Source organism: Ranitomeya variabilis, chromosome 4 (genome assembly GCF_051348905.1).
Source record: "Ranitomeya variabilis isolate aRanVar5 chromosome 4, aRanVar5.hap1, whole genome shotgun sequence".
Classification (NCBI taxonomy): Eukaryota; Metazoa; Chordata; class Amphibia; order Anura; family Dendrobatidae; genus Ranitomeya; species Ranitomeya variabilis.
Window position 1 is genome coordinate 703,957,257 of NC_135235.1, and position 70,101 is coordinate 704,027,357.

The window sequence follows — 70,101 nt, forward strand, 5'->3', positions numbered from 1 at the left end:
CCCTATTCCCAACCGTAAATGTAATCCTAACCCTAACTTTAGCCCCAACCCTAACCCTTGCCCTAACCCTAGCCCTAACCCTAGCCCTAACCCTAAAGGGAAAATGGAAAATACATTTTTTTAATTTTTTTATTTTTCGCTAACTAAGGGGGTGGGGAAGAGGTGCTTTATTTACTTTTATAGGGGTTTTTTTAGCGGATTTTTATGATTGGCAGCCGTCACACACTGAAAGACACTTTTTATTGCAAAAAATATTTTTTGCGTTACCACATTTTGAGAGCTATAATTTTTCCATATTTTGGTCCACAGAGTCATGTGAGGTCTTGTTTTTTGCGGGACGAGTTGACATTTTTATTGGCAACATTTTCAGGCATGTGACATTTTTTGATCACTTTTTATTCTGATTTTTGTGAGGCAGAATGACCCAAAACCAGCTATTCATGAATTTTTTTGGGGGGAGGCGTTTATACCGTTCCGCATTTGGTAAAATGGATAAAGCAGTTTTATTCTTTGGGTCAGTTCGATTACAGTGATACCTCATTTATATCATTTTTTTATGTTTTGGCGCTTTTATACGATAAAAACTATTTTATGGAAAAAATAATTATTTTTGCATCGCTTTATTCTGAGGACTATAACTTTTTTCTTTTTTCTTTGATGACACTGTATGGCGGCTCGTTTTTTGCAGGACAAGATGACATTTTCAGTGGTACCATGGTTATTTATATCCGTCTTTTTGATCGCGTGTTATTCCACTTTTTGTTTGGCGGCATGATAATAAAGCGTTGTTTTTTGCCTCTTTTTTTTACGGTGTTCACTGAAGGGGTTAACTAGTGGGACAGTTTTATAGGTCAGGTCGCTACGGACGCGGCGATACTAAATATGTGTACTTTTATTGTTTTTTTTTTTATTTAGATAAATGTATTTATAGGAACAATATATACATATATATATGTATTTATTATTTTACACATGTGAATATATATATATTTTTTTACACTATAACATTGCCCCGGGGGGCTTCATGTTATAGTGTAAGATTGCCGATCTGACACTTTGCTGTGCACTGTGTCGGATCGGTGATCTGACATGCACAGCTCCTGGAGGCTTCCCGGCGCCTGCTCTGAGCAGGTGCAGTGAAGCCACCTCCCTGCAGGACCCGGATGCCAGGCCATCTTGGATCCGGGCCTGCTGCAGCAAGGAGGAGGTAAGAGACCCTCGGATCTCAGGGAAGCACGCAGGGAGCCCCCACCCTGCGCAATGCTTCCCTATACCGCCGGAACACTGCGATCATGTTTGATCGCAGTGTGCCGGGGGTTAATGTGCCGAGGGCGGTCCGTGACCGCTCCTGGCATATAGTGCCGGATGTCAGCTGCGATAGTCAGCTGACAGCTGGCCGCGATCGGCCGCGCTCCCACCGTGAGCGCGGCCGATCACTATGACGTACTATCCCGTCGAGGGTCAGATAGGCCCGGGTCACCTCGACGGGATAGTACGTCTAAGGTCAGAGAGGGGTTAAATAAAGTCTCCCAATGAGTCACCTTTGTGAAGACGACAAATCCCATAGAAATGAGAGGCTTGGAGAGCGAGTGTGTGTACCTCACCTCACCCTGTATACTGAAATGTGGGGTATATGTTTTTTCTATTAGTCACCTGACTAACCTTCAGAGGGTAAATTATGTGCATAGTTTTAAAATTGGAATTAATAAGTTTAGTTTTTCCTTTTGTCATCAAACATGAGGAATGACAAAAGACAACCCCTTTAAGAAGATCCAATTTGGTTAAATCGATTCCAACATTCTGAACATAAAAAGGCTTGTCGCCTATGTGATATCTCTGATGTTTATTAACAGCTGATTTCCAAGTAAAATATTTTCCACATTAAGAAAATGAAAATGGCTTCTCCCCTGTGTGAATGCTCTGATGTCTAACAAGATGCGTTTTCCGATCAAAACATTTCTCACATTCTGAACAGGAAAAAGGCTTCTCCCGTGTGTGGGTTCTCTGGTGGCGATCAAGAACCGATTTCCAGGTAAAACATTTCCCACATTCTGAACAGGAAAAAGGCTTCTCCCCTGTGTGAGTTTTCTGGTGCCTAACCAAACGTGATTTAATATTAAAACATTTCCCACACTCTGAACAGGAAAAAGGCTTCTCCCCTGTGTGAGTCATCTGGTGGATAACAAAATTTGATTTATGTGCAAAATATTTCCCACATTCTGAACATGAAAAAGGCTTCTCCCCTGTGTGAATTCTCTGGTGCTTAACAAGCTCTGATTTCTGTTTAAAACATTTCTCACATTCTGAACAGGAAAAAGGCTTCTCCCCTGTGTGAATTCTCTGGTGCTTAACAAGCTCTGATTTCTGTTTAAAACATTTCCCACATTCTGAACATGAAAAAGGCTTCTCCTCTGTGTGAGTTCTCTGGTGCCTAACCAAGTTTGAATTAAGATTAAAACATTTTCCACATTCTGAACATGAAAAAGGCTTCTCCTCTGTGTGAATTCTCTGGTGACAAACCAAACGTGATTTAAGATTAAAACATTTCTCACATTTTGAACAGGTAAAAGGCTTCTCCCCTGTGTGAGTCCTCTGGTGGTTAACAAAATGTGATTTCTGTGTAAAGTATTTCCCACATTCTGAACATGACAATGACTTATTTGCTTTAGAAGAAGTTTGTTTTTTAATGCCTCTGTTGTGAATTTGGTTTTCCTTTGTAGTCGGTAATGAATCAGAAGATGGGACCTGTTTCATAGGATCAAATGGCAGATCTTTGCTGTGAATGGAAGATGGTATATCTGGAGTAATAGCATTCACTTCAGTTGTATCTTGTAGGATCTCAAGATCATCCGATTTAAAAATTGAAGATGTCAGCTGTCCCTCTGATCTCCAGGTACAGTCATCTGCTAAGACAAAAAACAATTATTTTTTTTAATAAAATTTCCTTGAGTTTCATATTTTTGAACATTTCTACTTTCCATAAAAATGGCAAGCTGTGTAATAGAATTTAATTATTTACCAAGACAATGACAGTTCAGTCTAATAGAAAACCTTATTGGGTGAGCCAGTATTGTGTGGTGTTAAACTGTTTGTTCATTCTGCCTCCCAAATATTGAATAAAAAGAAACCAATGTTATGTAGGTAAAAATAATACCAATTGTGATCTCACAAAAAAACAAGTCTCCACTCAGGTCCATCATCTGTCAATGGAAAACACGGGTATTACATACATGGTAATGTGTTTTTTCATGAGACATGACGGCACCACGAGAGAGGGGATCCGCCCATCAAGGACAGGAAACCTTCAAGATAAAAGGGGCGGCTCCTCTCTCCACATCAGTTGTTTTACAGAGTACAAGAGGAACTCCGCTGGTTAGTGTACACATAAATAATACATCCTATACGGTTCTATTCACCGATACCCCAGGGAGTGTATAATACAAATAATGCTAATAATGCACCCAACTAATGATGTTATCAAAAGGGTGGGAATATAAGGGTGCCGTCATGTCTCATGAAAAAACACATTACCAGTTATGTAATACCCGTGTTTTTCCATCATACATGACGGCACCACGAGAGAGTTACAGAGATTTGTATTCTCTTTTAGGGAGGAATTACTGCTTGTAACACTCTTCTCCCAAATGCGAGATCAGAGGTAGCAGATAGGTCTAGCCTATAATGTTTAAAAAATGTAGACGGAGAGGACCAAGTGGCCGCCTTACAGATTTGGTCGATGGTAGCATCTGCTCTCTCCGCCCACGACGTCGCCATGGCCTTCGTGGAATGGGCTTTCAGACCCTGTGGAATAACCCTGCCTGCACTACTATACGCTTAGAATAATGGCCTCTCTCACCCATCTAGCGATAGTTTGTTTTGAGGCTTTAAGGCCGTTCCTTGACCCCTGGAAAGAAACAAATAAAACCCTCTGTTTCCTCCAGGATTTTGTACTCTCTAAATACTGTAGGATACATCTCCTGACATCTAGGCAATGGAGTTTCTCCTCTTTCTTGTTACTAGGATTGGGACAGAAAGAGGGTAGGGTTATATCCTGAGCCCTATGGAATCTCAATACCACTTTGGGGAGATATGCCGGATCTAATTTTAATACAACCCTATCGTCCATAATTTGTGTGTAAGGGGGGGGGGGGTCAGCTGACAACGCGTGTAAATCCCCCACCCTACGGGCCGATGTAAGTGCCACTAACAAAGCTGTCTTTAATGTTAGTACTTTATCTGATGTTGTATTTAACGGCTCAAAGGGGCTTTCTGTCAAAGCTGTCAACACTAAATTTAGATCCCATGGTGGAGGAGTAGGGGATGGAACACAGTCAGCTCTACTGTGAAGGTACAAATTAAGAAAGATTCTCCATTTTGTGCTTTTCGACTCCATTTTGCTGTTCTAAGATACATTTTGTTACTAGGCTAAAGTTTACAGCTGTTATGAGACCTTGATTGTTGCAATCTAGACAGGACATGAGACTGAGAGTGTATTGTTCTACGAGACTTTGACGCACAGACTGTTCCTGCATTCTTATAGGTTAAGAACTGTGAGCATGTTCTTATGCTGATTGGTTGAAGTATAATTTCTATGACTATGAAAAGTCATACACAATAAACGGGGGCCCAGAGATCTGCTTGATCCCCCCAAACAGAGACACACGTCTCCGTCTGGTCATTTTCAGTCGCCGGCAACGCCCTGTAGATTAATTTGGAAGTCACTGAGTTAACCGTGAAGGATCACTTTAGATCCTCCCTCAACATTTGGCGCCCGAAAACGTGGGGCCCCAAACAGGAACGCCTCTGCCCCCTGGAGGACAACAAGACAAAGGACCCTCGGACCGGACACAGGCACTGGAAAATTGGGACTGATCATCCCCCACAACAACCACGGTAAGTTGGCAGTTATACTGTCCAGACTGACCGTTTGGTGTGGTTTTCCTGTGTTTGTGCTGCAAAGAGGATCTGAGGTTTGTCCCCGATGGTGGGGTGATGTTGTGGATTCTGTTTGTGGGCTCCCTCTGGTGGTTACTGCTGGTACTGGGTGACTTTGGTGGGTTGCGGCCTTTGGTTTCCACCTGTCCATCAGAGGCTGGGTGGTTCCTATTTTACCTGGCCTTTCTGTCATTCCCTTGCCGGCTATCAATGTATTCAGATGTGCTCTGTTTGGTTCCTGCCTACCTGCTCCCAGATCTTTCAGGATAAGCTAAGTGCTGATTTTCAGTTGTTGGTTTTTTTGTCCAGCTTGCTTATTATGTCTCTATGCTAGCTGGTAGCTCTAGTGGACTGAGGTTCTCCCCATGTGCCATGAGTTGGCACATGGGTTCTTGTAATCTCAGGATGGTTTTTTGATTAGGGTTTTTTGCTGACCGCTCAGACCCCTTTTGTATCGTTCTGCTTTCTAGTTTACAGCGGGCCTCAATTTGCTGAACCTATATATATCATCTCTATGTGTGTGCCTTCCTCTCATTTCACCGTCAATACATGTGGGGGGCAACTATACCTTTTGGGGTTCATTCCTCTGGAGGCAAGTGAGGTCTTTATTTTCTCTGCAGTACTAGTTAGCTCTTAGGCTGGTGCGTGGCGTCTAGAACCAACGTAGGCACGCTCCCTGGCTATCTCTAGTTGCGTTTGTCAGGCGTAGGGCAGCGGTCAGCCCAGGTTCCATCACCCTAGAGCTCGTCCGATATTTTGTATTACTTTGCTTGTCCCTTGCTATCCCTAGCCATTGGGATTCATGACAGGGTGATTCTTGGGTGGAATCATATAGAGGTGTAGTTCCGTTGGGAGCCCAGTGTTCGAACCGTACCTCATAAGGGATGGACACCCCGGATTGACCAGTGATGTAATTCTCTTTATAGTCAAAATATCCTGAATTCCTGATCAGTTAGAATCAGGCGTGGTGAGGTGATCGAAGATGGGTAGGATGCGTAACTCAGGAATATATAGATATATATGTGTATTTCCAGAGGTATCCGGAGGGAAAGTCTGAGACGCCCTCCTCCTTTCGCTGAGTTCCGCGTTTTTGGGTTGTCCCAGAGGGGGACAGGTAGACCCAGTGGAACAAAACTAATATGGCCGCTTTGGTATTGTGCACGACTAAGTAAGGATATTTAGCTCTAAAGGAAAATCAGTTTCCGTGGAAGAAGAAGACTTTGAATTTGCGTGATGAATCTGATATTGTTAGCCCAAAGATGGGGAAAATATTCTCAGTCATTGGTTTTTCTAAGGTGGTCTGGCATGTGAATTGTGTGATGAAGGTTCTGTAGAAAGAAATTAAGTCTGGGAACTGCTGTATTCTGTTTCTGTGTGAAATTTCTAAGATACCTAATGGGAGGGGTCAAACAGCTGCGCTATTGCTTTCTTCTTTCTGTGCTGAGGAATGCTGCGATTTTCTTATCTCTAACTGTGTCTCTGGTATGGAGGGGGCACGTAGCTGCGTTCTAAGTTTCTCTGTATTTTCTATCCTTGGTGTAGTATGCACTGGGAGATTTGTGTTTTGTTTAAAGCAGCTGCTTCAAGTTGAGTGGTTGATATATAGCACATTGAGGATCAACAGAGGACGTGCATTCTGATTGTTTTGTCACGTTGAAAAGGGAAAGTTGTCTATTATTATGACAAAAAACGAAGTTTTGTGGTACTAGAAGGAACTGAGAAAGCAAACAATCAAAAATTTGGAACAGGGGGTCTCCCTGCTAGATAATATGGTCCCTCCCCAGGAAATTAAGCCTCTACTCCCGACTGTAAGCCCTATGCCCCTTAACCCCAAGGCACCAATATATCCTGGACTGCCGAGAAGTTCTATGGGCGTCTTATGGTAGTATTTAAAGATCTGGGATTCTCATTGTAACATAAAGCCCGTTCACACCTTTTTGTGGCAGCTTTAATGTCCGGCCTTAAATCTGAATTGAAAGAGGCAATAATGTCAGTTAGACCCGATATTGAGACTTCCACTCCGGATGATGCATTAAAAGTAGTAAGGAAAAAAAAAAAAGGGTTTTCAGAATTTAACCTGCTCTGCATCAGCAGGGAAATCAAAAGGTTAAACCAGTAGCCCCAGCGATTCCTGCTCCAACCTTAGCCCCCACCGCAGCTGGTTCCTTATCAGTGGCCTGCCCAGCAGCGAACTCCAGTTCCAGCCCTCCCACCTTATACGAATTCAGTTCTCCAATATCCCTTTTAACCCTATGTCTGGGAATCTCCCTCCCAAGCCCCGCCATGTCAATTCTCAGATCAAGAGCTTGTTTTAATTAGATTAGATGGCAGACCCAATAAATATACTCTTACAAAACCATCCCATTGGGACCCTTCCCTGAAGTCATGGCTCAGTTCGTAATCTCTCCCGCATGTTCGGTAAATATACTGGGGGCAGATTTATTATCACAGTTCTACTCCAGAATACAATTCCAAGATGATGGTCAGATGGTCCTTACGTTATATAACCCCTATGCAGATGAATATAATGTGCACGAACAGAGCAGGAAGCCATTGCTGCCACTGTTAACCTCCTCAAGTATCTGGCAGATCTGAACGGTCGGGTTTCGGCCTCGAAACTTCGGTTCTGCCTTGGTCATGTGATATTTTTGGGTCACTGTCTCCTTCAGGGTGTCAGACACCTCACAAAAGAAAGAAAAATAGCCGTCAGCTCCCTTCCTTTTCCGAAAGATGAGACTGAACTCCAGCGTTTTCTTGGACTATGTACTTATTGTCGTCAGTGGATACTGGACGCATCCCGCATAATGCAACCTCTCTATAATGCCCTGAAAGACGGTTCAAGATATGCTGATGATTTTGGCAGGTTCCACACTGGATACGGTGTAGTGCACGCAGCTGCACTCCCTCCCTCACTGTCAGCACAAGAAGAAGAACTTCAGGCTCTGTCTACTGCATGTATTCTGGCCAAAGACAGGCGGGCTAATATATACACGGACTCACAGTATGCATTTGGTATTGCTCATGATTTCAGAGCCCTATGGGCCAATCGAGGGTATATTACTACCGCCAGGACTCCAGTGAAGAATGCTGAAGCTGTTAAAACCCTCATGGACTCAATCAAATTACCTACCCAGGTGGCCATTATCAAAGTTAAGGCGCACGGTCCTAGGAACAGTCCACAGACTGCTGGTAACACCTTTGCGGATATGCAATCAAAAGCTGCTGCTCTCCTACCCATTGAAATGATCATACCAGCTATGGTGACCACACGCTCTCAGAATAAACAGTTACAAGAAACACTGACTCTACAGGAACCTGATGATCCACGCCAGACTGAGGTTTTCTGCCGGACCCCGCAAGACCGCTTAATGATGATGCAGAGAATGTCCCCAAAGGAAGAAGTGAAGCAGTGGAAGGCTGATGGAGCATGTATGGACAATGGTCTCTGGAAAAAGGACCAACTTGTGTGTCTCCCTAAGCGGATGCACCCTGCTATTGCCACGTGGGCACATGGCCCACACATCGAGGGAAAAACCAGGCCATCCCGGTCAACTTCAACGTGTACCCCCGAAGCACCTTGCCAAGCCCGACTATCCTTTCCAAAGGCTCCAGGTGGACTACATCACGTTGCCTAAGTCTGGAAGGTATGAATATTGTCTGGTGGTTGTCGACATGTTCTCCAGTTGGCCTGAAGCATTCCCGGTTACCAATATTACTGCAAAAACCACAGCGAAGAAATTGGTGATGGAGGTTATATGCAGATATAGTGTTCCAGAAGTCGCCAAAAGTGACCAAGGCCCGGTCTTTTCTTCTCATGTGTATCAGGAGGTTTTGACAAGGTTTGGATCCACTGTAGCCCTCCATACTCTCCACAATCCAGTGGGAAAGTTGAGAGGCTGAACGGCACACTGAAGGGACAATTGACCAAAATGATGCAGGAGACTACGGCTCCATGGCCACAGCTCCTACCCATTGTACTGTACCACATTCGCACTACCCCTAAGGCAAAACATGGCCTGTCCCCATATGAGATATTGTTTGGTGCTAGGCCCCCAGTTGCAAATTTCCAGCCCCAGTAGTTATCAGAAGAAACTGACCGTGCTGTTCAATATGTTATTCAGCTTAGTAAAAATCTTGCTAACACCCATGTTTTAGTTTCTTCTTCCCCTCCAGATTCAGCAGAAACCGACACTTGTCACAACTTGAAGTCTGGTGCTTTTGTAGTCGTGAAAAGGCATGTCAGAAAACACGGACTAGAACCCTTGTATGACGGTCCCTACCAATCCTCCTCATTACTCCTATGTCAGTAAAGCTGGAAGGAAGGTCGACGTGGATCCACGCATCGCACTGCAAGCTGGTCAAACAGACTAGTAGCAAATAAGGGGACATAATGTTTTGGTTTTTGGCATTTTCTATATTATTGGTAACCGCATGGGACAGCCTAAATTCCCCAATATCCTTGAATAATAAGTTTGTACAATATCATGAAAGATTAATAGTACAGATGGGTATAGCCAATAAAATTCTCAGTTCTATTTTTATTTACCTTATGATTACACAAATGTGGGATAAATTGCTTAGGGCCATAGATTTTCTAGATGATCAAATTTGGGATATATTGGATATACTTAATACTACTGTTGCTGTCCAAAACCAATTTATTATAGTCACTAATCAATACACTGTAGTACTGGATTACTTAACAGCAGCACAGGGTGGTATGTGTCAGGTTATTGGACCCGCTTGCTGTCATATAGATCCCAATAGTACTCTAAAGTTAAAGTTAGAGGATATTCAAAGACTCAGAGATTAATATGATAAAGACAATGACCGTAATAAGGACAGTTGGTGGGCAGATACCTTCTCCTTTTTTTAATCTAGCCAATTGGTTTGAGGGACTTGGGGGCTGGATAGCTGTAATCTTGCAAAGTTTGTTATATATTGTTGCCTTTATCCTTGTCATGTATGTAATACTAAAACTTGTTCTTTGGTGTATTTCTGTATGTATTAGGAAATTCTGCACTAAGACAACTAATGATGAAACCAAAAGCGTTGCTACCCCTGCTCTTCTCTACACCGATTTCACTAAGATACCTGATGAAGATGTTGAAGCCAAGCACATGGTTATCTTCAAAAGATCCCCACCACTGTTATCAATAATTGTTATTCGTAAATTCTAGTATACAGGGGGGACGGGTACACCGCAACAGCCATGGCTGGTAACATGGCACCAGCCATGTGAAGACCAGTACCCCTAGAGCTTATAGCTTGGGATAGTACCTCTGATGCTGGACATTAACCCCTTCACCCCCGAAGCTTTTTCCGTTTTCGTTTTTCGCTCCCCTCCTTCCCAGAGCCATAACTTTTTTATTTTTCCGTCAATTTGGCCATGTGAGGGCTTATTTTTTGCGGGACGAGTTGTACTTTTGAACGACATCATTGGTTTTAGCATGTCGTGTACTAGAAAACGGGAAAAAAATTCCAAGTGCAGTGAAATTGCAAAAAAAGTGCAATCCCACACTTGTTTTTTGCTTGCCTATTTTGCTAGGTTCACTAAATGCTAAAACTGACCTGCCATTACGATTCTCCAGGTCACTACGAGTTCATAGACACCTAACATGACTAGGTTATTTTTCACCTAAGTGGTGAAAAAAAATTCCAAACTTTGCAAAAAACAAAACAAAACAAAATTGCGCCATTTTCCGATACTCGTAGCGTCTCCATTTTTCGTGATCTGGGGTCAGGTGAGGGCTTATTTTTTGCGTGCCGAGCTGGCGTTTTTAATGATAGCATTTTGGTGTAGATACGTTCTTTTGATCGCCCGTTATTGCATTTTAATGCAATGTCGTGGCGACCAAAAAAACGTAAATCTGGCGTTTCGAATTTTTTTATCATTACGCCATTTAGCGATCAGGTTAATGCTTTTTTTTTATTGATAGATCGGGCGATTCTGAAAGCGGCGATACCAAATATGTGTAGGTTGGGGTTTTTTTTTATTGATTTATTTTGATTGGGGCGAAAGGGGGGTGATTTAAACTTTTATATTTTTTTTATTTTTTTCACATTTTTAAAAACTTTTTTTTTTTACTTTTGCCATGCTTCAATAGCCTCCATGGGAGGCTAGAAGCAGGCACAGCCCGATCGGCTCTGCTACATAACAGCAATCATCAGATCGCTGTTATGTAGCTAAAATGCAGGTGTGCTGTGAGCGCCGACCACAGGGGGGCGCTCACAGCCACCGGCAATCAGTAACCATAGAGGTCTCAAGGACCTCTATGGTTACAATGGAGGAGCATCGCCGACCCCCGATCATGTGATGGGGGTCGGCGATGCGCTCATATCCGGCCGCACGGCCGGATGCGGTAGTTAAATGCCGCTGTCTGCGTTTGACAGCGGCATTTAACTAGTTAATAGCGGCGGGTGATCGCGATTTCACCCGCCGCTATTGCGCGCACATGTCAGCTGTAAACAACAGCTGACATGTCGCGACTTTGATGTGCGCTCACCGCCGGAGCGCACATCAAAGCGGGGGTCCCGACATGTGACGTACTATTCCGTCACATGTCGGGAAGGGGTTAATTAACAAAATGTATCTAGGGGGGAATGTGAAGGGACAAATTAAGAAAGATTCTCCATTTTGTGCTTTTCGACTCCATTTTGCTGTTCTAAGATAAATTGTTACTAGGCTAAAGTTTACAGCTGTTATGAGACCTTGATTGTTGCAATCTAGACAGGACATGAGACTGAGAGTGTATTGTTCTACGAGACTTTGACGCAGACTGTTCCTGCATTCTTATAGGTTAAGAACTGTGAGCGTGTTCTTATGCTGATTGGTTGAAGTATAATTTCTATGACTATGAAAAGTCATACACAATAAAAGGGGGGCAAGAGATCTGCTTGATCCCCCCAAACAGAGACACACGTCTCCGTCTGGTCATTTTCAGTTGCCGGCAACGCCCTGTAGATTAATTTGGAAATCACTGAATTAACCGTGAAGGATCACTTTAGATCCTCCCTCAACACTACTACAGGCTTGGATAAACCTCACCACCCACCTATTGCTTGCCAGGTCACAGTTGAATAAGGCTGCTAAGGCTGAAATGTGTACTTTGAGGGTACTAACAGCTAACCCCAGATCTAAGCCCTTTTGCAGGAACTCCAGTATTGTCACTATCGGGACCTCCCCTTCCCGTATTGGCCCTGAACTGGACAGGAATTTCTTCCATATTCTCCCATAGATCTTGGTCGTTACTGGTTTTCTGCTACTAAGCAAGGTGGATATTAAACCAGCTGAGAACCCTTCTTTCTCTAACAATGACCGTTCAAATGCAAGGCTGTCAAATGTAGCCCGGAATTCTGCGGGTGGATGAAGTGACCCTGTGTTAGAAGGTCCTGATCTTCCGGGAGAACCCACGGGTCCGTCACTAACTTCACTCTCAGCCAGTAAAACCATGGTCTTTTTGGCCAGAAGGGAGCTATTACAATCACTCTAACCTTGTCCTCCCTGATCTTCTTCAGAACTGCTGGGATTAGACATATCGGTGGGAAGGCATACAAGAGTCCTGACGTCCATTCTATGCTGAAGGCGTCTACTGCCAACGGCCTGTCTACTGGGTTCAGGGAGCAGAACTTTTGAGCTTTCCTGTTGTCTTTTGAGGCAAAGAGGTCTACACTGGGTCTTCCCCACATGTGCACTATCCGTTGAAAAATGGACTTTTTTTAGGGACCATTCCCCTTGCCTCAAGTGGTTCCTGCTTAAAAAGTCTGCCTTTATATTGTCCACACCTCGAATATGCAGGGCCGATAATGAAAGGAAATGCCTTTCGGCTAGAGTCATGAGTCTTCTGGTTATGTGCATCAGTGACCGAGAACGGGTGTCCCCTGGTGGTTCACGTATGCGACCGCTGTTCAGTTGTCCGATAGGACTCTCACATGATGCCCTGTCAAGTGTGGAAGTAATCTCTCTAGCGCCTTTTCTATTGCTAGGAGTTCCCACTCATTTGAGGATAGATTTTTCTCCTCTTGAGCCCAGGGATCTTGGTCCCATAGTGTGTCTGAGTGAGCTCCCCACCCCCATGGACTGGCGTCCGTTGTGATTACTTTGGAGGCTGTGTATATCCAGGGAACTCCTCTTGGAGATGACCATCTGTAACCACCATCTGAGTGATTGGAGTACAGAGAGTGGGAGAATGAGCTTCTGCTCTAGCTGCCCCTGAAGTTCCAGGTCGTTCTGCAGCACACACCATTGCAGTTCTCTTGCATGGAACTGGGCCCATTTTAATGCCGGTATGCAGGAGGTTAGGGACCCCAACACCGACATGGCTCTTCTTAAAGTCATCTCTGTTTATTTTAATGTGGTCATAATCATTTGTTTGATCTTTTCCTCTTTTTCCTCTGGGAGGCGACATTCCTGTGCCACGAAGTCTACCGTTATCCCTAGGAAATTCTGGACCATTGCTGGCTCTAGTTTGGATTTTTTGAAGTTTAGTTGCCATCCTAGTGTCTGTAGAGTGTCCATCACTATTCTGACCTGCTCCTGACAGTGAGAAAAGTTCTTCCCCACTATCAGGAAGTCGTCTAAAGGTACCGTCACACCCAGCGACGCTGCAGCGATATAGACAACGACCCGATCGCTGCAGCGTCGCTGTTTAGATCGCTGTAGAGATGTGAAACACAGCAGCTCCAGAACGATGCAGGAGTGATCCTGTGACGTAACGGTGACGCACTTATCGTTCTCACAGTTCGTTAGCAAAAAAAGAAGAGAAGCCAGCACTGCTGAAGGTCAAAACGCAATATCTAAAGTGCACATGCACATAATAAATTCTGACTGTATTTCAAATATGAGATATTTAGCAAATAATTGATCAATTCTTTGAGCTACCCCGCCACTTCACGGCAATCTCATAATGGGGAAGTCCTAACTCTACGTTTTTTATTTACATTGTGCCATTACGGCCTCCTAAATGTATAGAGAGTGAGAAAAAAAAAAAAAGGACAGACCACATATATTGCGTTTTGACCTTCAGCAGTGCTGGCTTCTCCCCTCTTTTTGCTTTTGTATTGGTATGTGGCTGACCACCACTGTTGCCGCGCACGCTGGGTCATATGCGCCATTCTGTCTGGGTTCACTATGATTGATAGGCTGCTGTGCACACACACACAGCAGCCCTGCCCTGCCTCAGGCTCTAGTTAATTAGGCAGCTGTGCCTCAGCCAGTTTCATCCTTTAACTTTGGTGTTGGTTTGGCAGTGTGGAGGCCAGATCTGATATGTCCGCACAGGACCTGATCGGCCTCTATCCGCGCTCGCCTTCCTGGCACTAAGGGAGTGATTCTGTCAATGCTCCAGGTACAGTTTGTCATGTAATGTTATTTAATGTGGTCTGTCCTTTTTTTTTTTTTTTCTCACTCTCTATACATTTAGGACGCCGTAATGGCACAATGTAAATAAAAAACGTAGAGTTAGGACTGCCCCATTATGAGATTGCCGTGAAGTGGCGGGGTAGCTCAAAGAATTGATCAATTATTTGCTAAATATCTCATATTTGAAATACAGTCAGAATTTATTATGTGCATGTGCACTTTAGATATTGCGTTTTGACCTTCAGCAGTGCTGGCTTCTCCCCTCTTTTTGCCTTCACAGTTCGTTAGCTCCATGTTTAACATTGCTGGCATCGTTGCTTTTGCTGTCAAACACGACGATACACGCCGATCTGACGACCAAATAAAGTTCTGGACTTCTAGCTCCAAACCAGCGATATCACAGCGGGATCCAGATCGCTGCTGCGTGTCAAACACAACGAGATCGCTATCCAGGAAGCTGCAACGTCAAGGATCGTTGTCGTTCTCGTTGTAAAGTTGCTGAGTTTGAAGGTACCTTAAGAAGGGTATTATCAGAGTGTCTTTTAATCTGAGATGTGCTGTGACCTCTGCAATCAGTTTTGTAAATACCCGTGGGGCTGTTGCTATCCCAAAGGGCAGAGCCCTGTACTGAAAGTGATGCAACTGGGACCCCATCTGAACTGCCACTCTGAGAAACTGACGATCTTGTTGTCTGATTGGGACGTGATAATAAGCGTCCTTGAGGTCTAGGATGGACATGTAACTCTGAGGATATAGAAGTTTCACCGCTGATTTTATGGTTTCCATTTTGAAAGATGGAATTATTAGATATTTGTTGAGGTCTTTTAAATTTATTATTGTCCTCCAAGAATTGTCCGGTGTTTTTATGAGAAAAAGTGGGGAGTAAAACGCTTCCATCCTTTCCTTTGTTGGAACTTCTTCCAAGACGTGTTTGTCTAGGAGTTATATTATTTCTCCTTCCAGACTGACTTGTTTCTCTTGGGAGGACTGTACCGGGGTCTGCATGTATCTTCTTGGAGGCCAGTGGTGGAATTTTAGTTTTAGGCCTGATCCTATGATCCTCTCCCAGGCTGGAAGGAAGTGAGAGAGCCTCCCTCCCACCTGAGAAGGACCATCACTGGGAGGGTTTCTTGGTGTCCCTGGGGTCCCTTGGTGTCCCTGGACCGCTTATCGAAGTTGCTCCTGTCTCGGTCTCTATACTGCTGCCTTCGGAATTTTTGGCCTCTCCGAAAGGCGCGCCGAAAGGACTGAAATGGCTGTTTTGGAAAATTTTTCTTTTTGTCACCGGCTTTCTCAAACACCTCGTCTAATGCTGGTCCAAACAGGAAGTTCCACTCACAAGGCAAAGAGCAAAGCTTCATCTTGCCTGTGTATCTCCTGGCCAGCATTTAAGCCATACCGCCTGGCATCCTGTGTTGGCTAAAGCTGCTGACTTTGCTGCCAGTCTAGCCGAGTCTGCTGATGCTTCCGCTAGAAACACTGCCGCTGCTCTCATGGTTGGTATTGCCTCTAGGAGAGTTTCTCTGGGAACTTTTTGTTCTACCTGTTCCTCCAGGTTGTCTATCCAGATTTTAAGGGATCTGGCTACACAAGTGGCCGCGATAGCTGGCCTTAGTGCCCCTGCTGAGACTTCCCATGCTGTTTTCAGGGAACCGTCCACTTTTCTATCCAGAGGTTCTTTTAGAGAACCTAAATCCTCGAATGGCAGGGAGGATTTTCTGGCTACTTTTGAAATTGCCACATCAATTTTTGGGGCTCTATCCCAAGATGAGGACGCCTCCTCTACAAAAGGATATCTTCTCTTTAGGGAGGTGGTTATTTGGGACCTTTTTTCTGGGTTTTTGCCACTCCCTCTTAATCAGTTCTTGTAGCTGTTCATTAATAGGGAATGACCTCCGTTTTCTCTTTTGCAGACCACTGAATATAAGTTCCTGTGTTGTCTTTTTTGCCTTCTCGTCCACCAGCCCCATGGTAGAGCGAACAGCTTTTATAAGCTTATCCGTAGCCTCTGCTGGAAATGTATCCTCCTCCTCTGAGCTACTATCTGAGCAGCGAGCTGTATCTGAGTCCCCCTCTGACTCCGAGGAATCTCTTTGGGATGCTGCTGAGGGGCTGGATCTGTCCCTAGATCTGGTGTCTGAGTCAGCTGTCTCCAATGCTTTTACAGATCTACAGACCTCTGATTGGATCAGTGATCTTAGACTCTCTGTAAAGGAGGGTGTTTCCTCCGCTACCGTCTTGTTAATGCAATCCTGACAGATTTTTATTCCATGGTTTTAACGCTTTTGTGCATAAGGGACATTCCTTGTTTTTAACCTTTGATTTATACTTCTTGGGGTCCTGCTATACTCCACCCCCCCCCAAATGTATGTAAGAAAAGAGGGGAGAGACGGAGATAAGAGAAAAGAACAGACATTAGCGTGCTGGACTTTCTCGCAGTTCACTCACCACTCGGACGCTTTCAAAGTATGGGTACCGGATACGGAGGTTGGCTGGTTTTCTCCGTGTCTCCCAATGAGACTAGGGACCCCTCCTTGGTATGGCGATCCGTCCGTACGTTGTCCGAGCGGCTTCTGCTGCTGCCATGGCGGATCTGGCTCTTCTCACTTGAGCGAGACCGCCTCTCCTGCACCTCTTGCTGTGGCATCAAATGTTCTGGTGAAAAGCTCTCCATCATACACACTACCATGTAACAAGAGTAGTCACCTTCAACCTGGCCTGGTTTAGTGACACAGGGCAGCACTTCTGGTTCGTTTAAATAGATTCCTCTTTTTTTTTTTTAATGAATCACCTGGTTGATCCTGCCATTACTGGTCACTTCAGTAGTCAGGTGCATATGCGCACCTGTCATGATTTGATTACCTGGCTGATCGTGCCTGCACCACTTCCGGTGCTCATAGATGCAATCAATCACATGGTTGATCCTGCATCTGCCGGCCGCTAGCGCAATGCCTGCGCTGTATAATTATGTCAGAGCGCGCACCCGGCAACCACTTCCGGTGCGCGCTATTAGATCCACCATTCACCTGGTTGATCCTGCCCCGAGTGCTGCCGCCGGGTCCTGCGCATGCACACGGCTATTATCTCCGGTGCACGCCCCTTCAGCGCCTATGTGCGCTTTACTTCCAGGCGCGCAACCGGCCTTTGCTTCCGGTGCGCGCCGAAGATTCTGGCTCCCCTGCCTGCATCAAACGTTCTGAGTGCTGCCGCCGGGTATTGCAAAATAGAAGCCTTTTCCTTGCGCACGCACGTACCTCCATTCCCAGGTACCTGGCGCCGGCTGGAGCTTCCGGGAGTGTCCACGCCACGGATGTTCAGGAAGGCAGCGCAGCACTTACTCTCAGCGTCCAGATGCTCTCTCAATGCTCCAGACACCGCTCCATACCGCTCTGTGCAGCTTCAGGTACCGCCAGGGAGGAGGGGGAAGGGGGGAGACCTGCTCTTAAGCTCCTCGGAGGTTGGGGTCCTCCCTGTCGAGAGTTATCTAGCCCGGGCACCGATGTGCCTTACGGGCTGCATGGCCACCTTTGGTCAACAGGGGGGCACATAAGTGACCCCCGTGGACAGCATGATTTTCATATCAACAGGGGGGAACGCTACCTGCGGCCCCCGAGGATAATCTTTACCCGGGCATTGCCTCACGGGTTGTGGCCATGCTTCGCTCAGGGGGGCATGGAATGCATGACCCCCGAGGCGACTACCGGTACCTGGTGACAGGTGCAGCAGACCAGCGCCTGCCCAAATCCACCCGACCCAGGCATCCTCTTCTGTCTTTATCAGAAGTCTTCTATCTTGAGGGTTCCCCGTCAAGGACAGGAAACCAACTGATGTGGAGAGAGGAGCCGCCCCTTTTATCTTGAAGGTTTCCTGTCCTTGATGGGCGGATCCCCTCTCTCGTGGTGCCATCATGTATGATGGAAAAAACAGAGGTTCCCACACTATTCGTGGCTAAAAGGCTGTTGAAAACCAATAAGGTTTCTCTAAACCAATCCAGCAAAATCCGCTCTCACTTCTGAGTCTTGCAGTGTGCTCAAACATTTAGGATCCCTGTATTTAGCAATACTATAGTGAGAATAACTCACTTAATTTATGGTGTGTGTGTCTCCTGGAGCACAATCTGGGCACTATGTGTTGGGTAATAAAATGGCAAATGTGTAATTTTCACTCTCCAACATCCACTGCCTGTTAATTTCTGGAAAGTGGCTGTGGAGTCAAAATATGCACTCCTCCTATAGATTATAAAACTCAATGAATTAATTTATAAAATGGAATCACTTTATGGGGACTGACTATTCTGGTTTTCTGTTATTTCTGTGTCCAATCTCATCTGGGATCTGTCTGTCCAGCTGGAGTAATCTGCTCCATACTTCAGCCAATTGGAAAGTACCATACCCTACTAAAGCTCAAAGCATATTGCCGCAATTTGCCAGATACAGCATTGTTCTCCTCTGGTCCCGTTATCTGTGCTCAGCTTGCGGCTTGTGTTTTTGTTTTCTGATGTGACCATGGACTGTTTACTGACTACTCGTGTCTTCTGATTCTGTCCTTCTGGTTCTGGCTCAGCTGCCTGACTATTCTTCTTGACATCTAACACCACAGAACAGCAGGTAACACCATGGTCCAAGCCTTGGGGTCTCTGTGTAAGTCCAGATCCATGTAAGTGTGTTAAAGGGCAATGAGCAAGGCAATACTTGGGATATGGAAAGCAGAGAAGATAGTGCCAAGCATGTTCATAGTGGACATCTTTTGAGATGCCAGGTGACCACGAACAGTGCTTTCAGTACACTGTGTCTGCAAACTATTCCAGTTAGATCTGCATTCAAATAGCTAAATGGCGCTCCTTCCCTTCTGAACACTGCCATGCTCCCAGACAGTAGTGTACAACCGTATATAGGGTATTGTGCGAATTTGGAATATAATTTGTAAGATCCATTTGTTTTCCATTATCCTTTGTGAATAATTCCAAAGTTATCACCACATAAAGTGACACACGTCAGGTTTTAAAAATGGAGCCTGTTTAGGAACACAAAACTGGCTGCAAGAAGAGGTTAAATCAGAGGATTTTGGACACTACTGTAGTTGAAAACTGACTATAAACAATAACATCTACTGAAATGATCAAATTCAACAGTCTCCATGAGTAATAAATGAGTTACTAGTGGTGAAACCTCTCTAGGGTAATTAGAGTATGGGGCTCGGTGACTTCACAATTAGTGATAAGCGAGTATGCTCATTACTTCAGTTTCTCTGAGAATGCTCGAGTGGTCTCCAAGTATTTGGGATTCAAGCTGTCTAGCAGCCACAAATCATGCAGTTGCGTCGACATAAATTAAATCTCACTCCCAATTACTTGGAGACCACCCGAGCATGCTCAGAGAAACTCGAGTAACGAGCATACTTCGCTCTTCACTATTCACAATCTAAACTACTGTAAGGGTCAATATTTTCGGTCAGATGAGTTTCAAGAAGAAATATTACACATTTAAAACAGAACTGTGTATAATAGTGCAGAGCTGAGGTGTCTTAAAGGGAACCTGTCAGCAGGATTGTGCACAGTAACCTACAGACACTGTCAGGTCGGCGCCATTATACTGAATACAATGATACCTTGGTAGATTAAATTCGCCTTGTGGTTGTTGCTTAATCTGTATTCATAGTTTTCAGTTAATAAGATTCTCGTGCTTTGGGGTGGGGCTGTGGGCGGGGCTTTATATGGTGCCCTGATTACATATTCATCTATATTGGCTTATGGCAGGTCACTGATCCTTCAATGACCTGCCCCCAATTTTTACATAATGCATATAATAGTGTTGATATTATTGTTGATAATGCCTAAAATATTGTGGCTATTCTGAGGCTTAGAAAAAAAATTACAACCAGCAAATGGTCACCGGCGGTGGCAGCACCTGCGCAGTAGCACCTATAAGTAAGAGATAGATGCAACTGGACAGGCGCCACCGGTGTCATTTTGCTGGATGTTAATTTTTTTTTTCTAAGCCTCACAATAGCCACAATATTATAGGCATTATCAACAATGAGTAAGCAAAAAGTAGTAAGGACGGATAGCACTCACCAATCCTTAAAAAGCTTGCTTTATTTCAACGTATAAAGCATCATGGCCAGGAGAACAGATGAAGGAGTGTGTGAGCCAGTGCTGACAACGGCCGTTTCGCGCTCAACAGCGCTTCTACGGGTCCCGGCCTCACTGCACATTTAATGTTGTCGATCATAAAAGTGAAGTTTGATCAGAAAGACTGGACCTGGTCTTGTAGGGACCATATGATCACTGTTGTGAATTTGGTTTCTGGGCTCCCCCGGTGGTTTCTGGTGGTACTGCACTTGTGTGCTTCATCTCCTCTGTTCACCTGTTTCCATCAGGATGTGGGAGTTTTCTATTTAACCTTGCTCCTCAGTCATTTCTATGCCGGCCAACAATGTTACCAGAAGCCTTTCTGTTGCATGTTCCTGCTCCTAGACTACTATCAGCTAAGTTGGACTTGTAGTCCTAAGTTTGTTTTGCATTTTTGTTCCAGTTCTCTGTGATTGATTATTTCTGAGGCTGGAAGCTCTTGTGAGCTGAAATTGCCACTCTGGTGTCATGAGTTGATATTAGAGTCTTAAAGTAATTTCAGGATGGTGTTTTGAAAGGGTTTTCAGCTGACTGTGAAGTTCCCTTTTCTGTCTTCCTACTATCTAGTAAGCGGACCTCAATTTGCTAAACCTATCTTCATACTTCGTATGTCAATTTCCTCTGAAATCACCGACAATATATGTGATGGCTACTGTCTGCCTTTTGGGGAAAATTTCTCTAGAGGTAAGCCAGGTCTGTATTTTCCTCTGCTAGGGTCAGTCAGTTCTCCGGCTGGCGCTGGGCGTCTAGGGATAAAACGTAGGCACGCTACCCGGCCACTGTTAGTTGTGCGGTAGGTTTAGCTCACAGTCAGCTCGAGTTCCCATCTTCCAAGAGCTAGTCCTTTTTGTATGCTTTACTATGTTCTCTTGCCATTGAGAACCATGACAGTTTGGCCGGCCAAGGGTTAAAATAATTGGCAGAAGAAAGGAGAGAAAAGAACTCTGCAGAGAATTTTTTTTTTTTCCTGAGTTTGCTCATTAGTTGATTCACTTGCATCTCTGCTTACTGCAGCCTTCGTCTCTCTCTCTCCTTCTAATCCTTGAATGGTTCTGATTTCACCTGATTAATATGGATCCTCAGAGTTTAGCTACAGGTTTGGATAATCTCGCTGTGAAGGTTCAAAGTTTACAGGATTTTGTTGTTCATGCTCCTATATCTGAACCTAGAATTCCTTTACCTGAATTTTTCTCCGGGGATAGATCTCGCTTCCAGAATTTCAAACATAATTGTAAATTATTTTTGTCTCTGAGATCTCGCTCCACTGGAGATCCTGCACAGCAGGTCAGGATTGTAATTTCCTTGCTCCGGGGCGACCCTCAGGACTGGGCATTTGCTTTGGCACCAGGGGATCCTGCGTTGCTCAATGTGAATGCGTTTTTCCTGGCTTTGGGGTTGCTTTATGAGGAACCTCATTTAGAGATTCAGGCTGAAAAAGCCTTAATGGCCCTGTCTCAAGGGCAAGATGAGGCTGAAATATACTGCCAAAAATTTCGTAAGTGGTCTGTGCTTACTCAGTGGAATGAGTGCGCCCTGGCGGCGAATTTCAGAGAGGGTCTCTCTGATGCCATTAAGGATGTTATGGTGGGGTTCCCTGTGCCTACAGGTCTGAATGAGTCCATGACAATGGCTATTCAGATTGATCGGCGTTTGCGGGAGCGCAAACCTGTGCACCATTTGGCGGTGTCTACTGAGAAGGCGCCAGAGATTATGCAATGTGATAGAATTCTGTCCAGAAGCGAACGACAGAATTTTAGGCGAAAAAATGGGTTATGCTTCTATTGTGGTGATTCAACTCATGTTATATCAGCATGCTCTAAACGTACTAAGAAGGTTGATAAGTCTGTTTCAATTGGCACTTTACAGTCTAAGTTTATTCTATCTGTGACCCTGATTTGCTCTTTATCGTCTATTACCGCGGACGCCTATGTCGACTCTGGCGCCGCTTTGAGTCTTATGGATTGGTCCTTTGCCAAACGCTGTGGGTTTGATTTAGAGCCTCTGGAAGTTCCTATACCTCTGAAGGGTATTGACTCCACGCCATTGGCTAGTAATAAACCACAATACTGGACACAAGTAAATATGCGTATTAATCCGGATCACCAGGAGATTATTCGCTTCCTTGTGTTGTATAATCTACATGATGTGTTGGTGCTTGGATTGCCATGGCTGCAATCTCATAACCCAGTCCTCGACTGGAAAGCAATGTCTGTGTTAAGCTGGGGATGTCAGGGGACTCATGGGGACGTACCTTTGGTTTCCATTTCGTCATCTATTCCCTCTGAGATTCCGGAATTTTTATCTGATTATCGTGACGTTTTTGAGGAGCCTAAAATTGGTTCACTACCTCCGCACAGAGAGTGCGATTGTACTATAGATCTGATTCCGGGCAGTAAGTTTCCAAAGGGTCGTTTATTTAATCTATCTGTGCCTGAACATGCTGCTATGCGGGAATATATTAAGGAGTCCTTGGAAAAGGGACATATTCGTCCTTCGTCATCTCCCTTAGGAGCCGGTTTTTTCTTTGTATCTAAAAAAGATGGCTCTTTGAGGCCGTGTATTGATTATCGGCTTTTGAATAAAATCACGGTTAAATATCAGTATCCTTTGCCACTGCTTACTGATTTGTTTGCTCGAATAAAGGGGGCCAAGTGGTTCTCCAAGATTGATCTTCGTGGGGCGTATAATTTAGTGCGAATTAAGCAGGGGGATGAGTGGAAAACCGCATTTAATAAGCCTGAGGGCCATTTCGAGTATTTAGTAATGCCTTTTGGTCTTTCAAATGCCCCTTCAGTCTTTCAGTCCTTTATGCATGACATTTTCCGTGAATATTTGGATAAATTTTTGATTGTGTATCTGGATGATATTTTGATTTTTTCGGATGACTGGGACTCTCATGTCCAACAGGTCAGGAGGGTTTTTCAGGTTTTGCGCTCTAATTCCTTGTGTGTAAAGGGTTCTAAGTGCGTTTTTGGGGTTCAAAAGATTTCGTTTTTGGGGTACATTTTTTCCCCCTCTTCCATTGAGATGGACCCTGTCAAGGTTCAGGCTATTTGTGATTGGACGCAACCCTCTTCTCTTAAGAGCCTTCAGAAGTTTTTGGGCTTTGCTAATTTTTATCGTCGATTTATAACTGGTTTTTCTGATGTCGCTAAACCGTTGACTGATTTGACTAAGAAGGGTGCTGATGTTGCTGAGTGGTCCCCTGCTGCTGTGGAGGCCTTTCGGGAGCTTAAGCGCCGCTTTTCTTCCGCCCCTGTATTGCGTCAGCCTGATGTTACTCTTCCTTTTCAGGTTGAGGTCGACGCTTCAGAAATCGGAGCTGGGGTGGTTTTGTCGCAGAGAAGTTCCGACTGCTCCGTGATGAGACCTTGTGCGTTCTTTTCTCGTAAGTTTTCGCCCGCTGAGCGAAATTATGATATTGGTAATCGGGAGCTCTTGGCTATGAAGTGGGCTTTTGAGGAGTGGCGTCATTGGCTTGAGGGGGCTAGACATCAGGTGGTGGTATTGACCGACCACAAGAATTTGATTTATCTTGAGTCCGCCAGGCGCCTGAATCCTAGACAGGCGCGCTGGTCGTTATTTTTCTCTCGGTTTAATTTTGTGGTTTCTTACCTACCGGGTTCTAAAAATGTGAAGGCGGATGCCCTTTCTAGGAGTTTTGAGCCTGATTCCCCTGGTAATTCTGAACCTACAGGTATCCTTAAGGATGGAGTGATATTATCTGCTGTTTCCCCAGATTTGCGACGGGTCTTGCAGGAGTTTCAGGCGGATAGACCTGATCGTTGCCCGCCAGGTAGATTGTTTGTTCCTGATGATTGGACCAGTAGAGTCATCTCGGAGGTCCATTCTTCTGCGTTAGCAGGTCATCCTGGAATCTTTGGTATCAGGGATTTGGTGGCTAGGTCCTTCTGGTGGCCTTCCCTGTCGCGAGATGTGCGAGGTTTTGTGCAGTCTTGTGATGTTTGTGCTCGGGCCAAGCCTTGTTGTTCTCGGGCTAGTGGATTGTTGTTATCCTTGCCTATTCCGAAGAGGCCTTGGACTCACATCTCCATGGATTTTATTTCTGATCTCCCTGTTTCTCAGAAGATGTCTGTCATCTGGGTGGTGTGTGACCGTTTCTCTAAGATGGTCCATTTGGTTCCCTTGCCTAAATTGCCTTCCTCATCCGAGCTGGTTCCTCTGTTTTTTCAAAATGTGGTGCGTTTGCATGGTATTCCGGAGAATATCGTTTCTGACAGGGGAACCCAATTCGTGTCTAGATTTTGGCGAGCGTTCTGTGCTAGGATGGGCATTGATTTGTCTTTTTCGTCTGCTTTCCACCCTCAGACTAATGGCCAGACCGAGCGAACTAATCAGACCTTGGAGACTTATTTGAGGTGTTTTGTGTCTGCGGATCAGGATGATTGGGTTGCCTTTTTGCCCTTGGCGGAGTTTGCCCTCAATAATCGGGCTAGTTCTGCCACCTTGGTTTCTCCTTTCTTCTGTAATTCGGGGTTTCATCCTCGTTTCTCTTCCGGTCAGGTGGAGTCTTCGGATTGTCCTGGAGTGGATGCTGTGGTGGAGAGGTTGCATCAGATTTGGGGGCATGTGGTGGACAATTTGAAGTTGTCCCAGGAGAAGACTCAGCATTTTGCCAACCGCCGTCGTCGTGTTGGTCCTCGTCTTTGTGTTGGGGACTTGGTGTGGTTATCTTCTCGTTTTGTCCCTATGAAGGTTTCTTCTCCTAAGTTTAAGCCTCGGTTCATCGGCCCGTACAAGATATTGGAGATTCTTAACCCTGTGTCCTTTCGTTTGGACCTCCCTGCATCTTTTTCTATTCATAATGTCTTCCATCGGTCATTGTTGCGCAGGTATGAGGTACCGGTTGTGCCTTCCGTTGAGCCTCCTGCTCCGGTGTTGGTTGAGGGTGAGTTGGAGTACGTTGTCGAGAAGATCTTGGACTCCCGTGTTTCCAGACGGAGACTTCAGTATCTGGTCAAGTGGAAGGGCTACGGTCAGGAGGATAACTCTTGGGTGACAGCCTCTGATGTTCATGCCTCCGATTTGGTCCGTGCCTTTCATAGGGCTCATCCTGATCGCCCTGGTGGTTCTGGTGAGGGTTCGGTGCCCCCTCCTTGAGGGGGGGGTACTGTTGTGAATTTGGTTTCTGGGCTCCCCCGGTGGTTTCTGGTGGTACTGCACTTGTGTGCTTCATCTCCTCTGTTCACCTGTTTCCATCAGGATGTGGGAGTTTTCTATTTAACCTTGCTCCTCAGTCATTTCTATGCCGGCCAACAATGTTACCAGAAGCCTTTCTGTTGCATGTTCCTGCTCCTAGACTACTATCAGCTAAGTTGGACTTGTAGTCCTAAGTTTGTTTTGCATTTTTGTTCCAGTTCTCTGTGATTGATTATTTCTGAGGCTGGAAGCTCTTGTGAGCTGAAATTGCCACTCTGGTGTCATGAGTTGATATTAGAGTCTTAAAGTAATTTCGGGATGGTGTTTTGAAAGGGTTTTCAGCTGACTGTGAAGTTCCCTTTTCTGTCTTCCTACTATCTAGTAAGCGGACCTCAATTTGCTAAACCTATCTTCATACTTCGTATGTCAATTTCCTCTGAAATCACCGACAATATATGTGGGGGCTACTGTCTGCTTTTTGGGGAAAATTTCTCTAGAGGTAAGCCAGGTCTGTATTTTCCTCTGCTAGGGTCAGTCAGTTCTCCGGCTGGCGCTGGGCGTCTAGGGATAAAACGTAGGCACGCTACCCGGCCACTGTTAGTTGTGCGGTAGGTTTAGCTCACAGTCAGCTCGAGTTCCCATCTTCCAAGAGCTAGTCCTTTTTGTATGCTTTACTATGTTCTCTTGCCATTGAGAACCATGACAGATCACATTCACCAGCACAGAAGGGAGAGAAGGTAGATGCATCCAATAAGATCTCAGGGTTCTAGAATGCCAACAGCATCATTACCCTCCGCTTTCTGTTCTTATCAGCACATTCTACGTACGCTGTTTGACTTTGTGATTTACAGATCTTGGCAAGAAACGGTCAGCGTCTTCTAATCCTGGGGGTTTGTGGATCCTCCAGGTTGTAAGTTATATAGAAAAGGGCTGTGGTCTAAATGCAAAATGGTGACCATGGTAATACGGACGGACTACACCACCGATAAAGCAGCCACAGCCGATGTCTCAGAAAAATCTGTGACTTCTCTGTATTTAGTGGTTACCACTCACCTGAGTAGTCATATGTGGGAATCTCCTCTTTACACCGCTTATCACTCCTCACATATGTCTCTGTAGTATTAATATGGGTCAGATCTTTGTCCTGAAACAAATATAGTAAAAGTCACAGACAGATGGAGAAAGTCACATCTATGGTCAGCTCTAATCCTGCCATCTCCACCGTTCTCATTACAAAAGTATAAAACATATGATACTGGTGGATAAAACAAGACTGAGCACAAGACCTTCACAGCCGTCTACATAACTACCTGATGATCCTGAGGAACATTGGGATCTTCTTGTTTACAGTCCTGTGGAAGAAGAGGATGGGGACATCTCCCCTCTCTTGTCCTCTCACTGGATAGATCTGGAGGAAACACATACACTGACTGAATTCATTCTTTACATACAGATAATTATAGACTGTGTGTGTTCAGTCCTGTCTATTACCTGGTGATGTGAGGGGCTGAGGAACTTCCATTATGACGTTCTTGTACAGATCTCTGTGTTCTTTTAAATACTCCCACTCCTCCATGGAGAAATAGACGGCGACATCCTGACACCTTATAGGAACCTGACACATACAATAATACCGTCATCCCCCGATCCCTTCATAGTGATACTGTATAATGTCCCAACATTCCCAGCAGTGTCACCTCTCCAGTCAACAGCTCAAACATCTTGTAGGTGAGTTCTAGGATCTTCTCGTCATTGATGTCCTCATGCATCAGCGGGTGAGGTGGAGGTCCCGTGATTGGGTTCAGGAGTTTTCCCCATCCCTCAGACACAGGGTCCTGACAGCGCTCACTAGAGGTCTTCTTCACTACTGTGTAATCCTGGTTATGGAGAGACACATTAATAAATCTCACTACAGACATTTCCAGAGTCCTCACCTCTCCAGTTCTGTCCATGTGTTATTCCCATAGATAAGAATGATGTAATGTGACGTCATCAGAATCTCTCACCTCTCCAGTAAGCCGGAAGAGGATCTCTAGGGTGAGGAGTATTATCCTCTCCACCATCTTGTTTCTGTCCATATCCATCTTTGATGGGTAAATCAGGAAAATTCTCTTTTATAGATGATCTTCACTGAGAGGATCCGATATTGTAGAGACCTGACTGAGAAGAAGATGAGCCGATGTAACATCATAAAAATCCTGTGTAACAATACAATTACTGGAGATAATAAGGGAAACATATGAGGAGATTTATTATTTTACAGTATGTAGTTTCCTTCTTTACATCTACTAATAAAACCTATATATATATACAAGCAGTTTCTTCCTCGGAGTCGGCAGCTGAATACGTTCCTCATAGACTCATCTTCCATAACGCTAATTCTCGTCTCATTTACCGACACTGGAATCGGCATTAGTAATACTGCAGGAGATATTCATTACACGTGACAGGAGAAATAACTACTTCATGATGAGGACGACATCTTCATCTCCTACTACGGCTCTAGAAACAGATTTGTCCAGAGTCGGTCACTGACTCCATCCCCACCGGCCTCTATATGAAGGTTTCCCGTCTTCCCCGCACTGTAATCTTCTATCACGTTACATCTCAAGTCTGATTCACACACAGAAGTTTGAGGCTTTTATAAAAGCTTTTTTATAAAAACACCAAGACAGGAGTTATTTGATGCCAAAGTCTACATGTAGGCTTCCATATAGTACGTGAAAAACACCAAAAAAAAAAGGTGTGAAAATATTCCAAAAATAACTATAGTGAAGTGTTGAGGCACCAAATAGAAAGTTTTACCCAGCATATGGACACATTGAACCAATGTTACAACCTCCAGTAAATTAAATCTTCAGGGTGGTGCTTATCCGTGAGGCTATTTATAATCAAGACAATGGAATGAAGAAAATCTGCACTCACCCATTTTAGAAGATACTTCAATCCTTTTTAATTTTCATTTGATTCAGGACAATGACAAAAACTGCAACAGTGCTAGCAGCATGGCGGCAGGTTCAGTGATTTCCAAAAAAAAAGACCTGACGGACAATGAACGTTTCAGGCTTAATTTGCGCTTCTACTGGTCCATGTTCCACTGGACTATGAGCATGGACCAGTAGAAGAACTGAAGCATCTTCTAAAAGGTGTGAGTGCTGACTTTCTCCATTCCGTTATCTTGAATACAAAAATAATATTGAGGTTGGTAGTACTGTGGGAACATTATACTGTGTGTGGGGGCCAAGAAAGGGGCACCATACATACAATGAGAGTAATACATGTTTCCTTGGTTCCCGTCTTTCATAGTTGGGTCGTTTGTATCTATCAGTTGAAAAGAAACAAAACCATTGTGATTCTTTTAAGGAGACAACAGGAAAAAAAAACCTAAATATAACATTTTATAACAACCCCACAATCTGTGACTCTTCAGGGTAAATCGCTCTCTCCCCATTGGATTAGAGCTGATACTATGAAGCTAAAGTGACTAAACAGACTTTCTGTCACCTCCATAAAGGGGCAGATTTCTGTGCTTGTCAGAACTGTCCGAGGATTATTAGAGGTTACATAGTTATTAAGGTTGAAGGAAGACTTTAAGGGTATGTGCACACGTTGCGGATTTCTTGCAGAAAATTCCTGAAGAAAACCGGAAATTTTCTGCAAGAAATCCGCATTTTTTTTTTTGCGTTTTTTTTCCGTTTTTTTCGCGTTTTTTTAGCATTCTGCAAGCGCAATTAGCTTGCAGAATGCTAAAGTTTTCCCTGCGATCTGTAGCATCGCTTGGAAAACTGACTGACAGGTTGGTCACACTTGTCAAACATAGCGTTTGACAAGTGTGACCAACTTTTTACTATAGATGCTGCCTATGCAGCATCTATAGTAAAAGATAGAATGTTTAAAAATAATAAAAAAAATAAAAAAATGCTTATACTCACCCAGACATCTCACCGGCGTCCGTTCCGTATAGCTGGTCTGTGCGCACAGGACCTCCCGTGACGTCACGGTCACGTGAGCGGTCACATGACCGCTCACGACCAATCACAGGACAGTGACGTCATTCGGCGAGGTCCTTCAGCGCACACCAGGTACAGAAACCGAACGGCAGCGTGCGAGGAGGCGGCAAGACATCGAGGGTGAGTATAGGACTGTTTATTATTTTATTTCTTATTTTTTTACCACTTATATGGTGCCCAGTGCGTGGAGGAGAGTCTCCTCTCCTCCACCCTGGGTACCAACCGCACATAATCTGCTTACTTCCCGCATGGTGTGCACAGCCCCGTGCGGGAAGTAAGCAGATCAATGGACCCCTAGGTGTGCGGAATCCCTGCAATTCCGCATTTTTAATGAACATGTTGCTTTTTTTTCCGCTATGCGATTTTTTCGCGGAAAAAAATCGCAACATTTGCACCAAAAATGCGGAATACCCTGTAAATAATAGGAGGCTTATGTAAGCGTTTTTTTTCGCGTTTTTATCACGTTTTTATAGCGAAAAAACGCGAAAAAAACGCTAACAATCCTGAACGTGTGCACATGGCCTAAGTCCATCTAGTTCAACCCATAGCCTAGCATGCCCTAACATGTTGATCCAGGGGAAGGCAAAAAAACCCATGTGGTAAGAGTAAGCTCCATCATGGGGAAAAAAATTCCTTCCCGACCCCACATACGGCAATCAGACTAGTTCCCTGGATCAACGCCTTATCAAGGAATCTAATATATATACCCTGTAATATTATACTTTTCCAGAAAGGCATCCAGTCCCCTCTTAAATTTAATTAATGAATCACTCATTACAACATCATACGGCAGAGAGTTCCATAGTCTCACTGCTCTTACAGTAAAGAATCCGCGTCTGTTATTATGCTTAAACCTTTTTTGCTCCAGACGTAGAGGATGCCCCCTTGTCCCTGTCACCGGTCTATGATTAAAAAGATCAGCAGAAAGGTCTTTGTACTGTCCCCTCATATATTTATACATTAACATAAGATCACCCCTTAGTCTTCGTTTTTCCAAACTAAATAGCCCCAAGTGTAATAACCTATCTTGGTATTGCAGACCCCCCCAGTCCTCTAATAACCTTGGTCGCTCTTCTCTGCACCCGCTCTAGTTCAGCTATGTCTTTCTTATACACCGGAGACCAGAACTGTGCACAGTATTCTAAGTGTGGTCGCACTAGTGACTTGTATAGAGGTAAAATTATGTTCTCCTCATGAGCATCTATGCCTCTTTTAATGCATCCCATTATTTTATTTGCCTTTGTAGCAGCTGCCTGACACTGGCCACTGAATATGAGTTTGTCATCCACCCATACACCCAGGTCTTTTTCATTGACGGTTTTGCCCAGAGTTTTAGAATTAAGCACATAGTTATACATCTTATTACTTCTACCCAAGTGCATGACCTTACATTTATCCCCATTAAAGCTCATTTGCCATTTATCAGCCCAAGCTTCTAGTTTACATAAGTCAGCCTGTAATATAAAATTGTCCTCCCCTGTATTGATTACCCAGCAGAGTTTAGTGTCATCTGCAAATATTGAAATTCTACTCTGAATGCCCCCTACAAGGTCATTAATAAATATGTTAAAAAGAAGAGGGCCCAATACTGACCCCTGTGGTACCCCACTACTAACCGTGACCCAGTCCGAGTGTGCTCCATTAATAACCACCCTTTGTTTCCTATCCCTGAGCCAACTCTCAACCCACTTGCACATATTTTCCCCTATCCCCATTATTCTCATTTTATGTATTTGTGTGGCACCGTATCAAAAGCTTTTGAAAAGTCCATATACACTACATCTACTGGGTTCCCTTGGTCCAGACCGGAACTTACCTCTTCATAGAAGCTGATCAAATTAGTCTGACATGATCGGTCCCTAGTAAACCCGTGCTGATACTGGGTCATGAGGTTATTCCTCTTCAGATACTCCAGTATAGCATCCCTTAGAATGCCCTCCAGGATTTTACCCACAGTAGAGGTTAAACTTACTGGCTTATAATTTCCGAGTTCAGTTTTTGTCCCCTTTTTGAATATTGGCACCACATTTGCTATACGCCAGTCCTGTGGTACAGACCCTGTTATTATGGACTCTTTAAAGATTAAAAATAATGGTCTATCAATGACTGTACTTAATTCCTGCAGTACTCGGGGGTGTATCCCATCCGGGCCCGGAGATTTGTCAATTTTTGTGATTTTTAGACGCCGCCGTACTTCCTGCTGGGTTAAGCAGGTAACATTAAATTGGGAATTATTATCACTAGTCATATTGGCTGCCATGGGATTTTCTTTTGTAAATACTGATGAAAAAAAGTCATTTAGCATATTGGCTTTTTCCTCATTCTCATCCACCATTTCACCCAGACTATTTTTAAGGGGGCCAACACTATCATTTTTTAGTTTCTTACTATTTATGTAGTTAAAGAATATTTTGGGGTTATTTTTGCTCTCTCTAGCAATGAATCTCTCTGTCTCAATCTTTGCTGCCTTGATTTGCTTTTTACATAATTTATTTAATTTTTTGTATTTATTTAATGCCTCCTCACTACCTACTTCCTTTAATTCTCTAAATGCTTTCTTTTTGTCCCTTATTGCGCCCCTTACAGCTCTATTTAGCCATATTGGTTTCCTCCTATTTCTAGTATGTTTATTCCCATACGGTATATACTGTGCACAGGTCCTATCCAGGATGCTAATAAATGTCTCCCATTTTCTTTGTGTACTTTTATGTCTCAGGATATCGTCCCAGTTAATTGCACCAAGATCCTCTCTCATCCGTTGGAAATTTGCCCTCCTGAAGTTTAGTGTCCTTGTCACCCCTCTACTACACATCTTATTAAAGGAGACATGAAAACTTATTATTTTGTGATCACTATTCCCCAAGTGACCCCCAACCCTTATATTTGATATGCGGTCTGGCCTGTTGGTTAATATTAGGTCTCGCAGTGCCCCCCTTCTTGTTGGGTCCTGAACCAGTTGTGAAAGGTAATTGTCTCTCATAGTTGTCAAAATCCGATTACCTTTACTGGAACTGCAGGTTTCTGTTCCCCAATCTATTTCAGGGTAGTTGAAGTCCCCCATAATAATGACTTCTCCTTGAGTCGCAGCTTCATCTATTTGCTTTACAAGGATATTCTCCATTGCTTCCATTATTTTTGGAGATTTATAACAAACCCCTATCAGTAATTTATTATTTTTCCCCCTCCCCTTATCTCCACCCACAGGGACTCTACATTTTCATTAGATTCACCTATATTATCACGCAGGATGGGTTTTAAGGTCGATTTTACAAACAGACACACCCCACCCCCTCGCTTATCTGTACGGTCATTTCTGAAAAGGCTATAGCCCTGCAAGTTAACAGCCCAGTCATGGCTCTCATCCAGCCATGTTTCAGATATCCCCACCATGTCATAATTATGCTCCAACAACATTAGTTCTAATTCGTCCATTTTGTTGGCGAGGCTTCTGGCATTAGTATACATGCACTTGATGTTCCTCTCTGTACCTCTATTCTTTCTTAAATTACTAACTGTTCTAACCCCACCCCCCATGCCTCCGCCACCCCCAACTTCCTTATTTGTGCCCAGGTCTCTATCTGCACTATCTTCCCCACCTATAAAATGAATACCCTCCCCCCCATTCCCTAGTTTAAACACTCCTCCAACCTTCTAACCATTTTCTCCCCCAGCACAGCTGCACCTTCCCCATTGAGGTGCAGCCCATCCCTAGCGTAGAAGCCTGTAGCCAACTGAGAAGTCGGCCCAGTTCTGCAGGAACCCAAACCCCTCCTTCCTACACCAATTCTTGAGCCACTTATTAACCTCCCTAATTTCCCGTTGCCTCTCTGGCGTGGCACGTGGTACAGGCAGTATTTCAGAAAATACCACGTTGGAGGTCCTTGCTTTCAGCTTGCAGCCTAATTCTCTGAAATCATCTTTAAGGACCTTCCACCTACCTCTAACTTTGTCATTTGTGCCAATGTGCACCATGACCGCTGGGTCCTCACCAGCCCCTCCCAATAACCTGTCAACCCGATCAGCGATGTGTCGGACTCGAGCGCCAGGTAGGCAGCACACCGTTCGACGATCCCTGTCTTTTTGACAGATTGCCCTATCTGTTCCGCTAATAATTGAGTCCCCCACTACCAGCACCTGTCTGGCCTGCCCTGCTCTCCTATTTCCCTCCTTACTGGAGCAGTCACTCCTCCGAGAATTATTAGAGGTGATAGTTTCCCCCAATTAGAAGGGACACCTGTGGATATTGGGGTCTTAACCTGCTGTTTTTTAATAAATAGTATCCTATACATAAGCTCCACATATTACACGTGTAAAGCACCACTTGCACAAACATCCCCAGGGTTTTGAAAGATAAAATAAAAATGGCCCATTCGTCAAGACGGCATTCACCAGAGGAGGCATACGCTTTCCTTGCCTCCAAGACGGATTCAGCCAGTGAGGAAGATCCCACATTCCTTTAGTCGTCCTCATCTAGTTAGGAAAGAACCCCAACAAGGCACACTAGGACCCAGGCAACCCCTCCAACAATCGATCCTATACAGATTGCATCTCCCGAAAATTATCAGCCCGTCATCCCGGATTTGATCAGCAGTTAAAAAATCCAGTTTGACACCACTGGCCTCACTGAAATTGAATTCTTTAAATTCTTTTTCAGTGAGGAAATAATAAATCTTATGTTGGCCCAGACAAACTTGTATGCCAATCTATTTTTCACCCAAAATCCCATGTCATCATATGCCAGATGGACCCAAGTAAATGCAGCAGAGATGATGACATTTTGAGGAATTGTGCTGCATATGGGAATACCGTATATACTCGAGTATAAGCCGAGATTTTCACCCCAAATTTTTGGGCTGAAAATGCCCCTCTCGGCTTATACTCGAGTCACGGTCGGCGGCAGGGTCGGCGGGTGAGGGGGAGAGGGTGCTGAGGCATACTTACCTGCTTCCGGCGCTCCTGGCGCTCCCCCTGCCCGTCCCACGGTCTCCGGGTGCCGCAGCTCTTCCCCTGTTCAGCGGTCACGTGGGACCGCTCATTAGAGAAATGAATATGGACTCAACTCCCATAGGGGTGGAGCCGCATATTCATTTCTCTAATGAGCGGTAAAGGTGACCGCTGATAGAGGAAGAGGCTGCGGCACCGAAGACCAGCTGTCCGGGGGAAGGAGCGGGACGCCGGGAGCAGGTAAGTATTACATATTCACCTGTCCGCGTTCCACACGCCGGGCGCCGCTCCATCTTCCCGACGTTTCTCCGCACTGACTATGCAGGTCAGAGGGCGCGATGACGTACTACTGTGCGCGCCGCCCTCTGCCTGATCAGTCAGTGCAGAGAGACGCCGGGACGGGACGCTGAGGAGCTGCAAGCAAGAGAGGTGAGTATGTCATTTTTTTTTTTTATTGCAGCAGCAGCAGCAATGGCACAGCTTTCTATGGTACATCTATGGGGCCATAATGAACGGTGCAGAGCTTTCTATGGCACAGCTATGCGGTAATAATGAACGGTGCAGAGCACTATATGGCACAGCTATGGGGCAATAATGAACGGTGCAGAGCACTATATGGCACAGCTATGGGGCAACAATGAACGGTGCAGAGCACTATATGGCACAGCTATGGGGCAATAATGAACGGTGCAAAGCACTATATGACACAGCTATGGGGCAATAATGAACGGTGCAGAGCACTATATGGCACAGCTATGGGGCAATAATGAACGGTGCAGAGCACTATATGGCACAGCGATGTGGCAATAATGAACGGTGCAGAGCACTATATGGCACAGCTTTCTATGGTACAGCTATGGGGCAATAATGAACGGTGCAGAGCACTATATGGCACAGCGATGGGGCAATAATGAATGGTGCAGAGCACTATATGGCACAGCTTTCTATGGTACAGCTATGGGGCAATAATGAACGGTGCAGAGCACTATATGGCACAGCTATGGGGCCATAATGAACGGTATGGAGCATCTATTTTTATTTTTGAAATTCACCGGTAGCTGCTGTATTTTCCACCCTAGGCTTATACTCGAGTCAATAAGTTTTCCCAGTTTTTTGTGGCAAAATTAGGGGGTCGGCTTATACTCGGGTCGGCTTATACTCGAGTATATACGGTAATCCAAAATCCAGAGCTTTGGCGATACTGGAGTACTGATATACTCTACAGTACCAATATTCTGTATGGCCATGACAAGGACACGATTTGAAGAGATCCAAAAATGATTGCATTATAGTGATAATGCGCAGTGTCCTCCCCGAGATGATCCAAACTTTAATCGTCTATATAAAATCTTGCCAGTGGTTGAACACATCAGCAGAAAATTTGCTGAGGCGTACAACCTCCAAAGGGACATCTCTATAGATGAATCTCTGGTTCATTTCAATGGGAGGCTAAAATTTCAACAATAGCTGCCCAGTAAGAGGGCCAGGTATGGAATTAAACTGTACGAGAGTACCATACGGTAAACACAGATTTAGGGTCTACAAGGGAAAAGACACCCAGATTACCCCCCTGAATGCCACCCTGTCCTGGGGGTGAGTAGGAAAATTGTGTGGGAATTGATGCACCCACTGCTGGATAAGGGTTATCATCACTACATTGATAACTTTCACACCAGCATCCCCCTCTTCAAGACCCTTTCTGCGAGAGGTAAAGTTGCCTGCGGCGCCATGCGAAAAATTCAGAGAGGCCTGCATAAGCCACTAATTGGGAAAACGCAGAGAAAAGGCAAAAGCCGAGCCCAGTGCATCGACAACATGCTGGTGGTCAATTATAAGGACAAAAGGGATGTCCTTATCTTCACCACTATACACTGTGAAAACAGGTCCCTTGTCACTGTTCGTGGTACCACAATACAAGTCCCAAAGCCAGATTGTAACTTGGATTACAATCGGTACATGGGTGGTTCAGAACTCTCAGATCAGGTCCCCAAACCCTACAGTGCCATGAGAAAAGCCAAAGTATGGTACAAAAAAATTGGCTGTGCACATTGCATAGATGTCGAGATGCAGCCGGACAGTCACAGTAACGCCAGTAGCCAACATGGCTACGTCATTACCGTGTATGGCAGGCAATCCCGGCGTGTTTATTGGCTGGGAACTCGAGTATGGCGCTCCATCACCTGCGATAGTCACTCCAGTAACAAGCTTGTCCGAGCCCCCGATGCCTGATCGAGTAGTGGAGAGCGGCTCACTCATCACTAGTATCTACATTATTGTGCTGGAATTAGGAGAGAAATAATTGCATTTTGTGAGAACTTCTTTGGGCTTCTGTCCTCTCATCCTGCAGTTGTTAGAATGGATCTAATGTGGGCTTGAGATCCAGCTAAGCCACAACCTGTCCACAGCTGTTATGCAGCAGTGTAGCTACCGGGGGGGCAGAGGGGGTGGTCGCCCCGGGCCCTGTGCTCTGAGGGGGCCCACCCGAAGCTATGTTACTGTAACTGTATCGGCGTGCACAGTGTGCACATACAGTTACATTCTGCGGCAGTGCAGGGACAATAGATCTCCCTGCTCTGCTGCCCGGCCGCTATGGGGCCCTTAAGCAGGCGGGGGGCCTGGTGCCAGCAGTGTGCCCCCCGCCCATCATCGCAAGTTCAACTGTATCGGCTAGATTCTGATAGAGCTAACCACAATAATGAGAGAAGGAGTGTTATGCTCCCTCTTCCATTATCCCCCTTTCAGCGTCTGATATCACTAACGCCGACACTGACAGGGGGTCACGGTGACATCACTACCTGGCGCCCGGCAGGAGATGTGCGTGCGCTCAGAGCAGCGGAGGAACCTGGAAGATAGGGGAGTATTGGTTTAATTTTTTTTAGTGGGTCTGAATTATGCTATAAAGGCTGCCTATGGGGGTGCATTATATTAAGGGCTGCATTATACTATAGAGGCTGCCTATGGGGTTGCATTATATTAAGGGCTGCATTATACTATAGAGGCTGCCTATGGGGGTTGTGGTGTTGCGCCTACTGTTTGTGTTGGGGAACACTCGCTTGGCAGCGGATTAACGTAGTCAGGCACAGTTCTTTCACACAAAACAGTCCATATGGTTTATTGAAACGTCATAAACCCCTCCGTAAGCCAGGTTGCTTATCACCGGCTTACACATAGTCCATTACTTCATCACGTATGGCTTTACAAAGCATTCACTAGTCAAGCCTGTCTCTCTCCAGTCACTGGGCGATGGCGCAGTTCAGTAAATGACCTTTGTCAGTGCACATAGTTCTTTCCCCATACCTGGGGTTACCTCTCAGGAGCTCTGCTCCACAAGCGGACTCCTTGTCAGTCTTGGATTCGCAAACAAAGAAGCCATCCCAGGCTCTGCATGTACATGGTCTCACCAGGTGCTTCCAGGAAGTCTCCACTCACAGGAGCTTCCAACACCGACCATCCAGGTCCACAGTCTCTCCACGTCCTCTTCAGGAAGTCTCCACTCGCCGGAGCTTCCAACACAGACCTGACCTCTTTCAGGACCTACAACACCTACAACAATAATGCCAGTCCCTAATTCAACATCATAATTGTGCCTCCAAGCGCATCCTGAAGCGCACACACAGAGCCCACTAGCTTTAACAGGGTTCACTCTGTCACAGGGTGCATTATTTTAAAGGTTGCATTATACTATACAGGCTGCCTATGGGGATGCATTATATTAAGGGCTGCATTATACTATAGAGGCTGCGTATGCAGGTATATTATATTAAGGGCTGCATTATACTATAGAGGCTGCCTATGAGGGTGCATTATATTAGGGGCTGCATTATGCTATAGAGTCTACCTATGGGGGTGCATTATATTAGGGGCTGAATTATGCTAGAGGCTGCCTATGGGGGTGCATTATATTAGGGGCTCAATTATACTATAGAGGCTGCCTATGGGGGTGCATTATATTAGGGGCTGCTTTATGCTATAGAGGCTGCCTAAGGGGGTGCATTATATTAATGGCTGCATTATGCTAGAGGCTGACTATGGGGGTGCATTATATTAAAGGTTGCATTGTTATAGAGGCTGCCTATGGGAGTGCATTATATTAAGGGTTGCATTATAGTATAGAGGCTGCCTATGGGGGTGCATTATATTGGGGGCTGAATTATGCTATAGAGGCTGCTTATGGGGGTGCATTATATTAGGGGCTGAATTATGCTATAGAGGCTGACTATGGGGGTGCATTATATAAGGGGCTGAATTATACTAAAGAGGCTGCCTATGGGGGCTGCATTATACTACAGAGGCTGCCTATGGGGGTGTTTTATAGTAAAAGCTGCATTATGCTATAGAGGCTGCCTATGGGGATGCATTATATTAAGGGCTGCATTATACTATAGAGGCTGCGTATGCAGGTATATTAAGGGCTGCATTATACTATAGAGGCTGCCTATGGGGGTGCATTATATTAGAGGCTGAATTATGCTATAAAGACTGCCTATGGGGGTGCATTATATTAGGGGCTGCATTATGCTATAGAGTCTACCTATGGGGGTGCATTATATTAGGGGCTGAATTATGCTAGAGGCTGCCTATGGGGGTGCATTATATTAGGGGCTCAATTATACTATAGAGGCTGCCTATGGGGGTGCATTATATTAGGGGCTGCTTTATGCTATAGAGGCTGCCTATGGGGGTGCATTATATTAATGGCTGCATTATGCTAGAGGCTGCCTATGGGATTGCATTATATTAAGGGCTGCATTATACTATAGAGGCTGCCTATGGGGGTGCATTATTGTCACGATATGGTATGAAATATCATAAGTCAGTTTTCTTGCTAGCCTGCGGGGGCTAAACCCCCCCTCTCTCTGGTTCTCTTTGCTTCCCTGTGAGTTTCTGAATCTAAGGCAGAAGGGGGTTTTGTGGCCGTGCCATAAATTCCAGGCTCTGAAGAAAGTTACTCGCCCCCTCCCAACTGCTCTAGCTGGAACTGTTAGAGAAGATTCCAGAATCATGGAAGTAATTTGTTCCATTTTTGTAAGATATTAGGCAGACTATGTAAGATAGGAAAATGGTAGATATATCTTCTTATTCTCCCTCGGTGGATCTACGCATCCCTCTAAACACGGGCGTCTAACTCCATCGGGTGAAGAAGTAGGGATTGCTCGGTAAATAATAGGACATATTTGATCTCATTAGAAAGCCCATGGTAATCCAAGATGAATGCTGGGTTTGTTACAACTATGATATGTGCAGTAGCGGAATTACAAGTCTTAGAAAGATTTAGCTTATACTTAGTCAGAATGTAGAGAGAGGAGGGTCTGGATAAGCCAGCCTTTCTGTGATGTCACTAGCTGCAGGTTTTAAGTTTGTGGCAGGATCCCCAGCTCAGTCTTCTTGTCTTTTCCTGTGAGCCCTGAGCACGTCCAATGAGCTGGGACGTATGGTTGCCTGCAATGCAATATGTGAGTGTTATCTTTTCTTCATTTAATCCTTTTATTTTCATAATTACCTTGTACATATTTGCAATTGTCTCATTTGTAACATCTTTGTAAAATATTTTGATAAAGCACTGCCTCCATTTTGTGGGGTATATTATTTCATGCCAGTTCTTTCTCCCTGCTCTAAAAACGTACCCTGTCTCTTGAAGGGAAATTACGCTACTGTGTTGGGTTAGCTTCGGACCCGTTTAATCGAGGCTGGTGGCAGTGATACCGTACTGTGCAGGCCTTTGGGTGTCACTGTAGCGACTGCGGCTTGATAATTATTGTTCCTGCCTGAGCGGGAGTAGTTTATCGCGTCGCTGCAGCGTGCCCAATAGCCAGTACATAGCAGGCAGCCTTTCTGGCGACTAATTACCCTAGGTGCAGTACCTGATCTGACCTGACAGAAAGGGGGGCGCCAGAGAGCTGCAAGGTTGAAGTGGAACTGTAAGCGGGATATACACAAATCCCTGCAGTTCATGGTATATTGAAGAGCAGTGGGATACCTGTTATGATCCTTAGTGGTTGAGGATCACAAATTACTCCAGCTAAGTAACAAACATAGGACAAGCTCTAGGGAGGTGGCAAACTGGACTGACCGCAAATCTGAACCTATCCAAACACACTAGAAGTAGCCGGTGAACGTGCCTAAAAATCCTAGACGTCTCTAGCCAGCCTGAGGAACTAACTACCCCTAGAGAGAAAGAAAGACCTCTCTTGCCTCCAGAGAAATAATCTCCAAAGATATAGAAGCCCCCAACAGATAATAACGGTGAGGTAAGAGGAAGGCACATACACAGGGGTGAAAGCAGATTCAGCAAAAGAGGCCCACTAATTCTAGATAGCAGAAAATAGCAAAGGGGTCTATGCGGTCAGTAAAAAACCCTTACAAAATATCCACACTGAGATTTCAAGAACCCCCACACCAACTAACGGTGTGGGGGGAGAAAGTCAGTCCCCTAGAGCAACCAGCAAGTAAGAAATCACATTTTAGCAAGCTGGCCAAAAAAACATGATGAACGCTGATAATCAGAAAATGAACAAACAAGGACTTAGCTTGTCTTGGAGAGACTGGGAGCAAGGTAGTCACAAGGAATCTGAAGAGCACTGAATACATTGATAGCAGGCAAGGAACTGAGTATCCAGGTGAGTTAAATAGGAAACCAACCAAGGATAACGAACCAGCTGATGAGGCCACCTGCAGAAAGACAACACTACACAGTATCGCTTGTGACCACTAGAGGGAGCCCAAAAATAGAGATCACAACAGATACCTAAAATAAGCTCCTGCTGTTAACTAAGAGGTCAATAGCCTTGTGTGCATTTTTTTCATCACATTGTGGCAGTGGAGGGATAACCAAGATAAGCCCCCTGCACATGTGATAGCCGTCTGTTGGTCTAAAGTCACCCCAATCCGTGACCTAATGGTGGCAGTGGTCAGGAATCCCTGTGGATTTCGTGACAAACTGCTGGCCGCGGCTAAGGGATCTTGACAGTCACGGTGTGAATCGTGACAATTATATTGGGGGCTGAATTATGCTATAGTGGCTGCCTGTGGGGGTGCATTATATAAGGGGCTGAATTATACTAAAGAGGCTGCCTATGGGGGCTGCATTATACTACAGAGGCTGCCTATGGGGGTGCTTTATAGTAAAAGCTGCATTATGCTATAGAGGCTGTCTATGTGGTGAATTATATTAGGGGCTGAATTATGCTATAGAGGCTGCCTATGGGGGTGCATTAGGGGCTGCATTATGCTATAGAGCAGTGTTCCCCAAGTTCGGTCCTCAAGAGCCACCAACGGGTCATGTTTTCAGGATTTCCTTAGTAATGCCCAGGTGAGAACTCCATAATCTAGACAGGCAACAATTCCATCACCTGGGCCATACTAAGGAAATCCTAAAAACACGACCTGTTGGTGGCTCTTGAGGACTGGAGTTGGGAAACACTGCTATAGAGGTTGCCTATGGGGGTGCATTATATTAGGGGGTGTATTATGCTGTAAAGACTGTCTATTGAGGTGCATTATATTAGGGGCTGCCTATGAGGGTGCATTATATTTGGGGCTGCAATATACTATAGAGGTGGCCTATGGGGGTGCATTATATTAAAGGGAATCTGTCACCAGGTTTGGCCAATGAGATACGGCCATCACCTTTCTGGGCTTATCTACAGCATTCTATAATGCTGTATATCTGCCCCCTACCCGTCCTGTAAGAGAAGAAAAATAACTTTTATTATACTCACCTGCGGGGTGGTCTGGTCCGAGGGGTGTCGCTCTTCTTGGTCCAGCGCCTCCCATCTTCTTATGATCACCGTCCTCCTGCTTGCTTTATGTGGATGATGCGTCATTGCATCATCCACACAGGCTCCTCGGCATCACGCTCCTGCTCAGGCGTACTTATCTGCCGTGTTGAGGGCAGAGCAAAGTACTGCAGTGCGCAGATGCCGGGGCTCTTTGACCTGAGACATCCCTCAGACTGGCCTGCCATACAAATGATTATAATAAAAGGTCTTTTTCTTCTCTTACAGGTCGGCTTGGGGGAAGATATACAGCATTATAGAATGCTGTATATCAGCCCTGAAAGGTGATGGCCGTAATTTATATAGGCCAAAACTGGTGACAGGTTCCCTTTAAGGGCTGCATTATAATATAGAGTCTGCCTATGGGGAGTATATTATACTATATAGAATCTGCCTATGGAAAGTGTGTTATACTATATAGAGTCTTCCTATTGGGGAGCTGCATTATACAATAGAGTCTGCCTATTGGGAGTGCATTATACTATATGGAGGCCTATGGGGAGTACATTATACTATATTGAGGATTGTCTGGTGCATTATACTATATGGAGGCTATCTAGATTGCCATCATACAGTGTGGAGATTACACTGTTGGAGTTATCAAACCGTTTGGAGGATACTAAGGGGTCAGTATATACAGTGAGGTGGCATTATACTGTGTATAAGAGCATCATACTGCATAGGGGAGCTGTACAGGGGAAAACTAGGAACATTATAAAATGTAAAGTGGACACTTATTGTTATAGGGGAACTCAGGTTACTGTGACTGTCAAAGGGGCACACAGGGGGAATTATTACTTTCTAGGGGGCAAAATATGGGCACTGTTTTCTAGGGCACTTGCACCTGGCATTACTATATTCTAGAGGGTTGCTTTAGAATTTAGAAGGCACAGAGAACCACACAGCAGGGGCAGTAATAGGGACACATACGGCAGCAGCGGCTCAGTATTGGGGTATCAGGGGCAGTAATAGGGACGCATACGGCAGCAGCGGCTCAGTATTGGGATATCAGGGGCAGTAATAGGGTCACATATGGCAGCAGCGGCTCAGTATTGGGGTATTGGGGGCAGAAATAGGGATGCATACGGCAGCAGCGGCTCAGTATTGGGGTATCAGGGGCAGTAATAGGGACACATACGGCAGCAGCGGCTCAGTATTGGGGTATCAGGGGCAGTAATAGGGACACATACGGCAGCAGCGGCTCAGTATTGGGGTATCAGGGGCAGTAATATGGACACATACGGCAGCAGCGGCTCAGTATTGGGGTATCAGGTGCAGTAATAAGGACACATACGGCAGCAGCGGCTCAGTATTGGGGTATCAGGTGCAGTAATAGGGACACATACGGCAGCAGCGGCTCAGTATTGGGGTATCAGGTGCAGTAATAGAAACACATATGGCAGCAGCGGCTCAGTATTGGGGTATCAGGTGCAGTAATAGGAACACATACGGCAGCAGCGGCTCAGTATTGGGGTATCAGGGGCAATAATAAAGACACATACGGCAGCAGCGGCTCAGTATTGGGGTATCAGGTGCAGTAATAGGGACACATACGGCAGCAGCGGCTCAGTATTGGGGTATCAGGGGCAGTAATAGGGACACATACGGCAGCAGCAGCTCAGTATTGGGGTATCAGGTGCAGTAATAGGGACACATACGGCAGCAGCGGCTCAGTATTGGGGTATCAGGGGCAGTAATAAAGACACATACGGCAGCAGCGGCTCAGTATTGGGGTATCAGGGGCAGTAATAGGGACACATACGGCAGCAGTGGCTCAGTATTGGGGTATCGGGCAGTAATAGGGACACATACGGCAGCAGCGGCTCAGTATTGGGGTATCAGGGGCAGTAATAAAGACATACAGCAGCAGCGGCTCAGTATTGGGGTATCAGGGGCAGTAATAGGGACACATACGGCAGCAGCGGCTCAGTATTGGGGTATCAGGGGCAGTAATAGGGACACATACGGCAGCAGCGGCTCAGTATTGGGGTATCAGGGGCAGTAATAGGGACACATACGGCAGGAGAGGCTCAGTATTGGGGTATCAGGTGGAGTAATAGGGTCACATACGGCAGCAGCGGCACAGTATTGGGGTATCAGGTGGAGTAATAGGGTCACATACGGCAGCAGCGGCTCAGTATTGGGGTATCAGGGGCAGTAATAGGGTCACATACGGCAGGAGAGGCTCAGTATTGGGGTATCAGGTGGAGTAATAGGGTCACATACGGCAGCAGCGGCTCAGTATTGGGGTATCAGGTGCAGTAATAGGGACACATACGGCAGCAGCGGCTCAGTATTGGGGTATCAGGGGCAGTAATAGGGACACATACGGCAGCAGAGGCTCAGTATTGGGGTATCGGTAGGATGAGGAGTTTGTGCAGGTTGGGAATAGATGGTGATGGGGCTGGAATGTGAGAAGTGAAATGTGTCTTTGTTGTGTTCTCTGCAGCCGAGTCCTGGCTGGAAGAAGTTGTCATGTCGGTCTGGGCCAGATGGAAAAGACAAGAAATGTGAATGACTCCATCAGAAAGAACATCAGAGGTAAGTCATTATCTGTAACTGTGCTGTGATGTTATATGTTCTGTAGGGCTGGTATCTACCACTGACCATATGGCGGTAATATCCATGTTGGTCGTTATATAGAGATTATCTTCAGTAACAGCGCGGTCATCTGCTGAGGTTCTCCTCCACTATTAGGGCGCATCACCGAGTTGTAATGAAGGTTACCTGGTTAGGGGCCCACTCAGAAGCTTCGCCCCCTGAACCAAAACCCTAGCTGCGCCTCTGTGTTACAGCACTGTTCACACCACACAGAGACCCCAAAAGGGCCTCAGTGCCGAAGGGGTTTATCCCTCCCCCCCCCCCCCAGTAATGGGGAATCTCCAGCACTTACCTCACCTGCAGAGCCGCACTTCACCTAGATGACTGCTCTGTGCATACAGGGCCTGTGATGAGGTCACAGGAGGGGAGGAGTCAGGGGTCACATGATCAGGGGCCTCAGTGTATTCAGCTCGTCTGCTGGTGCTGCTCCTTTAAGAACAGGTAACATTGCTAAAAGTGGAACAATTCCCCCCATTACGTGATTGGATCCCCCCAGATCTTTCATAGATCTTAGTGATATTACAGACGGGAGATTCCAAGAGCGCTAGATTCAGGGGTAATCCTAGTGCTGACTGAGCCGTGCGCCTCCATCTAAGAGAGCGGCCACAACCCCAGACGATGCAGCGGCCGGAGCAATGTTATTGATGGAGGAAATTTCTGAGAGCAGCAAATTAATAAGAATGCATACCTTCCAACCGTCCCGGATCCCGCGGGACTGTCCTGATTTTGACAGTCAGCCCCGCGATCCCGGGCAGGACATTAGTTGTCCCGCACTACGTGCCTAGGGCGGGGACAATGCAGGGGGCGGCACCGCTGAGCAAGGTTTGTGGCTGTTTTTTTTTTTTTTTTTTTATAAAAGCTGGGTCACCTCCCGACCGACCCAGCCCCCCCGCCCCCCCGAACGCCAGCCTCCCACCTCCCACCCACCCTCCTTGAAGACGATACTCACCCTACTCCAGCGATGGTCTCGGCTTCTGCAGCGCTCCTGAATGAGCGGTCACGTGGTACCGCTCTTTAAGCTCATGAATATGCGCATATTCATGACCTTAATTAGATATCACCTGACCGCTCACACAGGAAGAAGGTGCTGCTGAGCCGGGAGTCGGGACAGAGCGAGACGGATGGCCGCGCGGTGAGGAACAGGTAAGTATGAGGGACGGGGGACAGGGTAGGGGGGATGAAGGAGGACGGTAAGCCGAAACGTTCAAGATGGGAGCGTGGGGGGAGCGTGGGAGGAGCATGGGGGAGGGGGAGGGGGTGGAGAGATGAGCCATGCATACAGGAGGGGGAAATATGAGCCGGCCCATGCATACAGGAGGGGGGGGGAAATATGAGCCATGCATACAGGAGGGGGGGAATATGAGCCATGTGTTGTGAACTCCGTTTTCAGGCTCCCTCTGGTGGTCACAGATGGTATTGTGTGACTTTGGTTTTTTGGCTCCCCCTGGTGGTTTGGTTTGTTATCCTGCGGGTCTGGCTGGATCAGCTGCCTCGTTATTCACCAGGGAGGCTCCTATTTAGCTCTGCTTCACTTCCACTTGTTGCCGGCTGTCAATGTATTCAGTGCTATTCTGATTACTCCTGATTATCTCGTTTTCTGCCTCTTCAGGATAAGCTAAGTTCTGTTAGAAATCATATTGCAGGTAAAAAATATTCAGTGTATGATGAGTCTAGTCCAGCTTGCTAATATGTGATTTCTTGTTGCTGGTAAGCTCTGGGGTACGGAGTTGCTTCCCCCGCACCGTTAGTTGGTGCGGGGGCTCGAGCAATCTCTGCGTGGATATTTTGAATAGGGTTTTTTATTGACCGCACAGTTCCCTTCCTATTTTCTGCTATCTAGTATTAGCGGGCCTCATTTGCTAAATCTAATTTCATCTCTGCGTTTGTGCTTTCCCCTTCACTCACCGTTAATATTTGTGGGGGGCTATTCTATATCTTTGGGGTCATTCCACTGAGGCAAGAGAGGACTTTCTTTCCCTCCAGGAATAGTCAGTTTCTCAGGCCGTGACGAGACGTCTAGGATTTTCAGGTAACGTTCCACGGCTGCCTATAGTTGTTTGCGGATAGGATCAGGTTGCGGTCAATCTAGTTACCACTTCCCCAGAGCTAGTCGTCTGTTCAGTTACTTAGCTAGTCCGACCTGCGATCCTTGCCACTAGGATCATAACAGCCATGCATACAGGGGGGAATATGAGCCATGCATACAGGGGGGAATATGAGCCATGCATACAGGGGGGAATATGAGCCATGCATACAGGACGTGGGGGAATATGAGCCATGCATACAGGAGGGGGGGAATATGAGCCATGCATACAGGAGGGGGGGGGGAATATGAGCCATGCATACAGGAGGGGGGGGGAATATGAGCCATGCATACAGGAGGGGGGGGAATATGAGCCATGCATACAGGAGGGGGGGGAATATGAGCCATGCATACAGGGGGGGATATGAGCCATGCATACAGGAGGGGGGGGGAATATGAGCCATGCATACAGGGGGGGGGGAAATATGAGCCATACATGCAGGAGGGGGGGGAATATGAGCCATGCGTACAGGAGGGGGGTCATTATACAGTATTAAGCATCATGTGGGATCATTATACAGTATGGAGAACTGTGTGGCCATTATACAGAATAGAGCATCATGTGCAGTCATTATACAGTATGGAGCATCATGTGCGGTCATTATACAGTATGGAGCATCATGTGCAGTCATTATACAGTATGCAGCATCATGTGCGGTCATTATACAGTATGGAACATCGTGTGGTCATTATACAGTACGGAGCATCATGTGCGGTCATTATACAGTATGGGGCATCATGTGCGGTCATTATACAGTATGGAGCATCATGTGCGGTCATTATACAGTATGGAGCATCATGTGTGGTCATTATACAGTATGGAGCATCATGTGGGGTCATTATACAGTATGGGGCATCATGTGCGGTCATTATACAGTATGGAGCATCATGTGCGGTCATTATACAGTATGGAGCATCATGTGTGGTCATTATACAGTACGGAGCATCATGTGCGGTCATTATACAGTATGGGGCATCATGTGCGGTCATTATACAGTATGGAGCATCATGTGCGGTCATTATACAGTATGCAGCATCATGTGTGGTCATTATACAGTATGGAGCATCATGTGGGGTCATTATACAGTATGGAGCATCATGTGCAGTCATTATACAGTATGCAGCATCATGTGCGGTCATTATACAGTATGGAACATCGTGTGGTCATTATACAGTACGGAGCATCATGTGCGGTCATTATACAGTATGGGGCATCATGTGCGGTCATTATACAGTATGGAGCATCATGTGCGGTCATTATACAGTATGGAGCATCATGTGCGGCCATTATACAGTATGCATGCGGTCATTATACAGTATGGAGCATCATGTGGGGTCATTATACAGTATGGAGCATCATGTGTGGCCATTATACAGTATGGAGCATCATGTGCGGTCATTATACAGTATGGGGTGAACTAGACCGTGAGCACTGCTCCAGTAGGTGCACTGGTAGGTTCCCACACCATATAGCTAGTAAATATAACAAAACCCGGCACTCAACTTCAATATGAGATGCTGAATATTTTATTGCGTAGTGTCAATAACAAAACGTTTCGGTCCTTCAGACCTTCCTCAGTTACTACAACGTGTGAAAAAGAAATAAACATAACAATTTAAACACAAAGCCAAAAAACAAAATAGAAAAACAAAAGTATATACAATGATATGTAACGTACAACATTATGTACAGGATATAGGATCGGTCATATATAAGTAGGAATATATTTGATATAACGCTTTAGGAGCCAAATCTAGCATACCGATTTGTGAGGTGAATAAGATAGAGTCTCATAGCCAATAGGTCCCTATTGGAATCACTAGAGAAAGAGGAAAGGGATGATATTATAAATCAAAGTGCAGTACGGTGTTATCTGTGCCCCAGCTCCATAGTGGATACCTTAATTTTCAGAAGCAGCTCCTGGATTTGAGTAAGAGCTGTAAAACAAGGGAGGATAGCCTGAGTCCTTGTGAGCGGCCATATAGTGCCGTGGAGTGGGCGTGGCCACTGTCCAGTTTGTGCTGCTGAGCTGAGAGGAGATGAAGGTTACCTGTAGTGTGTCCGGGTATAGACGCGGTGTCCACCGCTAGTCATTACTGTCTGCCGGAATGAAGGAGACCGGCGTGTGCGCCCTTTTCTGTGGGTAGAGGCTAAATCCAAGTCGGCTAAAGGACCTCTGCTGACGTCATGCCCATGTGACCGGAGAGGCGGCGCCTCTTCCTCCATAGAACAGACAGAGCAGACACGAGGAAGCTGTGGATGTCATGGCGGGATTTCGAGGATTTTGTGCAGGATTTGGGGTATTTTGGGGTCATTCTCCAAAGTCATAGATCAGGTAAGTGGGAGTCTGCCTGGGGAGAATGGGGTGATGCTGCTCGCATGGGGCTGCCCGGGGAGAATGGGGTGATGCTGCTCGCATGGGGCTGCCCGGGGAGAATGGGGTGATGCTGCTTGCATGGGGTTGCCCGGGGAGAATGGGGGTGATGTTGCTTGCATGGGCCTGCCGGGGAGAATGGGGGTGATGTTGCTTGCATGGGGCTGCCCGGGGAGAATGGGGGTGATGTTGCTTGCATGGGGCTGCCCGGGGAGAATGGGGGTGATGCTGCTTGCATGGGGCTGCCCGGGGAGAATGGGGGGTGATGCTGCTTGCATGGGGCTGCCCGGGGAGAATGGGGGGGTGATGCTGCTTGCATGGGGCTGCCCGGGGAGAATGGGGGGGTGTTGCTGCTTGCATGGGGCTGCCCGGGGAGAATGGGGGGGGTGTTGCTGCTTGCATGGGGCTGCCCGGGGAGAATGGGGGGGGGTGTTGCTGCTTGCATGGGGCTGCCCGGGGAGAATGGGGGGGGTGTTGCTGCTTGCATGGGGCTGCCCCGGGAGAATGGGGGGGGTGTTGCTTGCATGGGGCTGCCCGGGGAGAATGGGGGGGTGTTGCTTGCATGGGGCTGCCCGGGGAGAATGGGGGGGCGTTGCTTGCATGGGGCTGCCCGGGGAGAATGGGCGGGTGTTGCTTGCATGGGGCTGCCCGGGGAGAATGGGGGGGGTGTTGCTTGCATGGGGCTGCCCGGGGAGAATGGGGGAGTGTTGCTTGCATGGGGCTGCATGTGCATGCTGGACAGGGGGTCTGCCTGGGGAGAATCGGGTGATGATGCTTGCATGGGGAGAATGGGGTGATGTTGCTTGCATGGGGCTGCATGTGCATGCTGGACGGGGGATCTGCCTGGGGAGAAGGGGGAGATGTTGTTTGCATGGGACTGCGTGCTGGAGGGGCCTGCCTGGGGAAGGGTGATTGCATGCTGGGGGTCTCTGTGGGAAGGGGGGTCACGTTCCTTGCTAGCGGTGCTGGGTGTCTGTTGGGAAGGGGGGCTGCAGGTCTCTGGGGAAGAGAGGCTGTGTGCTGGAGTCTCTGTTGGGAAGGGGGTCATGTTGCATGCGTGGGGGGTCTACCTGCAGAATGGGGCTGATGTTACTCGCATGGGTCTGTGTGGTGTGGGGGGCTGATGTCACGTGCTGTGCAGGTCAGTGTGTGTGATGTCACTTGCGGTGGGGGGTGCAGGGAAGTATAGTGCTACGTGTGTGGGGGCGAACAGGGGAGGGGATGAATGATGATGGAGATCTGAGGGATTGATATTACTTAGCATGAGAATCTCTGCCTGATGGTGAGGAGTCGGTCCTGTGTTTTGTTTTTTTTAATACATAAAACGTTTTCTCATTAATATTATTGGGGACACCTGCTGTCAGGTTGATGACTGACCTATGACCTCTGGGAGCGAAACAGCTTTACAACAATGTCTCCAGATCCCTGGCTTTATTCTCCCCTCACACTCTGTGCTGCTCAGTATTAGCCCGATGGCCACTGGTGTCAGCCACTACTTGTATCCAGTTTTCTGCATGATTTTTTTTCTGTTTTATTCTAGGTGTTGTGACTTTTCCCCATCCTGTGCCCCCCAGAGCAGTGACCTCCCTGCAGATGTCATTTCATCACTGGATTTCTTTTCACCAAGTGGAATGGCGGTGCCCCCACAATCCATGTGAGGACCCAAAGGGATGACACTGTGGGCGTCTGATAATGTCAGATAGATGAGTATAATTTACCCCCCCCCCCAAAAAAAAAAAAAAAAAATCCCTTTTTCTCGATTTGCTCTCCCTCTGTGTCTCCCCGCGCTCTCCCTAAAGGGAACCTGTTACCCCCAAAATCGATGGTGAGCTAAGCCCACCAGCATCAGGGGCTTATCTACAGCATTCTGTAATGCTGTAGTTAAGCCTCCAATGTATCCTAAAAGATGAGAAAAAGAGGTTATATTATACTCACGCGGGCGGTCCGATCCAAGTCGCGGTCCGGTCCTGGGCCTCCCATCTTGATAGGATGACTTCCTCTTCTTGTCTTCACGCTGCGGTGCGCAGGTGTCGGGAAAGGTCAGAGAGGCCTGGGGCCTGCACACTGCAGTACTTTGTGCTGGAGCCGCAGCGTGAAGACGACGTCATCTGATGAAGATAGGATGGACCGGGACTGTCCCTGGGTTAGTATAATATAACCTCTTTTTCTCATCTTTTAGGATACATCGGGGGCTTATCTACAGCATTACAGAATGCATTACAGAATGCTGTAGATAAGCCCCTGATGCTGGTGGGCTTAGCTCGCCCTCGATTTTGGGGGTGACAGGTTGCCTTTAAGCACCACAATACAATTTTTGCAGCTAAAGCACAGGGGACTTTGGTACAAAATGTGTTTTTCTTTTTTGTCATTAATCTGTCTTTAATGTTTAATTCATTGTTTTGATTTCTAAAACTCTTTATTATTGATTTGTGTGTATGCATACTTATATATTTCTCTTTTTTATTTCTAACTATTTGACTTGTAATAAACTTGTTTGACAGGTATGAGTTGAAATTTCATTTCCTTGCGGATTTACATTTTATGGGATAATGGGGAAGAGACAAAAGGTCGGGGGTGCAGCAGCTCTGGTGGTGGTGAGGCAGCAGAATGGTTATTGCAGGCTGTAGGCTTTCCTGAAGAGGTGGGGTTTCAGGTTACGTCTCAAGGATTCAAGGGTGGTGGATAATCGGACGTGTTGAGGCGTGGAATTCGAGAGGATGGGGGATATTGGGGAGAAATCTTGGAGGTGGTTGTGTGAGGAATGAATAAGTGTGGAGGAGAGTAGGAGGTCTTGGGAGGATCAAAGATTACGTGAGGGAAGATATTGGGAGATTAGTTCAGAGATATAGGGAGGGGACAGGTTGTGGATGGCTTTGTAGATCAGTGTTAGTAGTTTGAACTGGATTCGTTGTGGAATTGGGAGTCAGTGGAGGGATTTGCAGAGGGGAGAAACGGGGAAGTAGCGAGGAGAGAGATGGATTAGCCGGGCAGCAGAGTTTAGGACAGACTGGAGTGGTGCAAGAGAGTTAGTGGGGAGGCCACAGAGGAGGATGTTGCAGTAGTCGAGATGAGGGCATGCACAAGCATTTTAGTAGATTGAGGGCAGAGGAAGGGACGGATTATGGCAATATGTTTGAGTTGGAGGTTTGATGGACAGGGCAGAGTCGAGAGTTACCGTGAGGCAGTGGATTTCAGGTGTGGGAGAGAGCGTGATGCCGCTTACCATAATAGATCAGGTAGGGGGATACGCAAGATGGAGGAAAGATGATGAGTTCCGCATTGTCTACATTGAGTTTTAGGAAGCGAGAGGTGAAGGAGGATATGGCTGCTAGACACTTCGGGATTCTGGACAGCAGAGAGGTGACATCTGGGCGAGAGAGGTAGATCTGAGTGTCATCAGCATACAGGTGATACTGGAAGCCATGGGACTTTGAGTTGTCCTAGGCCAAGGGTATAGATGGAAAAAAGTAGGGGCCCCAGGACAGAGCCTTGAGGGACTCCAACAAAGAGAGGGTGGGATGAGCTAATACAGTCTGCTGTGCCTGCGCAACGACCGCAGAGTTGCCCAGATCATACCCCTACTGATTACAGGGTGGCCACCCGGCTGGATCCCTGCTGTGAAGACAAAGTACCATTATTACTTCCATCACTGGAGCGGGATGGCAAAATGTGTGAATACAAGCACATGCTGGTAGGGGCACTACTGACGGCATTCCCACCTGACAGAAGAAGCACAAGGCAGAGGAGGAGGAAGTCGCCAACGCAGCTGGGGCACCACCTCGGAAGGGAGGGTTAACATGGCTAAAATGTGAAAAAATTTCATCAGCATGACACAGCATCCAGCACCACCATCTGATACGGTCTATACAACCAGGTGCCAGCGTTATAACAACATGGTGGAAGAGTACATGTCAATGTCCACACGTCTGCATGTACTAAGTGATGGGTTTGCCCATTTAACTTCTTGGTTTCCAAAGTGAACACATGGCCTAGGCTTGTACTTTTTGACTTGAAAGTGCTGGCATGCCCCGTGGCTAGTGTAATGTTGGAACATGTGTTTATCACAGCAGGGGATATAATAACACATAGGCGCATCCACCTGTCCAAAGCCAACGTGGGCACTCTCGCATGCATTAAAAGAAACCAGGAGTGGAGTCCATAGGACTTGTGTGTACCTTTGGCAAACCAGACAAATGTACCATCTGCACCCAGACATTGTTATATTTTATTTGCCGTTTGTTTTATTTTGGCGCTTTACCAAAAAGGAAGAGAAATAAAATCCACAAAAATAATGTTGGATACCATCAGGCCTGCCTCTTCCACCTACACTGCAATGTCCACCTCCTGCTAGTCCACCTCCTCCACTAGGACATCCGACTACTGTATCTACATTGTTCTTTTTTATTTTATTTTATACTATGTTCCTCTAAGTGCTGTCCCTCTTAGGCTTAGTTCAGACGCAGCGTTTTTGAAGCGTTTTTCAACTTTAACATTGCTTTCAACCACTACAAATGCATTCACTGGGAAATGTCATTGTAACATTTAACACCCCTAGCTGGCCATGTGGTGTGTGACACATAAGGAGACCCATCTTGTTTCATTTACAAAGGAGGGACTCTTAAAGTCACAGAGCCTATTTTTACTGGTGCATCAGGCGGCATTAATCTTCTTAAAGGGCCAATATGAAACAGTGGGTCTCCTAAGTTGTTGTATCCTATGCTGTGAGTGGATGGGCTGCCAAGAATTACGACGCACCACAGTACCCCTGTCATAAGATGTCCAGGGGGGACTCCTGAAAAAGTGTTGCATTGAATTCAAGGCCTGCCCTGCTACCAATTCCTATGCACCCCAATAAGCCTTTGAACCCCAATAAGCCTTTGAACCAACATAGTGGATGGGCCCATGAAAATCCACTTCACAATATGCATTTTGTACTCTGTACTCCTTTGTTTTACACATTGGCGGCAAGGCCAGCCCTGCTGCATAGTCATATGCACCCCATTAGGCCTTGGAACCCACATGCTGGATGTGCCCATGAAAATCCACTCGTATTTTTTATGGTATGATGGTTCCCTCTTTGCAGAATTATTTACAGGAGAATTTGACAATTGTGTTTGCCATGTTTTTAACACTAAGGTTCAGATACGGCTTTAAAAAAGTCTAATCCTTGCACTACAAAGCAATTTCATTGCAAACTACAAAATTCAAGGAATATTAAGATTGAATAGTGTGAGTGTGTACATTTTTGTATATGTTACCAATAACATACACAAGTTAATGATTACATATGAGGATTACATAAATATACTGATTAATAATAATAATAATAATAATAATAATTTTATTTATATAGCGCCAACATATTCCGCAGCGCTTTACAACTTATAGAGGGGACTTATACAGACAACAGACATTACAGCATAACAGAAATCACAGTTCAAAACAGATACCAGGAGGAATGAGGGCCCTGCTCGCAAGCTTACAATCTATGAGGAAAAGGGGAGACCCGAGAGGTGGATGGTAACAATTGCTTTAGTTATTTGGACCAGCCATAGTGTAAGGCTCGGGTGTTTATGTAAAGCTGCATGAACCAGTTAACTGCCTAAGTATGTAGCAGTACAGACACAGAGGCTATTAACTGCGTAAAGTGTATGAGAACATGATGGAGGAACGTGATTATGTTGTTGTTTTTTATTAATAGGCCACACAGGGATAATTAGGTTAATGCGTTGAGGCAGTAGGCCAATCTGAACAAATGAGTTTTTAGTGCACGCTTAAAACTGTGGGGATTGGGGATTAATTGTATTAACCTAGGTAATGCATTCCAAAGAATCGGCGCCGCACGTGTAAAGTCTTGGAGACGGGAGTGGGAGGTTCTGATTATTGAGGATTGATTACGTATATATGAAGATTAACTTCATACAGTCTACTTAGATCATCACCAAGAGGCATTTAAATATCATCCGTCTGGAATATCCGAGAAGCAACACCAAGACAGAGAACCCCTTTGAGATTACCTACACTGCATGGGTGTCCCCAATTATGCAGGTATCAGCACACTGTACATGTACAGGTACCCCAGTTTTGGCATCTGTCTTAGTCATGTTTCTCTGGTCTTATATAGTGGTTTACACTATATAGTATCTCTAGTTTCACCCAGACCTTCAAGTGGCCAGCTTTCAAGGTTGTATTAAACTGAGATATCATGGAGTCATCAGACGAGTGGCCATAAACCACTAGAAAATAAAAGCCACAAGGATTTAGATCAAACCACCACAGGCAGAGTTTCAGTAAACCTTAATGTTTTACACTGACAAACCGCAAACATATAGAGGCTTCGAACGGTTTCTGAAGTGAGAAAACAAACATTTATCAAGATTGTGTCACTATGAGCATTGTCTGTCACATCTGTAAATGTTTTAATAAGTATTGGAAAGTTCCTAGATATGGAGTGAATGTTTTGTTGTCCTCTGATTGGACCCCAATCAGAGGACAACATCTGACATCTGTTATGATGACCCCACATGGACACAACTGTTTATCACTTATCACTCTCCTATAATGACAGTTCTGTGCTGTGTTGTGTGTAAATATGTGATTCTTCAGAATTTGCTTTAGTCTATGCCTGACGAAGAGACCTGAGTAGTCTCGAAAGCTTTCAATTTGTTACCATCTTTTCAGTTAGCCATTAAAAGGTATCAACCACTGAGGACTGTCAACTTTAAATATTTTTCTATCTACTGGCTAACACGGTACCAAGATATATATCTTTCCCACATTATAAAAGGCATCCATCTTGTCATTGAAGTTTGGAATGTCTTCTACAATTTTCATTAACTGATCGTGTATTTTTAATTCGTGCTGCTCTGTCATGTAATTTTTTTCCGTTGTAGTTCATCTGCCTATAAATCTTCTACTGAAACATCTGGATCTTGTTTGTCTGGTACAAATGATGTGGCGGCATTGTCTTCATGTTTGTTTAATCTTGTAAGAACAGAAACCTTTTTTATATCTTGGTGCAATTTGGATAATAACTCTGTTCGAGTATCAATTTGATCTTCCAATTGTTCAATATGTTCTGACAATATCAAACAATTTGGACTATCCAAGTAATCCCCGTCAGACTCTTGTGTGTCACCTTGTGTGTCAGTATGATCAATGTCTTGTGTGATAGTACATGCTTTATGTGTTTGTGTTTCAGTTTTCTCAAAGACTAAATTATTGTACACTCGGACCATGTGCGTGACATTTTGAAGCAATTTTTGTAATTTTTTTTACTGACAAAAACCTCTTATGAATTTTAAGATTTTCTGCTTCACATTGGCTATATAAACTAGAAAAAAACTTGAAGAAATCCAGCTCCAGGGATTAGAAACACCAAGGTTACTTACTAGCCGTTTTTTCCGGAACCCATGACGGCACACCTGAGAGAGGGGATCCGCCCAGTCAGGACAGGAAACCCTACTGAAAATAAAAGGGCGGTACCTCTCTGTCGCTTCAGTTGGTTTTTCAGAGCATGAGAGGCCCCCCTGGTTAGTACACATGGCAATCCAACACCACATTATATTAACTAAACACACCCAAAACAATAGTGCACACCGAAGGGGTGATAAAGGGGGGGAATATACGGGTGCCGTCATGGGTTCCGGAAAAACCGGCTACCAGTAAGTAACCTTGGTGTTTTCCCTTCCCCCATGACGGCACACCTGAGAGACTTTTGTAGAATGAAACCTTAGGGAGGGACCACCGCTTGTAGCACCCTTCTACCAAAGTTAGGTCAGCAGAGGAAGAAAGATCTAGCCGGCAGTGCTTGAAAAAAGTTGAGGGTGAGGACCAGGTAGCGGCCTTGCAAATTTGATCGATTGATACCTCAGCCTTTTCTGCCCAGGAGGTAGCCACGGCTCTGGTGGAGTGAGCCTTGATGCCTTCAGGAACCGGAGTGCCACCCGCAGAGTAGGATAAACTAATGGCCTCCCTAATCCATCTAGCAATAGTACTTTTAGCTACCCCACACCCTCTTTTGCTTCCCTGAAAGGCTACGAATAGGGTTTGGTCTTTCCTCCACTGACTAGTCATAGATATGTATTGTAACATAGATCTTCTCACATCTAACATGTGGAACTTTTGTTCCCCTGGATTTTTAGGATTACTACAGAATGATGGTAAAGTAATCTCTTGACTCCTATGGAACTTTTGAACCACCTTGGGGAGATAAGCCGGGTCTGGTCTTAGAACAATCCTCAAGGAGGGCATATTGACAGGGCCTGTAAATCACTTACCCTACGTGCCGATGTTAAGGCTACTAGTAAAACTGTTTTAAGGGTAAGTAACTTAGGTGATAACTCCTGCAAGGGCTCAAAAGGCTGTTTAGTTAGGGCTTCTAAGACTAAATTTAGATCCCAAGGAGGGATTTTTGGGATAACGACCGGCCGAGATCTACTACAAGATTTTATGAATCGTGAGACCCACCTATTTGAGGCAAGATTACAATTATATAGGGCCCCCAAGGCTGAAACCTGAACTTTAAGGGTGCTGGTTGCTAACCCAAGATGTAATCCTGCTTGCAGAAACTCTAGGATAGGACCTACTGGAGCCACCTCCCCCAAAGGTTCACCCAGGAATTCAAGAAATTTTTTCCATGTCCTACCATAGATCCTAGAGGTTATGGGTTTTCTGCTTTTCAACAGGGTGGAGATTAGCCCTGGTGAGAGTCCTTGGCGAATTAGTAACGCCCTCTCAAATTCCAGGCTGCGAGATGGAAGCCCTTCACCTGAGAGTGGGTTACTGGGCCCTGGGTTAGCAGGTCCGGAACCTCTGGCAGAATCCATGGGTCTGTTACCGACATCTGCCTTAGAAGGGAGAACCATGGTCTCCTTGGCCAAAAAGGAGCTATGAAGATGATTTTTGCCTGATCCTCTCTGATCTTCCGGATCACAGCTGGAATCATCACTATCGGGGGGAACGTGTAGGCCAGAGAAAACTTCCAGGGTATCAGTAGGGCATCTACTGCGAAGGGATGTTCTCTTGGATTCAAGGAGCAGAACTTTCTGACTTTTCTGTTGTGAGAGTTGGCAAACAAGTCTATCTCTGGTGTGCCCCAGGCTTGGACTATTTGTTGAAATATCTGGGGGTTTAAGGACCATTCCCACTGCCTTAAGCCTCTGCGACTCAGGAAGTCCGCTTGAGTGTTTTCTATGCCTTTGATGTGCAACGCCGACAGAGATGACAGGTGTTGTTCTGCTAGTTGAAAGAGTAGATTTGATGCATTCATGAGGCCTTTGGATCTCGTCCCCCCCTGATGATTGACATACGCCACCACTGCTCGATTGTCCGTCAGGATTCGAGTATGGCGACCCCGAAGTAAAGGAAGAAAATGTCTTAGGGATTTCTCCACTGCCCATAGCTCTTTTTCGTTTGATCCATAGTTTTTCTCTTGTATGGACCAGGTTCCTTGTACAGAGTGAGACCTCAGGTGAGCCCCCCAACCTGTACCGCTTGCGTCGGTCGTGATGATGTCTATGACCGGATTTTTCCACCGGACCCCCATTGTCAGGTGGTTTTTCACCGTCCACCAAACTAGGGAATCCCTTACGCCCAGAGAGAGACATAGATTTCCTTCTAAATGCCCTCTTAACAGTTTTTGAGCTGAGAGAACTTCCCACTGTAGTTGTCTTAGGTGGAATTGTGCCCATCCTACCGCCGGAATACACGATGTTAACGAGCCTAGTAGGGACATCGCCTTTCTCAGAGTCATTGTTGGCTGGCGTATTGCTGTACTGGCCAGGTTTATTATCTTGTCTACTTTGTTTTCTGGAAGGAGGCAGAGCTGACGTTCGGAGTCCAGTATTAACCCCAGGAAGGACTGTAATTTTACTGGCAGTAGTCTTGACTTGGGGATATTTATGAACCAGCCCAGCTCCACTAGAGTTGATGTTACTACTGATACTTGATGAGTGCAGTGGGACTCTGACCTTCCTATTACAAGGAAATCGTCCAGATATGGGACGATGACTACATCCCGGGACCGGAGGTACGACATTACTTCCACCATTACCTTGGTGAAAACCCTGGGAGCTGTAGACAGACCGAACGGAAGGGCTGTGTATTGATAATGCTTTACCTGATTCTGAATATAGAGAGCTACTCTCAAGTATTTCTGATATTCCGGATGTATTGGTATATGGTAATATGCATCCTTCAAGTCTATTACTGCCATGAAGCAGTGTTGGAAAAGAAGTTTTATGGTCGTATTTATAGACTCCATCTTGAAAGAGTAGTTCTCTATAGATTGGTTGAGTTTTCTTAGGTTTATAATAGTTCTCCAAGAACCATCCGGTTTTTGGATTAAGAAGAGGGGGGAGTAAAACCCGTCTCCTTCCTCCCGAACCGGGACCTCCTGAAGAACCTTTTTGTGGATAAGTCCCAAGACTTCGGTTTCTAGGGCAGATTGTTCCTGCTGGGACTTTCTTCGGGGAGTTATTATAAAGTTTCGTCTGGGTGGACAGATGAATTTTATTTTGAGCCCGTCTCTGATAATATTTATGACCCAGGTACTGGGGGAGATATTTACCCAGGCCGGAAAGAAGAGGGAGAGTCTTCCTCCCACTTCTGGCATAATGTCATTGGGGGGATTTTTTTGCTGATGTAGAGGGCCCTTTAAACATATAGCCCGATCCTCTCATCCCTAAAGACCCAGTTTTTTCTCTCCCCTGGGGGGCGACCTCTATTATATCTTCTCCTCCGAAAAAAAAGTTTTTTTGGAATCTTTAGGGATATTGGGAAAGACTTTCTTTTTATCTCCTGCATGTTCCAGGATCTCTTCAAGTTTTTTCCCAAAGAGAAGTTGGCCGTCACATGGAATGGAGCACAGCTTGTGTTTAGATGCAAATCCCCAGGACAACCTTTGAGCCAAAGGGCTCTTCTTGCCACATTAGACAAGCTCGCTGCTCTGGCGGTTAGTCTTGCGGAATCCGCAGAAGAGTCTGCTAAAAAGGCTGCTGCTCCTTGCACTAAGGATATATTGGCAAGGATGTCGGTTCTGGGTACTTTGTCCCTTAGCTGATCCTCTATCTGCTGCAGCCAGACCATTAGAGCACGAGCCGTACATGTTCCAGCAATCGCTGGCTTCAGGCCCCCCGCTGAGGCTTCCCAGATATGCCTCAGAAAACCATCTGCTTTTTTATCAAGCGGGTCTCTAAGAACACCCGAGTCTTCTAATGGAAGGGATGATCTTTTTAGACATTTGGCTACTGCTCCGTCAATTTTTGGGACTTTTTCCCAGGGTTCAGAGTCTTTATCCTCAAAGGGATATCTCCTTTTGGATGAAGAGGGTAAAGAACCCATTTTTTCAGGTCTTTTCCACTCTTTCTCAATTAATGCTTTTATTTTTGTATTAACCGGAAACGTGCGTTTCCTCCTCTCTTCTAAGCCACCAAACATGACATCTTCTAGTGACCTAGGTGTCTTCTCCTCCTTAAGACCCATTGCAGACCTAACTGCTTTGACTAATTTGTCCACGTCCTCAGTTGGAAAGCATGGACGACCTCCTGAATCACTGTCCGAGGAGGAACCTGAAGAGTGGACCGAGGCCGGGGAAGTAGAGGGAGATCGGGATGTTTTATGACTCCCCTGTCTCTGAGAGACATCCGACTCTGTAGACGCCTTACGGCTTCTCCCTCTCGGTTCGTTAAGGGCCAATTTCAAGGAGTCTTTTATTTCAGCCTGTATTATGGCTTTAAGGCTAGTGGCGAAATTAGGGGTCTCCTCTTGTATCGTCTTACTAATGCAGTTAGCACAGAGATCCTTCTGATACTGAACTGCAAGCGGGTCTTTACAAAGGGCACACTCTCGGTTCTTTGTTTTACTGCTAGCTTTCCTGGACCCCTAGTGATCAAAACAGAGAAAATGGACCCTGTTACCATAAGGGATACATTCACGTAGATCACTCACCACCACCGACAATCAAGGGTACCGATTTTGGAGGCTGGACAGATGCACGTGAAGTGTCCCTCATGGACGCCGACGAATCTTGCCGGACAGAACGACCACTGTTCCTACCACTTGAGCGGCTGCTCCTGGTATGCTGGTGGCTCGGCAAGGCATCTGGTGAGAGCTCCTGCTGCTGCTGCTGCTGTGAAGGCGGCTGCTGCTGCTGCTCCTGTTGTCCTACTTCCATGGTGAAGTGTTGAACATGAGCGCGTCTTCTGTGGTCCAGCACCCTTTTATGGGGGGACCACTGCACTCCCCGCCTCCTTCGGTGCCCAACAGTGGCCCCTCCCCTTCTCTGCCATGCCGCCGGAGTCCTTTTTTCACCGGCCGGCGTTTCTTCATGGGCGACACCATCTTGGATCCGGCGCCTGCTCCTGACGTCACACGGGCACGCCCATTCCCAGCGTGCCTGGCGTGTGACGTCAGACGAGTGACCCGGAAGCGGCCGCCGCACCTGGACGCCGGCAGAGAGGGGAGAGCGGCGTGGCAGCCATGGAAGGAACCCGGTCCTCCAACCATGCTGCACAACGCCTGCACGGACCCAGCGACCCGGGGGACCTGCGGACGGCGCCTCCAGGACCCGAACCTCCGACGCACAGGCGCTGCCTGTTCTTCCACGCCGGGACGGGACCTGGGTAAGTCAAACTGCCGTGTTCAGCACAAGGGTCCCTGTCAGGACAGGAAACCCAACTGAAGCGACAGAGAAGTACCGCCCTTTTATTTTCAGTAGGGTTTCCTGTCCTGACTGGGCGGATCCCCTCTCTCAGGTGTGCCGTCATGGGGGAAGGGAAAATTATTTTTTGTTTAAAAATCAATTCGGCTTTATTCAAAATATCATGGTAAAAATGTGGACCCGACTAACAAGTGGCTGAAGAGAGGATCACGTTTCAGCCCTCACTGAACGCGTTTCGAACACTGCTGTGTTCTTAGTCTTCAGTATAGAAAGGGAGGTTCAACATCTCCTTATAAGTAAGATGAAACAGGCGGTGAAATAATTAACACGTGAAAAGAAATGGAACACACAGAACAAATCTACGTGAAAAAACAAAAATGCATAAGATATACCAAATACATTTAAAATACATGAAAATAAGGCAAAAACAAAAACAAATGCAATACATGAAATATTAAAAATTTGGTAATACAACATTAATTCTTTTCTGATACGACAGATGACCAAAATTAATAATGCATCATCATTTATTTTCTAAGGTTCAGACCAGAGGGTGCTCGAGTATTTAGGCACAGGATCCAAAAGGCTTCCCTGTCTCGTAATATTCTTTCTCTGTTTCCACCCCGTATGTTTCTATGAATGTGTTCAATTGCATAAACCTTCAATGATGAAGTGTTTCTATTATGAACTTGTATGAAATGATTAGAGGCACTGGAAACATGTTGGATGGTGGGTTGTCGAAACCAAGTAACATTTTCTTCCTCTGATCTTGAGTCTTCAGATGCTTCTTTAAGGTCTTCAAGCTAAGATACTAATGTCAATCAAGCACCGTCAGGCTCCAATTCACAAATGCGTTATTTTCGTAAAAATAAACACAATAACCATGGCTTTTCAAAAAACGTTCCAAAAAACGAACCAGGCGGAGGGGGCGAAAGCACAATAAACACACCATTCATTTTCCAGAATCGCTTGAGGAGTCAAAACAGAATACCGCATTAGATGTAGTCAATCTTTCTTCTACATTTTTTTTCTGATACGGACATACAACTTCTTTCCCGAGGACTGAATTTTTCTCCCACTAACACTGGACTGGACTTATTCTCGACATTAAAAGATATCAATAAATTTGTCAGAGATTTAACTGTCAAAAACCATTTTTTTTTAAGAAAATAAAGACACTGCATTTGACAAACTATCATTTGTCGTGAATGAGTTTGCAGGAAAAAACTTTATGGAACAAAATGGACTTATGACGCTCATGGACCTGGACACTGATTCTAATTTTTTGTCATCAACAAATACAGGACCTGCATTAAAAATAAAAAATCCCTTGTTTTATCCTGTTCAAGCCCGGACTGATACTATGAATCGCTTTCAAGAAATGATAGAAAAGGAAATACACCGGCTTACTCTACAATCGAACTATCATTATTGTAACTCTAATTTGACCAAATCGGAGTGTGAGTCTCTTGAAAAAATCAAAAACAATCAGGACATAGTTATCAGAATGTCGGATAAGGGAGGCTCAGTAGTCATCCTAAATAAATCTGATTATTTTAATACCATTAATGATATGTAAGGCAAAAATGAAAGTTATGAGTCTTTAAAATCCAACCCCACTATGGAGTTTTCTTCTCTTTTGAAAAATGTAGTAAATGAAGGTGTTTCATGGGGTATTTTTTCCAAACAACAAGCTGAATATATTTGTGTTGATCATCCCAAAATCCCAATACTTCACGCTCTACCTAAAACCCATAAGGAGATTCCCCCCCCATGCGTCTTATCATTTCTGGCATGGGTTCATATAGTGAATGGGGGAATGGTTAGATTCCATGTTACAACCCTTAGTTCAACGGGTATCGGGGTATAACAAAGACTCACGTGACATTCTCAGCACGTTTCACAATGTAATCTGGGATCCCCAATGGTCTTGGCTGACGTGTGATGTTGTTGCTTTATATCCATCAATTCCCCACAAAGTAGCCCTATATGCTGTACAATTCCATTTGTTAAAGTATAGCAATTACTCTGATGATCTTCAAATGTACATTATCTCAGTATTGTCTATTTTGCTTTCTCACAACTATTTTTTATTTGACAAAAAAAATTTTTTCCAATTAGGTGGAGTTTCGATGGGGGCAAAATTTTCCCCCTCGGTGGCAAATCTTGTTATGTCGTGGTGGGAAGAAAATTATATCTTCAATGTAGATAATCCATTCTTGACACAAATTCAATGGTATTTGAGATTAATTGATGATCTACTGTTAGTTTGGAGGGGGGGATGTATCCTCGGTTAATGCTTTCATCACCTATGTGAATAATAATTCTTTCAACTTGAAATTTACACATAACTGGAACTCTGAACATATTAATTTTCTTGATTTAACTCTATCAGGCATGTCACAACAGGTGATTAAAACACAGACCTACCGCAAATCTACCGTGGGTAACACTATATTACATGCAAAGAGTTTCCATCCGTTTCACACCATAAAATCTATTCCTGTGGAGGAAGCTATAAGAGCTAGACGTAATTGCAGTGATGAAATCACTTTCTATAATGAAAAAGTTAATATTCGGCAAAGACTCAGTGATCGCAAATATCCTAGTTGGGCTATAGATAGAGCGTTAAATCTGGCTAATAAAAAAACTAGATCAGAACTCGGAAATATTCCAGCTAATAACATTGATGGCCCTAAAAATAAAGCTCAGCTTTCTGCAAAAAACGCTAATCAGAAACAACCAGTACTAATACTTACCTACAGTGCTCACTTTAATTTGATTTCTAACATTGTGCGCAGTAACTTAAACATCTTGCAGGATGATCCCACAATAGATTTTATTCTACAGGAGGGTATTAAAATAGTTTCCAGGAAAGCCCCAACCCTAGGTACCTTACTTGCTCCTAGTTTTGTTCGGTCTGATGTGTCCAGAAATAAGGTCAGCTGGTTATCCACAAAGGGCTTTTTCAAATGCGGTTCCTTTCCATGTAAGACGTGTTTATATACCAAAAAAAACGCAACTTTCTCTGGTGCCAATAAACAAAAAGAATATATCATAAAAGATTTAAACAATTGTAATTCAGATAACGTGATTTACATTATTGAATGTGTATCTTGTAATCTATTATATGTTGGATCTACTATACGCAGACTTAAGGATAGATTCCGTGAAAATTTATATGATGTTGTGCAACCCACCACCCAATATGTTTCCAGTGCCTCTAATCATTTCATACAAGTTCATAATAGAAACACTTCATCATTGAAGGATTATGCAATTGAGCACATTCATAGAAACATACGGGGTGGAAACAGAGAAAGAATATTACGAGACAGGGAAGCCTTTTGGATCCGGTGCCTAAATACTCGAGCACCCTTTGGTCTGAACCTTAGAAAAGAAATGATGTTACATTATTAATTTTGGTCATCTGTTGTATCAGAAAAGAGTTAATGTTGCATTACCAAACTTTTTATATTTCAAGTATTGCTTTTATTTTTGTTTTTGCCTTATTTTCATGTATTTTAAATGTATTGGGAATATATTATGCATTTTTGTTTTTTCACGTAGATTTGTTCTGTGTGCTCCATCTGTTTTCACATGTTAATTATTTCACCACCTGTTTCATCTTACGCATAAGGAGATGTTGAACCTCCCTTTCTATACTGAAGACTAAGAACACAGCAGTGTTCGAAACGTGTTCAGTGAGGGCTGAAATGTGATCCTCTCTTCAGCCACTTGTTAGTCGGGTTCGAATTTTTACCATGATATTTTGAATAAAGCCGAATTGAATTTTAAACAAAAAATTATTTCTATTCCCTGGAGCTGGATTTCTTCGAGTTTTTTCCTGCATTCACCACGTCATTGGCTAGACGTTTATCCTTGCTCGGATGTCCTCATCATATTTGGATCTTTGTTGGGTGAGCTGAATATTTTTATTTTTTGTATACTATATAAACTAGACCATAATTGTGAATCTGTATGGCTATGAACAAACTTAAACTCTATATTACTTTTCTTACAATAATCAAGAATAAAACCAATTTTCTCACCTGTAGAATATCTTTTCCTCTTCTGGATTGATCCACGTCAATGGATGGTCCTCTGTGTCCTTTTACTGATTCCTCAGACCTCTGTCTGGATGGGACACATGAAGCTCTTTATGGTTGGAGACACGAATCCTCACTGTCTGTAGGCTCTGTCTGATCCTTGTGATGTGAAATAGTGGAATTCCTGCGCTTTGACAACAGGTGTTTAGCAGAGCTCTCCTCCTCCGTGTGCAAGGAAAAGGAATCCACACAAAATAGCACACAAATCAGATTTGGCTGAGCTCGTCAAAATGTTATAAAAAATATCACTTTCTTACTTTTTTAAGTAAGAGAACGGTGAAGATAGAAAGGAAAGCAATATTGAAATGTGTGGATAAAACAAATCTTGTTTAATGTTTATTCAAAAAGTGATTACAAAAATGAAGAAAAGTAAGTTCATAGAACTCAAAAATAAGTATTAGATTATAAAAGAGAAAACAAGTACCGCATATACTCGAGTATAAGCCGAGATTTTCAGCCCAAATTTTTGGGCTGAAAGTGCCCCTCTCGGCTTATACTCGAGTCATGATCGGTGGTGGGGTCGGCGGGTGAGCTCTGTCATATACTTACCTAGTCCCGGCGATCCTGGCACTCCCCCTGCCTGTCTCACTGTCTCCGGGTGCAGCAGCCTCTTCCCCTGAGCGGTCACGTGGGACCGCTCATTAGAGAAATGAATAGGCGGCTCCACCTCCCATAGGGGCGGAGCCGCGTATTCATTTCTCTAATGAAGCGGTGCCGGTGACCGCTGATAGAGGAAGAGGCTGCGGCACCGAATACAGGCAGGGGGAAGGAGCGGGACGCCGGGAGCAGGTAAGTATGTCATATTCACCTGTCCTCGTTCCACACGCCGGGCGTCGCTCCATCTTCCCGGCATCTCTCCGCTCTGACTGTTCAGGCAGAGGGCGCGATGACGCATATAGTGTGCGCGCCGCCCTCTGCCTGATCAGTCAGTGCGGAGAGACGCCGGGAAGATGGCGCTGAGGAGCTGCAAGCAAGACAGGTGAGTATGTGTTTTTTTTTTTTTATTGCAGCAACAGCTATGGGGCAATAATGGACGGTGCAGAGCACTATATGGCACAGCTATGGGGCAATGGTGCAGAGCACTATATGGCACAGCTATGGGGCAATAATGAATGGTGCAGAGCACTGTATGGCACAGCTATGGGGCAATGGTGCAGAGCACTATATGGCACAGCTATGGGGCAATAACGGTGCAGAGCACTATATGGCACAGCTATGGGGCAATGGTGCAGAGCACTATATGGCACAGCTATGGGGCAATGGTGCAGAGCACTATATGGCACAGCTATGGGGCAATAATGGACGGTGCAGAGCACTATATGGCACAGCTATGGGGCAATAATGGTGCAGAGCACTATATGGCACAGCTATGGGGCAATAATGAACGGTGCAGAGCACTATATGGCACAGCTATGGGGCAATGGTGCAGAGCACTATATGGCACAGCTATGGGGCAATAATGGATGGTGCAGAGCACTATATGGCACAGCTATGGGGCAATGGTGCAGAGCACTATATGGCACAGCTATGGGGCAACGGTGCAGAGCACTATATATATGGCACAGCTATGGGGCAACGGTGCAGAGCACTATATGGCACAGCTATGGGGCAACGGTGCACAGCATTATATATATGGCACAGCTATGGGGCAACGGTGCAGAGCATTGTATATATGGCACAGCTTTATGTGGAGCATCTATGGGGCCATAATGAACGGTGCAGAGCATTATATGTGGCACAGCTTTATGTGGAGCATCTATGGGGCCATAATGAACGGTATGGAGTATCTATTTTTAATTTTGAAATTCACCGGTACCTGCTGCATTTTCCACCCTAGGCTTATACTCGAGTCAATAAGTTTTCCCAGTTTTTTGTGGCAAAATTAGGGGGGTCGGCTTATACTCGGGTCGGCTTATACTCGAGTATATACGGTATTCAGTGGTTCTTACATATGGTCTTGAAGTAAATGTGGTCCAGGTTGGAGATTCTCAAAGTATGAGAGATCTGTCTGAACAGGAGTTAGGTCGGCTTATATACTATTTTGACTCATAGACTTACATTGGTTTCTATTTTTCCTGTTTCATAACCACATATCGTGATCTGCCGCTATGTTCATACCCTCTACCATTAACACTAGTAACTTGCGGAATATGCATGTTAGTTATTTGTACATTACCTCATTTTGAAATGCTTAAGCATATAGCCTGTGACCTTTAAGAATAATTTACTATCTCCAAATAGCCACATATTGACAATTCTGGCAAAAGCCCTATAGTTCTGACAAACAGAGAACAGATGTATAGGCCAAAATCCTCAGAATAACTCAGTCCCTCACTATCCAGAGTGTCTATTTGCTAGTTGGAACCTGCATATGTTAATCAATCTATATATTTTTTCATTATTGAAATAATAATATTTTACAGTGGCTTACCCTCCTTCTGGAGTGTCAATGACTGCCTTCTAGACATCTGTCCAGTCAGCAGTCTTCCTCATGATTGTGGAGCCTACTGAAACAGACTAAAGGACCATTTTTAAACGTTTAGGAAGACATTGCAGGTGTTTTTATTCTAATTTACTGACATAATGACTTTTGGGTTTTCATTAGCTGTAGGATATACAGTACAGACCAAAAGTTTGGACACACCTTCTCATTTAAATTTTTTCTGTATTTTCATGACTATAAAAATAGTACATTCACACTGAAGGCATCAAAACTATGAATTAACACATGTGGAATTATATACTTAACAAAAAAGTGTGAAACAACTGAAATTATGTCTTATATTGTAGATTCTTCAAAGTAGCCACCTTTTACTTTGATGACTGCTTTGCACAATCTTGGCATTCTCTTGATGAGCTTCAAGAGGTAGTCACCGGGAATGGTCTTCCAACAATCTTGAAGGAGTTCCCAGAGATGCTTAGCACTTGTTGGCCCTTTTGCCTTCACTCTGCGGTGCAGCTCACCCCAAACCATCTTGATTGGGTTCAGGTCTGGTGACTGTGGAGGCCAGGTCATCTGGTGTAGCACACCATAACTCTCCTTCTTGGTCAAATAGCCCTTACACAGCCTGGAGTGTGTTTGGGGTCATTGTCCTGTTGAAAAATAAATGATGGTCCAACTAAATGCAAACCGGATAGAATAGCATGCCACTGTAAGATGCTATGGTAGCCATGCTGGTTCAGTGTGCCTTCAATTTTGAATAAATCCACAACAGTGTCACCAGCAAAGCACCCCCACACCATCACACCTCCTCCTCCATGCTTCACGGTGGGAACCAGGCATGTAGAGTCCATCCGTTCATCTTTTCTGTGTCGCACAAAGACACGGTGGTTGGAACCAAAGATCTCAAATTTGGACTCATCAGACCAAAGCACAGATTTCCAGTGATACAATGTCCATTCCTTGTGTTCTTTAGCCCAAACAAGTCTCTTCTGCTTGTTGCCTGTCCTTAGCAGTGGTTTCCTAGCAGCTATTTTACCATGAAGGCCTGCTGCACAAAGTCTCCTCTTAACAGTTGTTGTAGAGATGTGTCTGCTGCTAGAACTCTGTGTGGCATTGACCTAGTCTCTAATCTGAGCTGCTGTTAACCTACGATTTCTGAGGCTGGTGACTCGGATAAACTTATCCTCAGAAGCAGAGGTGACTCTTGGTCTTCCTTTCCTGGAGCAGTCCTCATGTGAGCCAGTTTCTTTGATGGTTTTTGCCACTGCACTTGGGGACACTTTCAACGTTTTCCCAATTTTTCGGACTGACTGACCTTCATTTCTTAAAGTAATGATGGCCACTCGTTTTTCTTTACTTAGCTGCTTTTTTCTTGCCATAATACAAATTCTAACAGTCTATTCAATAGGACTATCAGCTGTGTATCCACCAGACTTCTGCACAACACAATTGATGGTCCCAACCCCATTTATAAGGCAAGAAATCCCACTTATTAAACCTGACAGGGCACACCT

The 70,101-nt window shown here is 45.3% G+C and overlaps 1 protein-coding gene and 1 long non-coding RNA gene across 6 annotated transcripts; one reads left to right on the top strand and one right to left on the bottom strand.

Moving 5' to 3' along the window:
* Positions 1–1,828: 1,828 nt before the first annotated feature.
* Positions 1,829–45,323, bottom strand: LOC143766452 (uncharacterized). 4 transcript variants are annotated; one of them, XM_077254164.1, is made up of 8 exons: positions 45,214–45,238; positions 39,823–39,979; positions 27,593–27,746; positions 27,284–27,463; positions 27,078–27,201; positions 26,897–26,994; positions 26,640–26,730; positions 1,829–2,903 (listed from the first exon to the last, which is right to left on the bottom strand). In XM_077254164.1, exons 3-8 carry the CDS (start codon positions 27,668–27,670, stop codon positions 1,882–1,884), a joined length of 1,593 nt encoding a protein of 530 aa, XP_077110279.1. In that variant the 5' UTR covers positions 27,671–27,746; positions 39,823–39,979; positions 45,214–45,238; the 3' UTR covers positions 1,829–1,881. The 4 variants fall into 4 exon arrangements, with proteins under 4 accessions (XP_077110279.1, XP_077110280.1, XP_077110278.1 ...); XM_077254165.1 differs by lacking the exon at positions 39,823–39,979 and having other exon boundaries at positions 27,593–27,742; positions 45,209–45,323; XM_077254163.1 differs by lacking the exon at positions 39,823–39,979 and having other exon boundaries at positions 45,209–45,265.
* Positions 45,324–49,156: 3,833 nt separating this feature from the next.
* Positions 49,157–51,097, top strand: LOC143766470 (uncharacterized). Of its 2 annotated transcripts, none has more exons than XR_013213571.1 (2): positions 49,157–49,335; positions 50,739–51,097. It is a non-coding gene; the product is annotated as an uncharacterized LOC143766470 (long non-coding RNA). The 2 variants fall into 2 exon arrangements; XR_013213572.1 differs by having other exon boundaries at positions 50,915–51,097.
* The last annotated feature ends 19,004 nt before the right edge of the window (positions 51,098–70,101 follow it).

Excerpts from the sequence above, each read along its gene's own strand:
- LOC143766452 (XM_077254162.1), bottom strand. The coding sequence starts at position 27,670 with ATGGATATGGACAGAAACAAGATGGTGGAGAGGATAATACTCCTCACC. Across the intron at positions 26,995-27,077 it reads TCAGCCCCTCACATCACCAG|ATCTATCCAGTGAGAGGACA; the intron begins GTAATAGACAGG and ends TGTTTCCTCCAG. Across the intron at positions 2,907-26,639 it reads TCCCACATATGACTACTCAG|CAGATGACTGTACCTGGAGA; the intron begins GTGAGTGGTAAC and ends TTTTTGTCTTAG.